The following is a 70,302-nucleotide window of genomic DNA, read 5'->3' on the forward strand; positions in this document are numbered from 1 at the left end:
ATCATCTGCAAACTTGCTGAGGGTGCCCTCTGTCCCCTCGTCCAAGTCATTGATGAACAAGTTGAACAGCACTGGGCACAGTACGGACCCCTGGGGGACACCACTGGCCTCAGGCCTCCAACTAGACTTGGCCCCATTTATCACAACCCTCTGAGCTCTGCCATTCAGCCAGCCCTCAATTCACCCCATTGTCCACTCATCCAGCCTGCACTTCCTGAGCTGCCCTATGAGGATGTAACAGGAGACTGTGTCAATCTATGTGAGGAAAGGAGCTTCCTTCATGAAAGGAAGAGGTGAGGTGGGTGAGGAAGAAGCACAGAGGAGGGAAAGGGGAAGAGCTAAAGGAAGAGGTGGAGGGGGAGAGGAAGAAGCACAAAAGGGAAAAAGGGGTCAAGGCAAAAGGAGATGGGAGGTGGGTGAGGTATATGCAGAGGTGGGAAAGGCGCAGAGGAAAGGGGAGAGGTGGAGGGGGTGAGGGAGAAGCACAGAAAGGGGCTAGGGTGAGAGTTAAAGGAAGAGGTGGAGCGGGAGAGGAAGAAGCAAGGAGGAGGCAATGGGGGACAGTTAAAGGAAGAGGTGGAGCAGGTGAGGAAAAAGCACAGAGAAGGGTAAAGGGGAGAGGAAAAGGGAGAGGTGGAGCAGGCAAGGAAGAAGCCAGCAAGAGGGTTAATAAAATAAAACTAAACTAAAACTATCCCCAACCCAACCCTAATCCTAACCACAACCCTAAACCTAAACCCTGGTCTTAACCCAAACCCTAACCATAACGCTGACCCTAAACATTAATATAGTCCTAAACTTCTAAGCCTGACCCTAAAGTACAAATAAGCAGTACACACCAGCACAGCACAGCAGAAGCCAGCTCACACCCATGCACAGCAGTACACACAGGCAAAAACCAGTGCACACCAGCACGCACAGTACACACCAGTAGCGACCAGCACACACCGGTACACATCACCGCAAACCCGTGAACTCCAGCAGACACCAGTACAGACCAATGAATACCAGTGCACGCCAGCACACACCAGCACAGACTGGGGCACACCAGTGAACACCTGCACACCACAGCACACACCAAGACACACCAGTGCACACCGGTACAGAGCAGTAGACTCCAGCACACCAGTGTGTATACACCGTGCTGATGTGTACCGGTCTGTATCTGTGTGCACTGCTGTGTGCTGCAGTGCACTGCTGTGTGCTGGTGTGTATTAGCGAGCACTGGTATTTCTGCTGTATGCTGGTGTGTACTGGTCTCTGCTGCTGTGTGCTGTTGTGCACGGGTGTGTAGCTGTCTGCACAGCTGTTTATTGGTGTGCACGCTGGAGTACACTGGTCTTTTCTGGTGTGTGCTGGTGCGTAATGGTGTCCACTGCTGTGTAATGATCTATACCGGTGTGTACTGTTGTGCACTGATGTGCACTCCTCTATACTGGTGTGTAGGGCTATGTGCTGGCATCTGCTTATGTGTAGTGCTGTGTGGTGCTATGTATACATGTGCACTGGTGTCTACTGGCCTGTAGTGGTGTATAATGGAGTGTGCTGATGTGCACTCGTGTGTACTGGTGAGCAAGGATGTGTACTGATATGCAGTGATGTGTGCTGGTGTGTAATGCTGTGTGCTGGTGTGCACTGGAGTGTAATGGTGTGTGCTGGTATGTAATTGTCCGCACTGGTGCGAGATGGTCTGTACTGATGCGCACTGCTTTGTGCTGGCCAGTATGTGGGGTGGGGTATTGAGCTGCCAGAGGGACCTGCTGCACACGCAGTACGTGGGGAGCGCTGGTGTGTGCTGGTGTACACACGTGTATGGATGTATAGTGGTTTGCACTAGTATGTAGTGGTGTGCAGTTTTGTGTGCTGGTGTGTACTGCTATGTATTGGTGTGAGCTAGTGTGAGCAGGTGTTCACTGCTCTACTACTATGTAATTGTCTGTCCTGGTGTGCTGTGTTGTTCAGTGGTGTGTACTGCTTTGTACTAGTGTGCATTCGTGCGTACTGGTGTGTGCTGTTGTCTACTGGTGTTCACTGGTGTGAACTGATGTGTAACGGCATGTACCGGTCTGTACTGTTGTGTAGTGGTGTATTCTGGTGTGCACTGCTGAGCACCGGTGTGTACTGGTGTCTAATGGTCTTTACCAGTATGCAGTGGTGTTCACTGCTGTGCTCTGGTGTGTGCTGGTGTGTACTGGTATGTATTAGTGTTCACTGGTGTCTAACGGCCTTAATTGGTGCGTGCTGGTGTGTACAGGTGTGTTCTTCCTCCTCAACCTCTCCCTCCTCGACCTTGGCTCCATCTCCACCACTGTTTCCAAATCCTTGCACAATTCTCTGTGGAACATGAGGGCCATTTCATACTTGGAATGTGCAACACAAGCCTTTTCTTCCTTTTTTTTCGTATCAGCGGAGTATTATCTCCTCACAGTCATGGCCTATGACCGCTACATTGCCATCTGCAGACCCCTGCACTATGGGACCCTCCTGGACAGCAGAGCTTGTGTCAAAATGGCAGCGGCTGCCTGGGGCAGTGGCTTTCTCAATGCTCTCCTGCAAACTGGGAACGCATTTTCCCTACCCTGCTGCAAAGGCAATGTGGTGGAGCAGTTCTTCTGTGAGATCCCGCACACCCTCAAGCTCTCCTGCTCACACTCCTACCTCAATGAAGTCAGGTTTCTTGTTGTTAGTGCCTGTTTATCCTTTGGGTGTTTCACATTCATTGTGGTGTCCTATGTGCAGATCTTCAGAGCTGTGCTGAGGATCCCCTCAGAGCAGGGCCGGCACAAAGCCTTTTCCACGTGCCTCCCACACCTGGCCATGGTCTCCCTGTTTCTCAGCACTGGTCTGTTTGCCTGCTTGAAGCCCCCCTCCATCTCCTCGCCATTTCTGGATCTTGTGCTGGCCGTTCTGTACTCGGTGGTGCCTCCAGCAGTGAACCCCCTCATCTACAGCATGAGGAATAAGGAGCTCAAGGATGCCATTAGGAAAGTGATTCCACGGACCTTTTTAAGCAGTGGTAATTTTTCCACATCTCTCCACAAATGACTCTTTCTGTATCCTGTAACTGGATTGAGCATTGTTTCTTCATGTTATTTTTATTATGACTTTTACTAGTGATAATAATTGTTATCGTGTTGCTACACAACTAGTTATATTCATTCCCCTTTTTATGGTGTCTGCTCTGTCTCACCTGTTACCCTAAATTGTGTTGAATGCTGGAAGGACTGGCTCCCTAACAGTATCTCTGCAATAAAGTAATTTCTATCAGTACAGTGTGTGAAAGCTGGGCTTTTCTTCCACAGCTGGTGTCAGGAATAGGCCCAAGGACTTGCACCCCTCAAGGGCCTGCTGCACAGGATTCTCCATGGGTTCAGCAACACAGAGCTCAGAATCATGTAATGATCTTTCAGAGAACAAGACCTGGTTTCACCTATCAGAGTCCAAGGATAGCAGAGAGGCTGAATGGTCATGGATTTACACATGCACAGATCTCCTATGTATTAAGGCACAGTGTCAGACGGCTGTTCTCATGGAGCAGACGCTGGAGGTGTCAGGAGAGCACAGAGTTCCTCCTGGGACAGCATATGCCTGGGATGGACTGTGAGTAGAGCCTCATAAAGGGAGAGGTCCTCAAAGATGGAGTTTCTTAGAGGTGAAACACTGGGTATTTGCAGGCAAAAGAGGACTCTGCAGTCTCCGGAGAGGCAGTGAGGACTCAACTGCCAGGAAGAGGGAGAACGGAGAGCCCTGTTGGTCACCATCTATCAAATACCAGGGGCAGGATGTATAGGCACAACTGGACACAAGAAGCACCCTTGGAAATGCTCTGCCAGTCCTGGTGCCCTGCACTGTGCAGTCATCTGCAGTCCCCCAGAGGGATTAGAGGTCGTGATACCCATTTGGTTGGTTCTGACTCCTACCCCTGGTCACAGGAGCAGTGAAATTTCAGCCTTAGCCACTTTATCGCCCCCTCTCCCCCCTCCATATTCTTCCCAGCTCTGGATCTCTCTGTACTGGCCATTCAGTACTCAGTGGTTCCTCCAGCACTGAACCCCCTTGTCTACAGCATGAGGAACAAGGAGCTCAAGGAGGCACTGAGGAAACTTCCTCAATGGGTACAATGTCAGTGCCAAAAACTGTCCTGTGTGCAGTCACTTGTCATTCCCACGTACTTGGCATGAAACATGTGCTCTTCATTTATTTCTTTCTCAGTGTTTACTCTTACCTTCCTGACAAAATAATCATAAATAACTATTTAAAATACAATACAGCAGGAACAAAAGTTGGACTAGAGAAAATACGGGCCTGCTGCTAAATGGGTCAATAGCGCTAGTGAGAGAGGACACAGAAAAGGCCACCTTTGCCGCAGGCTTTAGTGCTAAGAGTGACCCTCAGGAATCCTAGGCCATGGAGACCATGGGGAAATGGAGAAAGGAAGACTTTCCCTTACTGGAGGAGGATCTGAGTAGGGCTCACTTCAGCAAACTGGACACTCACAAAACCATGGGCTCTGAGGGGACTCTCTTACACTGTTCAGTGCCCACGTCTGACAGAGCTCCATGAACTGGAAGAAATCGAGTCCCTCCAGTTACACTGCTTGTGGCTCTGGCCCTTGGCAAGCGACCTTCACACATCAGAGACTCTCTGAGCACCGCCTGACAGATGCAAAAAGGGGCTCACATTGGAATGTTGCATTTATGACACTGCATCTGGCACTGCTTTCACGCCTCCTGATGGTTAGCTTGCTTCCCTTTACCCCTTCTCTGTTTGTCACACTGCACCATTGCATGTGTCATGATCACTTCTCAAAGTGCACAAGTGGCAGTTTCTCCTCTGGTGTTATTCCTGTGTTTCACACCTCAGACAACTTCACCTGCCACCTGCATGGTTAAAGTGACAACTGGGAATAGAAGAAGCTGAGCACAAGGAAGGTCCTTGCTCTGCCTTGTGTGGTCTTGTTACAGGCATTGCCTGGTTCAGGCTGGGCTACTTTTTCTTGGAGAGCAGCAAGAGAAGAGGCATCTTTCCCTTCTTTTAAAAGTCATCAGGCAACAATTTGCATCCTGCTTGTAACACACACTTGCTACTCAGGGCCATAAGGGCCCAGGGCTTGGGGCATGTAAAGAAGCATGATGAGAAAGAAGAGCACCTGCACAGCTCTGGGGCAGATGGGGCGATGAAAAGAACCAGACACCACTGGAAAGAATGGTCTTATTTCACTATTAATATTAAGGCAATACAGAAGGATACATTTAAAAAATAGGCTTATTACACACTGGTTTTAACAATAGACAAAATAAGCTAGGTAATGCACCTAAGCACAAATATACAAGAAAGAGAATAGTGATTAAAAGATACATCATCAATTGCCTAAATATGCTATCATATGTCATCAACATCCAGATCTGCAGTTGCTGGGGAGTCCCTGTTGTGGCAAGGATTTTAAGAACCTTTCCGGCAACTGGGAGGTCTTACGTGGTGCATCCACCCATGAGGTCTCCAACATTGGGGCAAGAGTGTCCATCTTTTATAGAGCCAAATCAGCAAATCATGATAACTTGCATTTGGTTTGTGAGCAATAACATCTGATGTGGCATATTTTCCCTATCATGTGGGATGGGGATCTGGTCAGAGCCCAGGCCTTGGATGGGAGGGTTCCCTTCAGGGTCAAAAAGAGCCGTAAGAGAGCTTAAAAAAGCGACAATTTAATAAGCTTCCATGCAAGCCGGCATGAGCCATTCTACAGGTAGTGTTGTGTACTGCAAAGGCAGTGCCGTAGTCATCACTAAGTGAACTCCGACTCGGGCCTGTCGTTCAGGCCCTGGCACTTCAGTTTCTCACGTTCCACTCTGTCGTGACACACGAGGTTATATTCATCCCCACATTGTGGGGCTGCCAAGAGATTTCCTTGGCAGCGAGAAGCAGCATGAAAAGAGGAAACAGGAAAAAAATACAGTTTGGGAAGCTCAGATTGGGCAATAAGATGAAGAAATATCATTTGAAGGGTAGAGCAGTGGTGCTACAGGGCACCCACAGTGAGTCTGTCACCAGCAATGGCTTTTTGTTCCAAGAAAGAGCCACTGAGAATGCCAAAGCCATCAAGGATGGGAAGGAGAACCTCTTGTGAGAACTTGCTGGGGAAGCAGATTGGGTGTCCATAGTCTGCAAGGACACAGGAGCAGGTCTAGGATGACCTGTGGTAGAGATGGCCAAGAGCACTGCCAAGGCCCCAACAGAATGGAGGTCTTTATGCTCTTGACTATGGCTGTTGTGTCTGTCACCGAGGCCTACCCCGAAATCATCAGGACTTCTTTGCCGCCTTTATCCTTCTGGGGACCCTGGGAGGTGTGGTGTGTTTGTCCTGCACTCAGCATCGCACACCCTCACCTAAACACTGATGCCAGGGAGGACGTGGGCAACACATGGAGGAAGGGATCTCCCTTCCAGGGTTTCTCTGCCTGTGCTCTGCCATTTTCCTAGATAAAACACATCAAGGGTGTATTCAGCATCAGAGCCACCTGAGTATTTTCTCTACCTAACTATTACCCGTGATTATATTTTTTAGATTTAACCAGCCCCTGGTGAGTTGTTGTAGTTAATGGCCTCAGTGGGATCCATTAATGCTCTACAAAACTTTAGGTTTTCCTTCTGACTTTGTCTTCTTCACAGATTTCTTCAATCTCCTTTCAAAGCTGCAGTTCATGGACTCAGCTCCAAGTACTGCATGGAGCTCATTAAAAAGCAAAAAAACCTGATAAACCAGGACTCTCCTTGCAATTTCCTTCAAGTGTCCATGGCTAATTGGAGAGGTTTGGGGAGTGTAGCTGAAAGCTGAAGACAACAATCATATAATAGTATTTCATCTTTTTAAGATTTTGCATTATTATTCCAAAGAAGAGGTGATAGCACACTGCCAGTTTGCAGCCATTCAGAATGACTCCTAATGAAGTCAGCACATGTAGTAAAAGCAGTGTACCAGAGATCATTCACTGTATGCACAATCTTCCTACCCATATCCCCATCGCTGCCATTTTTCTCTTCAGCCTCTCGGGAATTTAAATCACTCGTGCTGAAAGCTAGCCTTAGTCCACCTAAGTCTGCACTCAGTGTTATAGCTCACCTGCCCCAATTCTCACCTGCTTTACTTAGACAACTGGCTGCCAACAGACACAGGGGGATCTTCTTTTAGCTACAAAGAGACAAACAAATAAAGCAGAGTATAGTTTCATGGAAAATAATGACACTCTTTGAATGTATCCATACAATTTGTACATATAGTAAGGACTTGGCTAATGGGGAAGACTGCAGAAAGACAGAGTAAGCTTTAACCTCCCTAAAGGGCAAGCAGCCACTGGCTCTCTGAGTTAACAGAGTATCAGGAGGAGTCACAATGTGTCCAGATAGTGCCCTAAAGGGGATGTTAGAAATTGTGACTTTAAACAGGACACATGGGAGTGGGAGACTTATGTAGATGCACAGGAGACAGGGGAGAGAATGGGCCAAGACCCCCAGCATGAAGAGCTGGGCTCACAGCATCACTGATGAGCTGCCACAGACTGAAAAAGCAACCCAAAGAAGTCCTTCCTTTGGCAATGACTTGCCACATCTCTGGCAGGACTCCAGGGAGATGGGGTTTCTCTTCTTTAACATGGTCCCCAGGACTATGCAGAGATGAGGAAGAGCATGAAGGGAGGTTGCAGGCATATTGTCCAGCTTCATCATCTACAGAGCAGGGAGCTGGTCATCTCACAAACTGCTGATTGAGTCAAATGACATGGGGACTGATGAGTGAGATGGGAACTGCTGTATCAACACCTGCAGCCTGGACCTCAGTTCTTGTTCCCAGGGATCCTGCTGCTCTCCACCAAGGCTCCCAGCTTCGGGAGCTCCTTCCCGAGGGGTCACACAGAAACCGTCACTGCAAAGATCCCTGTGGATCCTGGGCTGTGGCAGTAGCTGCTCAGGGCTGGAGGCTGCCACAAGAGTCCTGCCTGAGGGTCCCACCTTGCTTGCAGAAAACGTGACAGCCAGGAACGCTGGGGATGGGGCTTCCTCGAGCCGCAAGGCTTCCGTCGGAGAGCTCCAACCCTTGTGTGGGTGCTGGGGGCAGAAGGAGAGAATCCAGGGCAGGTTTCCCTGGCACTGGCTGCCCCTCTTCTCCCCCACGCCGGGGTGGGCAGTGCTGGCTGAGCCCAACACAGCAGCTCACACAGCCCCCCAGGCCCCCACACCAGCACCCCCAGCACCCGCAGCCCCGAGCTGGGCTCCCCTCCCTGCCCTGGCCCCGCACAGCCCCCAGCACAGCCAGGAGCCCCATGGGGCCTCACAGCCAATGGCTGCGCTGGGCATGATGAGGTCACTGCTGCCGCAGCCCCTGATAGGCCAGCTGCAGGGAGAGGGCGTGGCTGCTGCTTGGGAGGTCCCCGCTGCGGGCAGAGCTGATTGGGCAGCAGCAGGGCTGGCTCTGCCTGGTGACTGTGAGGTCACCGCTCCCGCAGCGCCTCATTGGGCAGCAGCCGGGCCCTGCGGGGCTCTGCGCTGCTGAGATCATCTCCGCGGAGCAGCTGCTGAGCCGGGGCTGGGCTCCTGGCGGGGAAGGGCTGGGGAGGCCATTGCTGCCCTGGAGGGCAGGGCCAGAGAGCTGGGCGGGACGGCGCTGTGACGTCATGTCTTTGGGAGTGCCTGATTGGCCGGCAGCAGGCAGGCAGGCGTGGGCGGTGGGTGGGGGGTCTCTGTGGTGAGAGGAGCTGAGAGGGCAGCAGTGGTTCCTGTGTGGGGAAGGGGTTTGAGGAAGCTGCTGTCTCTGAAGGCCACAGGCAGCAGCAGGGATGTGGTGGGTTTGCACCTGTCAGGCCACCTCCGTGTGAGCAGCTGGGTTTGCGGTTTAGGCTTTAGGGTTGTGATCAGTGGCTCAGAGCCTAGTTGGAGACCTGCAACTCTTGGTATCAGGAGTCAGTCAAAGCCTGTTCAGTTTATTAATGAGTGACCTGAAGGGACAGAGTGCACCCTCAGCAAATTTTCTGAGGATAGAAAAGTGGGAGGAATGGCTGATAGCCCAGAGGTCTGTACAGGCTTTAAGAGGGGCCTGGACAGTCTGGAGAGTTGAGGGTAGAGGAACCTCATGACGTTCAACATGGGCAAGTGCAGGGTCTTGCAGCTAGCGAGGAATAACCCCATGCCCCAGGACAGGCTGGGGGTTGACCTGTAAGAGAGCAGCTCCACAAAAAGGGGCCTGGGAATCGTGGTTGGCAACAAATTGACCATGAGCCATCAGTGTGCCCTTGTGGCCACTGATACGGGTGGCTGAGGTCCGACGGTACTCAGAGTGCCCCACCATATTGCAATGGCAGGAGATGTCTTTGGGTGTCCACTAGCTCCAGGCTGTGGTGTTTCACTGCAGGTGCAGGAATCGATTTCCACTGTTCCTTTTCCAGGCCTCCTGGGTCCCCACTGCCTCTCTGGCAATTGCAGAACCCTCTTTTCCTCATGTGCACCTGGGTTTAGTGCTGTACCTTCTGGTCCCTGCACTGTGAGTCATCCCTGTTTCGTTAAAGCTGCACTCAGTGCCCAGTCCCAGGCAAACACTGTGCCTGGAGATCCCCTGGGGGTTCTCTCATCAGCACAGTCACGTGTGGGGCAGCCTGGCACAGGCCATGCAGAGACCATTGACTATCTGCAGTGCTCACTGAGAGATGAACCCTAGATTGAGGCTAACAGATCACCCTGGAATGCTGAGGTCATCCCCTGGATCTCATGGAGTTCACAAGCAGAACAGCAGGCCCACTTGTGGTTGCACGTCCTTGGGCATATTTTTTGATTCCAGTTTCTAAAGAGAGGCCAGATTCAGGACCATCATAGGGCAGATCCCCTGTTATTATGGAAATGTTATTCTGGAGTCCAGCTGTGACTTAAGGCAGCCCAAAGACTGATCCTGCCTGTTCTCCCAGGGTACGAGGGAAAACAAGCCTATCTCTACCAGGTTATGAGAGTTCCTGGTCCATATCTGCAGAATAAAGCATGGAAGGACAGCATGGAAATTAGGAGGACAGCTCTAAGTAGAGAAAGTCCTGCTCCCCTCCTGGAATGTGTCTTCAAGAAAGATGAACTGCCACAGGAAGGCTGCCTCTAGACTTTCTTCAATTCACTCATGTTTAGTTTTGTATGTTGGAGCTTTGCATGGAACCATGGAAACCTGTGGTGACACTGGGTCGCCATTTCTCTCATATTAGAGAGATTTGAGATCACACTCTAACCATAGGCACGAGAGCTGAGATCTCCTAAACAACACTGGACCCCTGGTCTCATCCCACCTGCCCTTGTCCCGCCGTGACTCTGTACCCCAGAGGTCCCTTGGTGTCAGTGCTGGAAAAGACGCTGCAGAAGAAAACTCCTCCGTGCACTGGACACATCCAAGGGAGCTCAAAGAAGCGGCTCAGAGAATCCCTGCTCTCTGCTACTGAAGGGGGAATCCTGGCTTCCTGCTTTATCACGGTTTGTGTTTAAGTGCTAAATGAGAGATTCCTGTGCAGATGTGACAAAAACTAGGTATCTTTATTTTATTATTTATTATTTTAAGATAGATGTAAAAGAGAAGTAAAAACAAAAGAAATGTATAAAATACAGCCTTCATGCCAGATATCCTGGTGAGTGAATGAAGCAGTTGTTACCACTGACCTTGTACCCACTGGTTGAGTTTCTTCAGTGTCTCCTTGAGCTCCTTGTTCCTCATGCTGTAGATGAGGGGATTCAGGGCTGGAGGCACCACAGAGTACAGAATGGACACAACCATATCTAGAAGTGGGGAGGAGATGGAGGGGGGCTTCAGGTAGGCAAACAATACAGTAATTACAAACAAGGACACCAGAGCCAGGTGTGGGAGGCACATGGAAAAGGCTTTGTGCCAGCCCTGCTCAGAGGGGATCCTCAGCACAGCTCTGAAGATCTGCACGTAGGACACCACAATAAAAATGAAACAGCCAAAGCCTAAACAGAGACTAACCACAATAACTCCAAATTTCCTGAGGTAGGAGTGTGAGCAGGAGAGCTTGAGGATCTGGGGGATCTCACAGAAGAACTGCTCCACCTCATTGCCTTGGCAGAGTGGCAGGGAAAATGTGTTCCCAGTGTGCAGGAGAGCATAGAGAAAGCCACTGCCCCAGGCAGCTGCTGCCATTTTGACACAAGCGCTGCTGTCCAGGAGGTTCCCATAGTGCAGGGGTCTGCAGATGGCAACATAGCGGTCATAGGCCATGACTGTGAGGAGAAAAAACTCTCCTTCAAACAAGAAGAGGAAGAAAAATATCTGGGCAGCACATTCCGAATAGCAAATGGCCCTGGTGTTCCACAGGGAATTGTGCATGGCTTTGGGAACAGTCATGGAGATGGAGTCCAGGTCGAGGAGGGAGAGGTTAAGGACGAAGAAGTACATGGGGGTGTGGAGGTGGTGGTCGCAGGCTACAGCTGTGATGATGAGGCCGTTGGCCAGGAGGGCAGCCAGGTAGATGGCCAGGAAGAGCGAGAAGTGCAAGAGCTGCAGCTCCCGTGTGTCTGAGAATGGCAGGAGGAGGAACTCATTGAGGGAGCTGCTGTTGGACATTAGCTCCCTCCAGGCATGTGGGACTGTCTAAAGAATAGAAGATATGGAGTAGTTAAGATAAACTTTTGAATATAAAAACCCTGAAGTCATTCAGTTGTCCGACACCGTCCTCCATTACCTCCCTTTAGTAAGAGTATCTTAGTGCAGTTTATCTTGTTTATCTATTAGTCTTGTTCCTATCTGTCCTGTACTCATGTCTCCTTGAGCTAGAAGATCATCATGTCCATTATGCTGCCCTCAAAGGAGACCAGGCTCTGCTGAGAGCAGAGCTGTGCAGTTTCAAAGTGCCCATCTCCAAATTTCTCACCCTTTCTCCCCACACCTAAGGGAGGTCTCCACACTCCCCTTTTAGCCAGAGTCACACAGGGCTCATTTCAGCTGCTCATGGACAGCCTCCTACCACCACCTCCATACCCTCTGCATCTCGGCAGCTTCCTCACACATCGCTCAGGTATCACAGATAGGCCATGAGACAGCAGAGCCTTTCTGGAGGGCAGGTGGCAGCCTGGCAGGACACCACAGGGAAACAGCCAAAGGAGCGTCGGCACTGAAGACGGGCTCTCCTTAAGGGAGAGTCAGCACAATGCCTAGGCTGACAGGCTGCATTTCCAGGAGCTCCACAGGACAAAAGGTGGCTTGGGAAATCTCACTCCCATGCAGACCCCTCTGTTCCACAACCTGTAGCATCAGTGTCTGAACTGCAGCTGAAAACATCCAGCTGCAAAAAGTTGAGAGCAAGAACAGGAAAAGCATGGATGGGAGGGGAAACAAGGAGCAACACCATCAATGTGCTGCCAAGGGAGGCAAGGAGAGGGACAGAGAGGCCTTCTGGAAAACTTTCACTTTCTCGGCTGGGTATGTCACCTCTCCAAGGGGGACGTCGCAGGGCAGTCCCTCTTAGCCCTTTGGTGGGGCGGCAGGCAATGACCTGTGGCAGGAGAGCTGCCCCTCTCCTCTGCTGCAGGTCTGGCTGCACAGGAGGCGGCTCCTGCCCTGCACCTCCTGCCCCTTCCCTGCCCATCTCTGCTGCCTGCAGCTGTCCCTGCCACCAGCTCTTCCTCTATCCCAGTGTCCTGTCCCTGCCATTGCTCACAGATCCCATATTGTATCACCCTCTGTGTGCTCAGTTCTGCCCTGCAGAAACCTCTGGACAATGTCCAGGGGCAGCTCTGCAGTTGCACATCCTAAGGAGTCAGTCACTTTAGGTCCTATGAGTCCACAAAGACGATACGGATGCTCCCTGTAGGCTAAGGTGGGCATGAAGCAGCTTGCTGAGGCTTCTCACAGACCTATTAATCTCTAGACGTGAAGATCTAGGACTCCCAGTTCCCTGCCAAAACAGAAAACTTGTTCCTTCATTCCCCCTGCAATATTAAGGAGGCTGAAAGAAGAGAGAGAGGAAGGAAAGCTCCTTCCCTTTCAAGTGGCCCTTCTGATCTTGCTCCTGTAAAGGACCCCTCGCACATGCCCTGTGTATGAGCTGGAGCTGTGAGCAGACTTCACTCTGCAGCAGCCTCTTAGCAGCAGAATGAACCTGCCCTCATGGGTGTCTGTCTCCCCACGCAGCGCTTCCCCGCAGCGCTGTGGGGAGCACCCTGGGCAGTGCTGCCCCTCGCAGGCTGCAGAGTCACTGTCCTGGGCACACAGCACCTTGGCCTGGGGGATGCTGCTCTCAATCACAGCCCATGCAGAGCTGGGTGCAGACCATGGCTTCATACCCCCCCCCATCTTCCCTAAGAAAAGGGAGCAGGATGCCCTTTCCCTGTGAGTGTGTGGCAGGGAATCCCTGCTCTGAAGCATCTCCTCTTCCTGCTAAACTCCGGAAACTCTAGGAGAGAGACCTTTAAAATCTCAATTCATAATTACATGCATTGAGTTCAGAAGAGCCCTCCAGGAAGATCAGCAGCATTGCCCTGCAGCCAGAGACTCACCGTGTCAAGGACTGGGAAGGTTGCTTCCACAACAAGCTCTGCTCTGTGCTCCCACTCCACACTGCTGTTCATCTCTCACTGCCTTCTCTCCTCCCCTGTCCGCAGCAGCAGGCAGTGCCCGCAGCCCTGCTGCTCTTGGTACAGGAGCTGCTCCTACACTCGGCTGTCTCTGGGCAGTGCTGCCACGAGCTGCATCTGTCTGCAGTTGCTGCTCCTGAGCAGGGGTTCAGAAGTAGAGTCCCAGCTGAATTCAACAATTTCTCTATCTCTTGTGCTCATTACTCCTGGGAAGTTATCACTGGAATAGACTTCAACACTCCCTGATGTTCCATCTCTAAGTATTGAAGGAAGACTGATGCTAGAAGGGCAATTGCTCTCATCAGAAATTTGCAAGAGTTGGAGATTTCCTGCTGTGAAAGCCCTCATACACATCTCTCAGCTAGACAGGACACCTAGATAGGGAGTTCATTTAACCATGGTTCAGATACTGATTCCAATCTGTCTATATGGACATGTCATGCTGGTTTAGAAGCCCCTGGCATGTGGTGGGATTTAGCTCCCTGCCCAGAACTCCACGAACATAAAGGTTGGGGGATTCCCCTTTCCCAAGCTGAAGGATGATCTCCAACAATGACTGCATGGGAGGTCCTCGTCTAAGCTTCTGCTGTAACCACATCAGATGCAGGGTGGGAGTCAATTTCCTGGTGACACCAGGTGACATCTGAAGAGACAGGGTTGTCCCAGGCACGGGCTAGTGTCTATTGCTCTGATAGAGCAACTGTGATACTCACATCTTTCTAGAATGCCTGGTCAGGGCCCGGTGGGCATCTTCCTTGGCCATCTGAAATAGCACTAGATGCTCACTAGTGTTAGAGCCACACTCACTAGGAAGCTGAGACACATGGAAATGTTGACAATGTAAACTGTGACTATAATTCATTTCGGACACTTGATTCAGCGACACTGAAGTAGGCCTGTAAGGCCATGATACATGCCTGGGATTTTTAGCACATCTGCATGAGCAGGAGCTATGAGGAAACTCTGCCTTTCTTTAGTAGTTGCTAGGAAAAGACCCCAGGTTCTCTCAAGTTTTCCTACTTGTGCCCAGACATTTGCACAGAGTCTGTTGGGGGCCTGGAGCCAGCTGTGTCCCCCAGGGAGTAGTATTGGGTCCAATCCTATTCAACTTCTTCATCAGTAACCTGGAAGAAGGAACAGAGTGCACTCCCAGCAAATTTTGTGATGACACAAATGCGGGAGGATTGGCTGATACACCAGAGGACTGCGCAGCCATGTTCCTGTGTTAGGGAAAGAGGACTGGATTCAGCTGCCACTTGTGGGTGTCCAGGCCCCTGGAAAGGGTGAGTGCTCAGGAGGGATCTGCTGAGGACAGTCCCACTCATTACAGAGCTGAGACAGACGCCCATCCTCCTAGAAGGGTCTATGGGGCCACCATGGAGCACAGGAGACCTCCAGGGGCAGAGCATGCCTGGAGTGGGGGTGAGTGCTGTGCTGGGAGAGGGGCTACCCAGAGGGGCTGCAGGAATGATTCAAGACATTCAAGACTATTCAAGACATAGAAAATATGGGAGTGATCACAGAGATTTCCTCTACAGTCCAATGGAGAGAGCAGTGGACACTAAAAGGCAAGGGCAGATAAATAGTTCTTCACAGCAGATTCAGAAACTTCCTGAAGATTTCCACTCTTTTATCACTGCAAAACATACAAAACGGTCCTTCCTCTCTGCAGGCAGAGCTCAAGTGTCCAAGCACCAGCACCCAGGGGGACTTGGTCCCAGTGTCTCTGAGTGACCTGCATGGGCCTGAGAGCTCTCGCAGGGACCTGCGGGAGAGCAGAGCCCCTCAGAGCTGCAGAGGGAGGCTGGGGACAGGCGACCACGGCACCTGGAATGGCACCAGCTGTGCAGGACTCTGGGACTGCAGCCCACCCTCTTCTGAAAATCACTTCCCTTTTCAAGAACAAATGATCATGCCCAAGTCTGGTGTGCTAAAACAAAACAACGAATAAAGGTGGAAAGTATAACAAATGATTTTTTTTTGCTTTAATTCTTTCTCTTAATTTCTTTCTAGATTTGTTTTTAAACAAATTTTCTAAACCTTTCTTTTACCATCAGGCCTATACCTATAAGGTTTCTTTGTCCCACTCAGAGCCCAGTGCTCAGAAAACGCCCCCTGCCCTCAGCTGTCCCTGCCACCTCTCACTCTCTGCACAGAGCACGTCGCACTCGGAGGTCTCGTCCTCTCTCGACTGGTGCAGGAAGTTGGGGAGCAGCTTCAAGGGAATGCTCTGTTTTGGCAGGGCCAACTTTGCACAAACTAAATCTACCCAGTTACATCAACGCCCAGGGCCAGGAATAAATGAACCTTCCCCAGAAGAGCTCTCAACTCTCCCCTCATCCCGGCTCCCCTTTGACACCATCCTTGTGCTCCCCGTGTTGGTGCCATCCCCGCTGCCTGCCTCTCCCTTCAGCCCCACTGCCCACCTCGCTCTCCTGCTCTCCTGCAAGCCTGAGAGCCCATCTGTGGGCTGGGAGCAGGCGTTCGCCTGCCGCTCCTTGTCCATGTTCAGGATCCTCTGGTGGGGACCTGACAGTGGCACCAAGGGGAGCCGTTCCCTTCTGATGGAGCTTCTCTCCTCAGAGTGGGGCTCCTGGGGTCTTTGTCCCCAGCAAGGGCATGACCACCATGGGGCCCATCCCCTCACAGCGGCCTTATGGACATGATGCCACTGCCATCACAAAGCCCTGGTGGTTTCCATGGGGACGTTATTCCGATGCCCTGGTGGAGACCACCGAGACCTGATCACGATGCCTTTGTGGGGACTATGGAGATGCCATCATGATGCCTTGGTGGAGACCATGGAGCAAGACACCATCACAATGTCTTGGTGAAGACCACGGGGACCTCATCATTATTGCTTTTTTGGAGATCTATAGCAGAGATTTTCACAAGGCCATAGCTGTCACTCTGCCCACTAATCCTCATACCAACAATCCTGACTGGCTCTCTTTCCATCCCTAAGCCTCGCTCCCTGCATCCCACTGCTCTCTCACCTGCACCTTTCCCTATCATTTCAGGCCATCACCTTCTCTCTCTTGCTGGAGTCTTCTTCTCCCCTGACTCACTCCCAATTTAAGGCTCTCCTCACCAACTTGGCCAGCTGGTTGATAACCTTCATGTTGGCAGATGAGAAGAGTCTCCTTCCAAATGAAATGTGGCACCTGGTAGCTTTGCTGCCTTGTCGTGGGCTCAGCTCCAGATCTTCCTCCAAATCCTGCTAAAAAAGAAAAAGTAAAAAAAAAAAATTTTTGCTCATTTTCCTCTCCATTTTCAGCTTGTAATAAGCGCGTATGAGTGTACATGAAAGCAACATGAATTATGATATCTGAAATGCAGAATTAAACCATGAATCCTTAGGACATGTTTCCCCTTGTTGCATGAGCGCATGCGCAGATGTGCAGGGATGCTGCTGCTGGAGGCATGTTCTGTGCATCACTGTGCCAGAGCAAAGGCCACCCCAAGGACACTGGCTGAAGACTACAAAGCCCATGGAGAGATCAGCAGGTTGTGAGGAAGCTCCAAAAGTGCCTTTGCCCACTCTGCCTGTTGACAGCACCAGTAGCACCTTTGCTGGGCCTATCCGGCCAATAAGCAGGGGAAAGGAGATACTCAAGGGGTGCCAGGCACCCAAAGACCATGCGAGTGCCATAGGGACCGTGGGTGTATGTGTGCAGGTGCTGTAGGTGGGCACATGGAGCACTTGTGACTGTCACACCTGCCTAGCCTGAGAGACAGGGCAGGATGGCAGATTTCTTGAAGCAATCTCTAGAAAAGTGAAGGTGCCACTGAAGAAGTCCCTGTTGATATAATGTAGCGGGGTGAGCAGGAATTCAAGGGAGAGGAGCTAGAAGGATTTGAGAGTTCAGAGACCAGAGCACAGAACTTGGAGTGATGTGCCTCCTCTTTTTGCAGCATTCTGCATGTAGGTGGGACAATTTTCCCTACAGTCACTGCTGGAATTCATTGATTAGGGTAGAGGTAGGAAAATCAGCATAGCCTGGGGCACTTGCCCAGCAAGCACTGCAATGGGGCATGGTTTTCCTGCAGGTGCCCTGCTGTATCTGCTAGAGACATGTGGTTGTGCTGGACACCCCAGGCATCTGACAAGGCCCTGCCAGTATTTTTCTATGCCACCAGATCAGGTATCTGCATTGAATTACCAGAACTGCTGCTTTATGCCAGAATATTTCTATGCCTGGTCTTCATAGTTAATGGGGCTCCTGTTGTATTTAGGATCTGGGGTCATTTCAGATGGGCAATGCAATTCTCCTGAGGCCCCCACCCTGATTCTCTGGGATGATGCAGGTCTCCAAGGAGCTGCATCAGAGCAAGTGGGCCCTGGCACATGCCTTGGACCTCCTCAGTCTTTTCAACTATCCCCAGGTGTTTGTGCAGGAGCCACTGACTCCCATCCTCCATCTCCAGTGATTGCAATTGCAGCTTAGACAAGGAGCTCTCTTGCAGACCTCTGTGTTGTGCTCACTTCAGTTGCGGCAAGGGGAATCACTAGACCTGCCTGTGGAGTTCACAGGAGTTTTATGAATCCCACTACATGCCAGGCACTTCTAGACCAGAGTGAGATGCCCAGACTGACACATCTGAGTCGATCCCTGAACCATGTGTCGAGGAGCTCCCTTCTTGTTCTAACTAGGTGTCCTGCCTAGGTCAGAGAGGAGAATCGGGGGTTCCACAGGAGCACTTTTCCATCTCTCATAGGTAGTGATCCTCTGATGAAAGAATTTGCAAGGTTGGAAATAGTTGCTCTCCACTCAATGAAAAGAGACAACAGGTGATCACTTCAGTCTATTCCAGTGAACATTTCCCAGCAGGAGGGAGCACGAGGGACAGATAAATTAATGAGTTCATCTGGGCCTCTGCCCCTGAGCGGGGCCAGGCTCCTGGGACAGAGGCAGCTCGTGGCAGCCTGGCAGCACTGCCCAGAGACAGCCGAGTGCAGGAGCAGCTCCTGTGCCAAGAGCAGCAGGGCTGCGGGCACTGCCTGCTGCTGCGGACAGGGGAGGAGAGAAGGCAGCGAGAGGGGAATGGCAGTGTGGAGTGGGAGGACAGAAGAGACCTTCACAGCTCTTGACATGGTGAGTTTTTGCTTATAGGACAATGCTACGGAGCTTCTTGAGGGGGACATAAAAACCCATCACACTCCATGGCTCCCAGCATTTTTATCTTCTTTATCCTGGCTTTTGCAGTGCAGAGGAAGAGGAGCTGCTTCAGAGCAGGGATTCTCTAACATACCACCTACGAGCAGGTCATCCTGCTGCCTTCCTCAACAGAAACAGCAGTGATGTGAAGCTGGGGTGTGCAGACAGGGTGAGAGGTCTGCACTTCAGAGCAGGGTCCCTGCACCCAAAGGTGCTGTGTGCCCGCAGCAGTGACTGTGTCGCCTGTGAAGGTCAGCACTCAGCCTGCCCAGGGAGCTCCCCACAGGACTGAGGGCAGAAGTTCTGGGTGGGAGGATTATCCTCCACCAGGACAGGCTCCTTCTCCTGCTGGGAGGGTGCTGCAGGGCTCAGGTCTGCTCACAGGTCTAGCTGTGAGCACATTTCAGGGGGCACTTTGCAAAAGGAAAGGCAGGGCAGGCATTTCCTGGAAGGGAAGCCAATGAAATGGTGCTTAGAATTTCCTTCCACTTGGTAAGAGGAAAATGGAAACAAAACTGGCAGATTTGGACAAGAGACTGAGACTCATCAAGAGATTCAAGGAGCAGCCAAAGAGTCTGCCAGGGACATCTGAATGTCCCCTCAGCCATCCCTTAGGCCATAGAGAGCACCAGCTTCTCCTGGGCTGCTGCATCAGGGTCTGTCTGAGCTGCTCCTTAGCACCTGCAAACATGGGGTGCCCCTGGACAGTGTCCTGCTCCTGAGAGCTTTCTGCAGGGAGAACTGGGCTCACTTGTGAGTGGCGTTGTCCTTCATTTGACTGAGGTGCAAGAACACGACAGTGAGGGGCAAGGCTCAGTGATGAAGCAGGTCCCGTGACAAAGTCCTTTTTCTGCTGTTGGAATGCAAAAGGGTTCATGCTGAGAGTGATTGAAATGGCAAAGATTTCTATTCTATCTAAGAATGCTCCCACATTGCGGAGGCACCTTTGTGTGTTTGTGTGTGCACCATTATATATATTATATATAAGCACATTTCTATATCAACAGACTCCTGCAGTGACCCTTTTGCAGAGAAGACTTGATCTCTGCATATTGAAGAGCCCTGCCATGGAAGGGGAGGCCATCGACTCCTGCAGATTTTGTGCAGCAAAGCTGCTCCTTCTCTCTGAAGTTTCTGGAATACAGGTGCAGATGGTGAAGTGCCATGAGGACAAGGTCTATCTCTAGACATCTTGATATCTAAAAAGAGGTAAGGTCTTTCCTTGCTTCCATTTGACTGTTCTCCTCCCTGGCTGGAGTCAGATCTGGTGTGACAGATTCAGACACAAATATCTCTGTTGAGGAGGGCAAGGTTGATGGGGACAAATCCTTCACAAAGCTCTTCTCCTTCAGACACCACTGGTGTGAGCGCTGTATTCAGCTCTCATGCTGGTGAATGGAGAATATTCCCAGTGGGTTTTCTGGGACAAGTCCCTTCCAAGCAATGCAAGACATCATTCTCAGGCATCTCCAGAAATACTAATCAAAGAGTAGTTTGACACATCCAATTACACCTGCAGCACAGCAGAAACAACTCCTTTGGAGCCATGGGAAGCGGGTCCCTGCTGCAGAGAATACAGCCATTTCAATGTGGATCACCTGAAATGGGGCTGAATTAAGGGAGAGAGGAAATATGGGGGGATTTTTGAGAAACTGAAATGGTTTGGCTCAGACAAGTCTGCTCTAAATTTCTGCTTTCTCTCCTTCCTTGGACCGGACTCCCAAAGGAGCTAATGTCCAACAGCAGCTCATCCAATGAGTTCCTCCTCCTGCCATTCTCAGACACACGGGAGCTGCAGCTCTTGCACTTCTCGCTCTTCCTGGCCATCTACCTGGCTGCCCTCCTGGCCAACGGCCTCATCATCACAGCCGTAGCCTGCGACCAACGCCTCCACACCCCCATGTACTTCTTCCTCCTCAACCTCTCCCTCCTTGACCTTGGCTCCATCTCCACCACTGTTCCCGAATCCATGGCCAATTCCCTGAGGAACAACAGGACCATTTCCTACTCAGGATGTGTTACCCAGGTCTTACTGGTAGCATTCTTGTTTTCAGCAGAGTTTTGTCTCCTGACAGTCATGGCCTATGACCGCTACGTTGCCATCTGCAGACCCCTGCACTATGGAACCCTCCAGAACAGCAGAGCTTGTGTCAAAATGGCAGCAGCTGCCTGGGCCAATGGTTTCCTCAATGCTCTCATGCACACTGGGAACACATTTTCCCTGCCACTCTGCCAAGGCAATGTGGTAGAGCAGTTCTTCTGTGAGATCCCAAAGATCCTCAAGCTCTCCTGCTCGGATTCCTACCTCAGGGAAGTTGGGATTATTGTGTTTAGTATTTGTTTATTCTTTGCATGTTTTGTTTTCATTGTGGTTTCCTACGTGCAGATCTTCAGAGCTGTGCTGAGGATCCCCTCCGAGCAGGGCCAGCACAAAGCCTTTTCCATGTGCATCCCGCACATGGTCGTGGTCTCCCTGTTTCTCAGCAGTTGCACGTTTGCCTACGGGAAGCCCCCAACTGTCTCCTCCTCAGCTCTGGATTTGGTGGTGGCTGTTCTGTACTCAGTGGTGCCTCCAGTGGTCAACCCCCTCATCTACAGCATGAGGAACAAGGATCTGAAGAACGCCCTAATGAAACTGGCTCAATCAGTGCTAGAAAAAAGCTCCCTGTCCTTTCTAAAAAGTGGTTCCTAATGCGTCTCAGATAGTTCTGTGCTTTGAGCATTCTCTCTGTGTCTATAATGATTTTTTTGTACATAAGCTTTTGAATGCATCCTACTTTGCCAGAAGCATGCACCCACTCTGTGTAATTGCCATACCTGCTGTAAATATGTCCGTCCTTGCGTTTCTGTGTCAGTCCTGGCTTCGCTCAAATAAAAGTGGATTTCCTCACTGCAGTCCTTGAAGGTTGGCCTCTCCTTCCAAAGTCAGATTCTAAAATGTGCTCAGGGACTTTCACCATCAAAGTATCTGTTTCTTTCTCAGGGCTCTCCAGGGCCTCCAGCAATGATCTCATAGATGATGTGTTAGGGAAGGAGGGTTGGATTCAGTTCTCACCTGTGGGTGCTCAGAGCTCCTGCAGGTGGTGAATGGTCAAGCCACATCTCTCATATGACAGGGCTGAAGATGGATATGGAGCTTCCAGGAGAGCACAGGGCATCTCCAAGAGCACCGTGTTCCTAGCTGTGAATGAAGCTTCAGGAACTCAAGAGGAGCCACCCAAATGGAAGGGGCTAAAGCAATGAATGTGCAGGCTAGGGAGAGCTCTGCACTCCCACAAGAGGCAATGGGAACCCAGGAGGCCCAGGGAAGGGAGCCTGGAGAGTCACTGAGGTCGCCTTCATTGTCAGTGTTTGGCTGCCTGGGCAGCTCCTTACTGCCAGCCTCAGTGCCTGTAGCCAGAGGACCAGCCGGCCCTGCCCAGCCTCCCTCCCAGCTCAGAGGCCAAGGACGGCTCTGCACCAAGCCCAACGTGGTACAACAAGGCTGGGGTCAGCAGGGTTTGTGGGGGGACAGGGCAGTGCGGGCTGTCATGGGGACCATGTCAGAGGGACATTTCCCCAGGGCTGAGCACGCTGCCCTGGGTGCTGTCTGCACAGTGGAGCCAGGGAGCCGTGTGCGGGTGCAGGGATGGGCACACATGGAAGCCCCCGTGTTCCCCCTGGGAGAAGGGAACCTGCCAGGAGCTCTCCCACCTCTGCTCCCCCAGCACCGGTGATGGCCAGCCCTGCTGCTGCACCCACACTTTCTTGGTGCTGAACTCAACCACGTCCCCAGGCGGCTCCCTACAGCTGGCTGCAGGGACACCCATGGGGTCTGGCCATTCCTGCTCCTCACAAGCCGCTTGTTCACGGTAATGTTGGAAGAACAGGCCTGGCGCCATCCTCTTGGCACTGCACTGCCTGTGACTGTCACAAGTGAGCAGTCCCCTCCAGAGAATGGTTCCTGGGACAGGCACTTGGGAACAAGCAGCTGGCAGTGTTGATGGGAGTCCATCCAGGACATGTCCTCTGGGTGGACAAGGAGGCCTCAGGCTGCCCTCAGCCTATTGGGGAGGAGTTGTCTGCTGGGAGGAGTGCAGGGAGGAAGGACGTGAGTCCTCCTGTGGTTTGCGAGGTGAAGGTGCTGACATGTGGTGGAGACCAGGGCACTGCTGCCTCCTCGGCCCTCTCCCAGCTCCTGGGAGCTCATTGCAGGAGCCAGCCAGTCCTCGAGAACAACAATTCCCACAGCTTTGCAGCCAGTGCAGGGAGGCTGTGTGCACATGGGGTACACTTGCTCACATTGCTTAAAGGGGACTGTACCCACCTCCTCACCCTGCCTGGGTGCTTGGTCACTCCCACTGTGGTCTCACCCTTGTCACCTACAAGCTTGAACTCAAGCCCTAGCCCTCATGTTCAAAGAGCTCCACATAGCTGAGCTGCCCCTTCACACTCCATCTCTTCCTCTCTCGGCCCCAAGCTTTATGCACTTGTGCATGTTATCATTGCAGAGCTTCAGCTGTGGCGCCGAGAACAGGTTGGTGATGGTGAAACTTGTTCTACCAAGGGCCAAGGACACAGCATTTCTGGTGGCTGCACTTTAGAGCACGGGCATGCTGTCATGGAGAGCAGGTGGCAATGTGATGGTGAGAGAGGGGTCCCTCTAAGAGAGCAAAGCCTTCAGAGTCCAGGGCCAGGGAGAAACAGAGCTGGGTTGCCCAGCCCTGGCAGGAGAGGGTTTTGCTGCCTGAGCTCCCTCTGCAGCACCTTGGCACCTGGGACAGAGCTGAATTGATCTCCCTGAAGGACAATGCACCAGTGAAGAAGGTCCTGGCTTGGACTGCCATCCAGAGACCCTGTGAACATCACTAACATTGCCCTTGCTCCTGTCATCCAATGGTGGAAAGAGGTCTCTTCTCTAGTAGCCTCACCCTTAAAATCTTGTAGCACCCTTAAAATCTTGTAGCTCTCCTTCTCTGGAAACTCTTAGCACACTTACATGAAGGAAATGGACTAACGATGACCTCCGTGTGGTAAATCACAGCCTGCCCAGGTCCAGGCATTTCTTCAGTGGCACCTTGTCCTTCCTGGAGAGAGGTTCACCTATTTCACAGGCCCAACTTGCCATTAATTGCCCCTAGGAGGCAAATTCCTCTCCTGTTTCTCCCTGGCCTTGGGCATTCCAGACTTTGCCCTCTTTGTGGGAACCTCCTTTTAGCATAACCCTGACAAGTGCTCTCTACACAAGCATGTCCCCACTGTCAAGTGGGGCCATTGCACACACGGTGTCCTTGGCTCTTGGTAACAGGTTTCTCCATTGCAGATCTCTTCTTTGTGCCACAGCTGAGGCTCTCCAACCCCAATATCTCACACAAATGCATGCAGCCTGGGGCACAGAGGAGAGCAAATGGAGAGGATCAAGCTGTCACTGCACTGAAACACAGCTGGAACAATTGAAATGCTTTGAGACCACTCACATGACTAGAGGGCTGTGATGGCAGAGGACAAGCTCCCCAGGGAGGAAGGTAAGGGGAGAAGAGCAGGGTGGGGTGGATGTCCTTGATGGGATGGGACAGCTCAGATGGAAGGAGCTCTTGCATTGGATGGATCAAGGTCTGGGTAAGAACTTGCATAGGCTCCCTCCTGCTGGGGGAATCCTGCAATCTGAAGGATGGTAGAGCTTAGGAAAGCCAGCAGGTCTTTAAGGAGCACAGCCACCCAGCACAAGGATGGTCCATCCCGATGCTCATTAAAACTAGAAGACACCTTGGGAGATCAGCTTGGTGACAGAGGATAGTATGGTCTGTTTTGTAGTGATGGTGTTCCAATAAGGACAAAAACCAGGTCCTGCCTTTGGGATAGACCAACCCTTGCAGTGATATGGACTGGGGAATGTCCGGCTGGATAGCAGCTCTTTGGAGAAGGACCTTTGTGGGCAGCAAGCTGCATGTGATCCAGCAACCTGCTCTGGAGGTCACAGTGTCCTGGACTGCATGAACAGGAGTCCCTACTCTGTACTCGTTAGAGTGCCTATAACTACTGCATCCAACTGGGGCTCTCTGTAGAAGAACTCTGCTCATCACATGAAGTGAGTTCAGTGTCAGGCCCTCAAGGTGGTTGGGGGCTGGAGCACCACTTGCCCCACTGTGAGGAGAGGGTTTGGGTTTGTTCAGTGCAAAGAAGTTAAGGCTTCTACTGTTTTTTTTTCCCTTTTTTCCCTTTTTTACTGACTTTTTTTCCCCCTTTTTTTTCCTCCCCAGAGTCAGGCCCTTCTGCTGGGGTGAGGTTGCTTTTTCAGGCCTGGGCAGTACAAGACCTGCATGCAGAAGCTGGAGGCCATGAGCTTCTTTAGCCTACTCAAGTGTTACAGCTAATGGGAAGAGAGCAGGAGCCTGTGACTGGCTGCAGGGTGGTTTCAGGGATGATGGAACTTATTTAGGTAGTGGGAAAGAAATGGAGAAGGAGAAAGAGTCACAAACGGAAGCTTGAGGTACAGACTTGACTTGAAGAAAAGAGAAATGTCACTTAAGAGCAGTGCTGTGGTGCATCATGTCACCTGGATTGGACCTGAGATCAAGCCTTGCCTTTGTGTTTCAAACAACAGTCACTAAGGACAGAGAGACATGGGAAAAGCTGGAGAGATGCTTGGGTGAGAACAAGGTGGGGAAGTATCTTGATGACTACAGGCTGCAGGGAAACAGGCACAGGCATGGGAAAGTGTAGGAGAGCCCAAGGGAGAGACACCTGAGGGTGGTGCCAAAACCTTCTCAAGAACTAGGACTATGTCCTCTTGACCATGGCTGGTGTGTCTGCCATTGAGGCCTAGAAGAAGAAACTTCTTCCTTCTGGCAACAGGGCCTCCTTGCCTGCTTTCCCCCAAGGACACAAGAGGTCCTGGATCAGTGTCCTGCTCTAGACCTTGAACACCCCCACCCACACACTGCTCCAACCAAAAGCCTTGGGCAAAGCATGATGGAAAGGATCCCCCTACTTAGGGCCTGGGCCTCTGTTTGGTCAATCTGCTTGAAAACACACATGTAGGGTTGACTTGGCATCAGAGGCACCTGCACTTTGCATTTTTCCTATGTTTAATCATGGCTTCCAACTCTCTGCTCTAATCAGTCCCTGGGGAGGCTTTGCTTGGTAATGAACCGCAGTGAGAAGCGTTAACTCTCCAAGAAACTTAAGGATGTGCTTCTGACTTCAACTTCTTGAGAAGTTTCTTCAGTCACCTCTCAGCATTGGTGGTTCATCGGCTCAGCACCAACTACTCCCAAAGGGTCAGTCAAATGCAAAAACCCCTCAGGAGCCATGATTCTTGCCATAATTTTCTTCAGGTTTCAAATCCTCTATAGTTAATTGGAAAGGAGTGTATTAACATTAGACTAATTACAATGAGCACCTGGACAAGAAACATGGCAATTTTTTTTTTTTGGAGCTTTCTTTATTCTTCCATTTCCTGAATCAGCCATATGCACTTTCTCCACTTCCTAGAGTGTCTCCTAATGAAGTCTGGACATGTGTGAAAAGTAATGTTTTTGAGGGGAGACCTGTATGAAGAACCTTCTTGCTCAGCTCCTCAGTCCTGCCACTTCTCTCATCAACCACTGGGGCCTTGGATCACTCTGGCTAAAATCAAACTGTTTTTCTCACTCCCGTAGCTGAATGTTACAACTCATGTGCACCAATTCCCACCTGAAGTAGCTGCAAACATGTAAAAGCATTAAGTACGATAAAACAAAATAACCTGGATCCTATGTCAATAGGAAACAAAATCCAAACCTCAACTGTAGGTTGAATCCTGAGTTGCCTCCAAGGAGCTCCACAGCCTACAAGGAATAACCTTCCTTGAATCGCTTTTCACAAACAGATAGGTAAAGTCTGGATAGACACACAGTGAAGGAGCTGGTTAAGAGACAACAAGAGTCTCCTGAAAGACTCCCTGAACCTCAAAGTAGCAAGGGCATTGTTGAGAGGCGTCTGAACGATAAAGAGCAAGGGGAGAAGGAATACTCAAACCATGAAAAGTGCAGATGTGCACTTTCAAAGTGATAAGTGTCAGATCCCATCCATGTAGTTGCCTCTGTCCAATGCGGTTGTCTGGAATTCCCTTTCTAGTCAATGGAGGGGAATAAGTGGTCTTAACAGACACTTGATTTCGGCACCACAGGGGAACACAACCGCCCCAGAGAATCTCCAACAGCAGCAGCCTCTCTATGTGGTCAAATTGAATCCAACCCCTAAAGCAGATTTTAGTCATAAGTCAGAACATTCTCATAGAATAACAAAAATTATCCCTTCCAAAACTTTGCGCCATTTTTAAAATTAAGAAATACATTTTCAGTCTTCTTTTTTGGCAGCACCATGTTGGTGCACAACATTGACCATGGCAATGAAGTAAGGCTAGAAGCAGATTCCTAGATAAAGTTCTCAGGAGGATCTGTGTTAAGAGCACCTTTGCTCTTTTCTGGCCTATCACTTCTATCTTAAGCAGCACAGTGCATGAAACCCTGCTGAGGAACTGAAGAACAGCGAGCCTGCTTTGGTGCCTCCAGGAGAAGGACTGTCTTCTGCCACAGACTGTCCTCCATCCCACTTCTACCCACAGCAGTTATCATGGAGCTGAGGCTCACCCTCATCTCAGCCTGTGCTCAAACTTCGTGCCCTTTTATCCCACAGGACTTTGATCCTGTCTTGCCAAACGCCAAACCCTCAAACCAAGCCCCAACCCCAGGCAACCCTATAGCTCTGCCCAGGGCACACACTTGCCAGGGCAGGGACAGAGAAGTGACCTCTCCAGTTGCCCCTTTCAGGCATTTCTCAGGCTTCACCTTGTTGGTGAAGGTTGACTGAAGCCAAGCAGGACTGCACTTGCTAGAATCCCAGTCCCATTCAGCCATGAGCCCACATTTTCCTTCTTCATTCTTTTACTCTCACTGAAGCAGGAGCAGGGAGATTTGGCTTTCCCCAAATCATCCTTACTTTACCGGACAATATTTCTGACTTCCTTCTTTGCAGCCTCTCCCTTCTTCCCATTTCCATATGCTGCCTTACTGACTTGAAGGCCACATGCCAGTTCCCTGTTTAGTCAAGCTGGGCTCCAGAGATGTTACCTAATTTTAACAACTGTTTGTATGGAGCATTCTTCTTCTTGACAGATGCTTACTAAATGGCTGCCTTTCCTGAGGTCCTCCACCCTTCAGAGCTGCTTGGAGCTGCTCTCCTCAGAGTGGGGAACCTGGGGCCTTGGCTCCCCAGCAAGAACATGGTCACCATGGGGACAATCCGCTCACAATGGCCTTATGGGCAGGCTACCATTGCCATCACAAAGCCCTGGTGGTTTCCATGGGGACTCTATCATCATGCCCTGCTGGACACCATGGCAGACCCCATCATGATGCCTTTGTGGGGACTATGGAGGTCCCATCATGATTCCTTGGTGGAGGCCATGGAGAAAGACGCCATCACAATGTCTTGGTGAAAACCATGGGGATCCCATCATGAGGTCTTTCTAGAGATCCATAGTAGAGATCTACACAAGGCCAGCTCTGTTGCTCTGCCCACTAATCCTCATCCCTACAATCCTGACAGGCTCTCTGTCCATCCCTAAGCAGAGCTCCCTGCATCCCACTGCTCTCTCCAGGGGTTCCTTTGCCCTCATCACTTGCACCTTTCTATGCCATCCCAGGGCATCACTTCCTCACTCTTGCTGGAGTCTTCTCCCCTGGGTCACTCCCAGTTTAAGGCTGTCTTGGCCACCTGGTTGATGACCATCAGGCCAGCAGATGGGAAGTGCCTCCATCCAAAGGAAATGTGAAAACCTGCAGTCTTGGTGCCCTGCTGTGGGCTCAGCTCCAACTCCTCCTCCAACTCCTACTGAAAAAAATAAACTGAAAAAGAAGAGAAAAAAAAGGGGGGGAGAGCAGGAAAGACCCATGCTATTTATCCTCTCCAATTTCATCTTGTAATAAACCGGTATGAGGGTACATGAAAGCAATATGAATTAGGGTATCTGAAATGCAGAATTAAACCATGAATCCTTAGGACATGTTTCTCCTTCTTGCATCAGTGCATGCCCAGATGTGCAGGGAAGCTGCTGCTGGAGGCATGTTCTATGCATCACTGTGCCAGAGAAAAGGCCAGCCCAAGGGAACTGACTGAAGACTCCAAAGCCCATGGAGAGACCAGCAGGTTGTGAGGAAGCTCCAGAAGGGCCTTTGCCCACTCTGGCCCATGGACAGCACCAGCAGCCCCTTTGCTGGCCCCCTGAGTCCACAAAGCAGGGTTAAGGAGATAACGAAGGGATACGAGGCACCCAAGGGCCATGCCGGTGCCGTAGGGACCATGGGTGTGTGTGTGCAGGGGTTGTAGGTGGGCACAGGGGCCACTTGTGACTGTCACAGCCGCGTAGCCTCCGGGACAGGGCAGGATGGCAGATTTCTTGAAGCAATCTCTGGGAAAGCAAAGGTGCTACTGCAGAAGACCCTAGGCCTGGTAGCCAGTGGTCCATCCACCCTGAGGCTCTCATTAGCCCAGTCCCTGTTCATATCATCTGGTGGAGTGAGCAGAAATTCAGGGAAGGAGAGCTAGAAGGGTGAGAGAGTTCAGAAACCGGAGCACAGAGCTCAGCATCACATAGAGTGATATGTCTCCTATTTTTGCCGCATGCTGCGTGCAGGCAGGATGGATTTTCCCTACAGTCAGTGTCAGAATTCATTTATTAGCGTAGAGGTAGGAAACCCAGCATAACCTGGGGCACTTGCCCAGCAAGCACTGCAGTGGGACATCGTTTTCCTACAGGTGCCCTACTGTATCTGTTCCTGTCCCCACTGCTAACGCTTTCCTGTTTTCTTTCTGTAGAGAGAGCTCTGTGGACAGTTCTTGTGTGAAATCCTTCAGACCCTCAAGCTCTCCTGCTCACACTCCTACCTCAGCCATGTTAGGCATGTTATTATTAGTGCGAGTTTAATGTTTGATTGTTTCATTTTCACAGTGTTATCCTACGAGCAGATCTTTGCTGTTGTGCTGAGAGCAGGGCCAGCCCAAAGCCTTTTCCATGTGCCTCCCGCACCTGCCCGCTGTCTGCCTCTCTCTTTAGCACTGGCATGTTTGCCTACCTGAGGTCCCCTATGTCTCCTCCCCTGCTCTGGATCTGGTAGTGGCTGTTCTGTACACGGTGGTGCCTCCAACAGGGAACCCCCCTCATCTACGGCACGAGGAACAAGGCACTCAAGGAGGATGAGGAAAATAATTTCACGGATATTTTTCAGCCTGGGGAAATTGACATTACTCTCTAAAAATGACTCTCTCAGCATCCCATACCAATGATGAACATTGTTTCTTCACTATTTTTTCTAATATTTATATTATACTTTTAATATTTTTTCACTTTTTATTAACAGTAGCAGTATTTTATATCCTGTTGCTACCCAAACTGTTGCATATCTTCCACCTTAACTGAGACTTCTCTGTTGCATCTGGTGTCCACACTCCAGAAACCTCACGGCCTGTTTACATCCTGGTCTTTGCCTTTCCAGTGAATGTTAGGGGGATTCAAGAGCCTTCCAACCTATTCTGCCAGTAAGAACCAGGGCCTATGATCCACATACTTTGTCATGTTGCTTAAAGATGTCATCCACGCCATCAGCTTGACCGCATGGTCTGTAGCTCCCAGCATGATGTCACCCTTCATCTGATGCTCACCCACAAGCACATACCCAAACCTTGTCCATGCCATGGAAGCACTTTGTACAGCCGAGCTGCCGCTCCACACAAAGGACCTGCCCCCTCCTCCTCTTCCCTCACAGCCTCCCCTAAAGAGCTTTTACCCCAGCAGCGCAGGCCTCCAGTTGTGTGAGTGGTGATAATGCATCTCAGTTATTGCAATGATGTTGAGGTCCTGTGACAGCTTGTGCTTCTGTCTCCATGCCAGGCTACAGGCATTTGCATATATTTAGGCTGCAGATCATCAGGATGTGGCACAGAAGACAGATTGGTCCTGGTGAAACGTGTAATGTGTTACCAAGAACCAAAGACACTGTGTGCAATGGCCCCACTTGAGAGCAGAGCCATGCTGGCATGGAGAGCAGGGGTCAATGCAATGATGAGAGGAGGTTCCCACTAAGAGAGTCAAGGTTGCAGTGCCCAAGACCAGGGAGAAACAGAGCTGGGCTGTGAGGGAACGACAGGAGAGGCTTTTGTTGCCGGAGCTGATTTGTAGCACCCTGGGGCATGGGACAGAGGTGAGCCCATGTCCAGGCAGGAGAAGGTGCCCCTGAATATGTGCTTGGGCTTGAGCCAACTGTGATCCACCAATCCTGGGGTCATCATTAGCCCCATCATATTTTCCAGGATGCAAAGAGGTTGTGTGGGAACAAAGTGAGAAGCTTTTAAGAGAGCAGAGACCAGAGCAGACCCCTTGGTGTGAGGTGCCTCTGCCACTTATGAAGCACGCTCAGCTGTAGGAGGGATTGGACATGGTTTGCCATAGATCCCAGGCTGTGCCTTCTAGAGGAGACATCTAGTTATGCTGGACAAGCTAGACATCTATCTTGGCACTGCAGCCTATTTCTATGTCAACTGAATTAAATGTCTGCACTGAATTATATGAACTTTTTGCACTGTAATGATCCACCAGAATCTCTACATTATACTGCACTGTATTATGGTGCTCACATAGTTCCCCTTCTAGCCTCTTTCTGGATGTCCTGCCTATTAGGGGCTTCATAACTAGGGCCTTCCAGAGTGGGACACTTCCAACTTTCATAGCTAGTCATCCTCTGATGAAACAGATGGCAATTTTGGAATCCTTTTTTCTTCATTCATTAGGAAAGGACAACAAGTGTGATTCTTTTAGGTTACTTCATGCACATTTCTCAGCAGGAGGGAGCACAAGGGACAGAGAAATTGGTGAGTTCAGCTGGGCCTCTGCTCCTGAGCGGGGCCAGGCTCCTGGGACGGAGGCAGCTCGTGGCAGCCTGGCAGCACTGCCCAGAGAGAGCCGAGTGCAGGAGCAGCTCCTGTGCCAAGAGCAGCAGGGCTGCGGGCACTGCCTGCTGCTGTGGACAGCAGAGGAGAGAAGGCAGCGAGAGGGGAACGGCAGTGTGGAGCGGGAGCAGAGCTCATTGTGGGGGAAATCTTCACAGCCCTTGAAACAGTGAGTCTCTGTCTGTAGGGCAATGCTGCTGAGGTTCCTGGAGAGCTCTTCTGAACTCAGTGCATATAATCATGGATTGGGATTTTAATGGTATCTCTCCTAGAGTATCCAGGGTTTAGCAGGAAGAGGAGATGCTTCAGAGCAGGGATTCCCTGCCACACGCTCACAGGGAAAGGGCATCCTGCTCCCTTTTCTTAGGGAAGATGGGGGGGTATGAAGCCATGGTCTGCACCCAGTTGTGCACGGGCTGTGATTGAGAGCAGCATCCCCCAGGCCCAGGGTGCTGTGTGCCCGGGACAGTGCCTCTGCAGCCTGCGAGGGGCAGCACTGCCCAGGGTGCTCCCCACAGCGCTGCGGGGAAGCGCTGCGTGGAGGGACAGACACCCATCAGGGCAGGTTCATTCTGCTGCTAAGAGGCTGCTGCAGAGTGAAGTCTGCTCACAGCTCCAGCTCATACACAGGGCATGTGCGAGGGGTCCTTTACAGGAGCAAGATCAGAAGGGCCACTTGAAAGGGAAGGAGCTTTCCTTCCTCTCTCTCTTCCATCAGCCTCCTTAAAATTGCAGGGGGAATGAAGGAACAAGTTTTCTGTTTTGGCAGGGAACTGGGAGTCCTTGATCTTCACGCCTAGAGATTCATAGGTCTGTGAGAAGCCTCAGCAAGCTGCTTCATGCCCACCTTAGCCTACAGGTAGCATCCATATCGTCTTTGTGGACTCATAGGACCTAAAGTGACTGACTCCTTAGCAACTGCAACTGCAGAGCTGCCCCTGGACATTGCCCAGAGGTTTCTGCAGTGCAGAACTGAGCACACAGAGGGTGATACAATATGGGATCTGTGAGCAAGGGCAGGGACGGGGCACTGGGATAGAGGAAGGGCTGGTGGCAGGGACAGCTGCAGGCAGCAGAGATGGGCAGGGAAGGGGCAGGAGGTGCAGGGCAGGAGCCCCCTCCTCTGCAGCCAGAGCTGCAGCAGAGGAGAGGGGCAGCTCTCCTGCCACAGGCCCATTGCCTGCCGCCCCACCAAAGGGCTAAGAGGGACTGCCCTGTGACGTCCCCCTCGGAGAGGTGACATACCCAGCCGATAAAGTGAAAGTTTTCCAGAAGGCCTCTCTGTCCCTCTCCTTGCCTCCCTTGGCAGCACACTGATGGTGTTGCTCCTTGTTTCCCCTCCCATCCATGCTTTTCCTGTTCTTGCTCTCAGCTTTCTGCAGATGGATGTTTTCAGCTGCAGTTCAGACACTGATGCTACAAGGTGTGGAACAGAGGGGTCTGCATGGGAGTGAGGTTTCCCAAGCCATCTTTCATCCCGTGGAGATGTAGCCTGTGGAAATGTAGCCTGTGAGCCTAAGCATTGCACTGACTCTCCCTTAAGGAGAGCCCGTCTTCAGTGCTAACGCTCCTTTGGCTGTTTCCCTGTGGTGTCCCGCCAGGCTGCCATCTGCCCTCCAGAAAGGCTCTGCTGTCACATGGCCTATCTGTGATACCTGAGCGATGTGTGAGGAAGCTGCTGAGATGCTGAGGGTATGGAGGTGGTGGTGGGAGGCTGTCCATGAGCAGCTGAAATGAGCCCTGTGTGTCTCTGGCCAGGAGTGTGGAGACCTCCCTGAGGTGTGTGGAAAAAGGGAGAGAAATTTGGAGATGGGCACTTTGAAACTGCACAGCTCTGCTCTCAGCAGAGCCTGGTCTCCTCTGAGGGCAGCATAATGAACACGATGATCCTCTAGCTCAAGCAGACATGAGTACAGGACAGATGGGAACATGACTAATAGATAAACAAGATAAACTGCACTAAGATACTCTTACTAATGAGAGGTAATGGAGGATGGTGTCGGATAACTGAATGACTTCAGGGCTTTTATCTTCAAAAGCTTCTCTTAACTTCTCTATATCTTCTATTCTTTAGAGATTCCCACATGATTGGAGGGAGCTAATGTCCAACAGCAGCTCCCTCAACGAGTTCCTCCTCCTGCCATTTGCAGACACAAGGGAGCTGCAGCTCTTGCACTTCTCGCTCTTCCTGGGCATCTACCTGGCTGCCCTCCTGGCCAACGGCCTCATCATCACAGCCGTAGCCTGTGACCACCATCTCCATACCCCCATGTACTTCTTCCTCCTCAACCTCTCCCTCTTCGACCTGGGCTTCATCTCCACAAATGTTCCCAAAGCCATGCACAATTCCCTGTGGAACACCAGGGCCATTTCCTACTCGGAATGTGCTGCCCAGATATTTTTCTTTGTCTTCTTGCTTGGAGGAGAGTTGTTTCTTCTCATAGTCATGGCCTATGACCGCTACGTTGCCATCTGCAGACCCCTGCACTATGGGACCCTCCTGGACAGCAGAGCTTGTGTCAAAATGGCAGCAGCTGCCTTGGCCAGTGGCTTTCTCTATGCTCTCCTGCACACTGGGAACACATTTTCCCTACCACTCTGCCACGGCAATGTGGTGGAGCAGTTCTTCTGTGAGATCCCCCAGATCCTCAAGCTCTCCTGCTCACACTCCTACCTCAGGGAAGTTGGAGTTGTTGTGGTTAGTGTCTGTTTAGGCTTTGGGTGTTTCATTTTCATTGTGGTGTCCTATGTGCAGATCTTCAGAGCTGTGCTGAGGAGAGCAGGGCCAGCACAAAGCCTTTTCCATGTGCCTCCCGCACCTGGCTGTGGTCTCCTTGTTGATTGGTACAGCAGCATTTGCCTACCTGAAGCCCCCCTCTATCTCCTCCCCAGTTGTGGATCTGGTCATGTCTGTTCTGTACTCTGTGGTGCCTCCAGCCCTGAATCCCCTCATCTACAGCATGAGGAACAAGGAGCTCAAGGAGGCACTGAGGAAACTCATCCAGTGGGTACAAGGTCAGTGGTAACAACTGTTTCATTCACTCACCAGGATATCTGGCATCGAGGCTGTATTTGATCTATTTCTTTCATTTTTACTTCTCTCTTTTACATCCATCTTAAAATAATAAATAATAACACGACTTGCCAACTAGCACCCATTGATCCCTGTTCCAAACACAGCTGGTACGAAAATTGGTGCACCGGTTCGGCGTGGTTAACCACTCTGATATCTACCTTGATAGGGCTGATCACAATGATCATGATGACACTGATCTTTGGACCCTGTATATTGAATAAGCTCATGTAATTTGTCAAGAGTCGGCTAGAGAAGGTTAACATCATGTTAGTAGAACGCCGACAACTGCTTTAAGAATTTATCCACTCAGTATTATCCCCAAGTTATCCCAAGGTACACCCTATTTCTATACCGCGGTATTACCTGTCATCCCCTACATTTTACGCTTTGTGCGTTATGTTTTTATGTCAAGGTTATGATATATAATTTTAAGATTATTATAAATTATAAGAAAAGAATAATATAATAATAACAATAAGTAAGAGTAAGATAAGTGATCACAATAAGATAATAATAAGATAGTAATAAGAATAAGTAAGAATAAGATAGTTGTACTTTAGCTAGTTTTGTTATGCATAGGGAGGGGGGAAATATTGCAGATAGTTAGGGTCTGGCAGCCGGAAGACATCGCGCTGTACGGAAAGGTAGGGCCCCTAATAGCCAATAGCGTTTAGTTTATTATGTAAGCAGGCGGATGTGACGTTGTAAACCTTAGCTATATAACACTGTGTTACCCATCAATAAACGCCATTTGCCGTCCACCACATTGCTGTTAGCGAGTTGATGACCCGAGCGTCCTGGGGGTGGTCGCCGTGCCGTTCCTGAACCAGGTCGCCATGCCGTTTGAAAGGCAACAAGTGGTTGTCACATCTGCACAGGAATCTCTCATTTAGCACTTAAACACAGACCATGATAAAGCAGGAAGCCAGGCTTCCTTCTTCGCTAGCAGAGAGGGAGGATTCTCTGAGCCGCTTCTATGAGATCCCTTGGATGTGCCCAGTGCAGGGAGGAGAGTTTCCCTCTGCAGCGTCTTTTCCAGCACTGACACCAAGGGACATCTGGGGTAGAGTCACAGCGGGACAAGGGCAGGTGGGCTGAGACCAGGGGTCCAGTGTTGTTTAGGAGATCTCAGCTCTCGCGGCTATGCTTAAGAGTGTCATCTCAAATCTCTCTAATATGAGAGAAGTGGCAACCAAGTGTCACCACAGGTTTCCATGGATCCATGCAAAGCTCCAACACACAAAACCAAACATGAGCGCATTGAAGGAAAGTCTAGAGGCAGCCTTCCCATGGCAGTTCATCTTTCCTGAAGACACATTCCAGGAGGGCAGCAGGACTTTCTCTATTTAGAGTTGCCTCATTTCCGTGCTGTCCTTCCATGCTTTATTCTGCAGATATGGCCCAGGAACTCTCCTAACCTGGTAGAGATAGGCTTGTTTTCCCTCGAACGCTGGAAGAACAGGCAGGACCAGTCCTTGGGCTCCCTTAAACCACAGCTGGATTCCAGAATAACATTTCCATAATAAAAGGGGATCTGCCCTATGATGGTCCTGAATCTGGCCTCTCTTTAGAAACTGAAATCAAAAAATATGCCCAAGGCTGTGCAACCACAAATGGGCCTGCTCTTCTGCTTGTGAACTCCAAGAGATCCAGGGGATGACCTCAGCATTCCAGGGTCATCTGTTAGCCTCAATCTAGGGTTCATCTCTCAGTGAGCACTGCAGATAGGCAATGGTCTCTGCATTGCCTGTGCCAGGCTGCCCCTCACGTGACTGTGCTGATGAGAGAACCCCCAGGGGATGTCCAGGCACAGGGCTTGCCTGGGAGTGGGCACTGAGTGCAGCTTTAACGAAACAGGGATGACTCACAGTGCAGGGACCAGAAGGTAGAGCACTAAACCCAGGTGCACATGGGGAAAGGAGGGCTCTGCAATCCCCAGAGAGGCACTGGGGACCCAGGAGGCCCAGGGAAGGGGCAGTGGAGGGAGATTCCTGCACCCGCAGTGAAACACCACAGCCTGGAGCTAGTGGCCCCCCAAAGACATCTCCTGCCATTGCAATATTGTGGGGGCACTGTGAGTACCGTCAGACCTCAGCCACCAGTATCAGTGGCCACAAGGGCACACTGATGGCTCATGCTCAATTTGTTGCCAACCACGATTCCCAGATCCCTTTTTGTGGAGCTGCTCTCCAACAGGTCAACCCCCAGCCTGTCCAGGTGCATGGGCTTATTCCTCCCTAGCTGCAAGATCCTGCACTTGCCCATGTTGAACTTCATGAGGTTCCTCTACCCCCAGCTCTCGAGGCTGTCCAGGTCCCTCTTAAAGCCTGCACAGACCTCTGGGCTATCAGCCATTCCTCCCACTTTTCTATCCTCAGAAAACTTGCTGAGGGTGCACTCTGCCCCTTCAGGTCACTCATTAATAAACTGAGCAGGTTTTGACTGACTCCTGATACCAATAGTTGCAGGTCTCCAAATAGGCTCTGCACCACTGATCACAACCCAAAAGCCTAAACCCCAAATCCAGCTGCTCACATGGAGGTGACCTCACTGGTGCAAACCCACGACACCCCTGCTAATGCCCTGAGGCCTTCAGAGACAGCAGCTTCCTCAACCCCCTTCCCCACACAGGAACCACTGCTGCCCTCTCAGCTCCTCTCACCACAGAGACCCCCCCACCCACCGCCCACGCCTGCCTGCCTGCTGCTGGCCAATCAGGCACTCACAAAGACATGACGTCACAGCGCCGTCCCGCCCAGCTCTCTGGCCCTGCCCTCCAGGGCAGCAATGGCCTCCCCAGCCCTTCCCCGCCAGGAGCCCAGCCCGGGCTCAGCAGCTGCTCCGCGGAGATGATCTCAGCAGCGCAGAGCCCCGCAGGGCCCGGCTGCTGCCCAATGAGGCGCTGCGGGAGCGGACAGCACTGCCCACCCTAGCATGGGGGAGAAGAGGGGCAGCCAGTGCCAGGGAAACCTGCCCTGGATTCTCTCCTTCTGACCCAGCATCCACAGGGTTGTAGCTGCCCCACGGGAGCCTTGGGGCTTGGGAAAGCCCCATCTCCAGGAGTCCTGGCTGCCGCATTGTCCCCTGAGCAAGGTGGGACCCTCAGGCAGGACTCTTGTGGCAACCTCCAGCCCTGAGTAGCCGTTGCCACAGCCCGGTATCCGCAGGGGTCTTTGCAGTGACAGTTTCTGTGTGACCCCTTGGGAAGGAGCTCCTGAAGCTGGGAGCCTTGGTGGAGAGCAGCAGGATCCCTGGGAACAAGAACTGAGGTCCAGGCTGCGGGTGTTGATCCAGCAGTCCCCATGTCGCTCATCAGTCCACATCTCATTTGCCTCCATCAGCAGTTTGTGAGGTGACCAGCTCCCTGCTCTGGAGTGGATGAAGTTGGGGAAAATCCCTGCAGTCTCCCTTCGTGCTCTTCTTCATCTCTGCAGCAGAGCCATGTCACAGAAGAGAACTCCCATCTCCCTGCAACCCTGCCAGAGATGCAGCTTTCTAAGTCACTGGCAAAGGAAGGACTTCTTTGGGTTAAGTCTGTGGCAGCTCATCAGTGATGCTGTGAGCCTAGCTCTGCATGCTGGGGTTCTTTCCCACATGTCCTATTTAAAGTGACCATTTCTAACATCTCCTTTAGGGCTCTATCTGGACACTTTGTGACTCCACCTGATACTCTGTTCACTCAGAGACCCAGCAGCTGGTTTGCCCTTTAGGGAGGTTAAAGCTTGCTCTGTCTTTCTGCAGTCTGCGCTATTAACCAAGTCCTTAATATATATATGGATTATATGGACTTAGCCTACATTCAAAGAGTGTCATTATTTTCCATGAAACTATCCTTTGTTTTTTTTTTTGTTTGTTTTTGTTTGTTTGTTTTGTTTTGTTTCTTTGTAACTAAAAGAAGATCCCCCTGTGCCTGTTGGCAGCCTGTTGTCTAAGTAAAGCATGTGAGAATTGGGGCAGGTGAGCTATAACATTGAGTACAGACTTAGGTGGACTAAGACTGGCTTTCAACACGAGGGATTTCAATTCCCAAGAGGCTGATGAGGGAAATGGTGGGGTTGGGGAGGTGGGGAGAAAGATTGTGCATACAGTGCCTGATCTCTGGGACACTGCTTTTTCTACATGTGCTGCCTTCATTAGGAGTCACTCTGGATGGCTATGAATTGGATGGTGTGCTGTCACCTATTCTTCAGAATAATAATAGAAAACTTTAAAAAGATGAAATACATGTATATTATTGTTGTCTTCGGCTTTAAGCTACACTCCTGAAACCTCTCCAATTATCCATGGATACTTGAAGAAAATTGCAGGGAGAGTCCTAGTTTATCAGGACTTTTTGCTTTTTAATGAGCTCCATGCAGTACTTGGAGCTGACTCCATGAATTGCAGCTATTGAAAGGAGATTGAAGAAATCACGGAAGAAGTCAAAGTCAGAAGGAAACCCTAAAGTTTTGCAGAGCATTAATGGATCCCAGTGAGGCCATTAACTACAACTCACCAGGGGCTGGTTTAAGCTAAAAAATATAATCATTGGTAATAGTTAGGTAGAGAAGATGCTCAGATGGCTCTGATGCTGAATACACCCTTGATGTGTTTTGTCAATACACATTGGCCAAGCACAGGCAGAGAAACCCTGGAAAGGGAGATCCTTTCCTCTATGTGTTGCCCAAGTCTCTTCGTGGCATCAGTGTTTGGGTGAGGGTATGCAACGTTGAGTGCAAGACAAACACACGACACCTCCCAGGGTCCCCAGAGGGATAAAGGGGGCAAAGAAGTCCTGATGATTCGGGGTAGGCCTCGGTGACAGACACAACAGCCATAGTCAAGAAGATAAAGACCTCTATTCTGTTGGGGCCTTGGCAGCGCCCTTGGCCATCTCTACCACAGGTCATCCTAGACCTGCTCCTGTGTCCCTGCAGACTATGGACACCCAATCTGCTTCCCCAGCAAGTTCTCACAAGAGGTTCTCCTTCCCTTCATTGAGAGCTTTTCCATCCTCAGTGGTTTTTTCTTGAAACACAGAACCATTGGTGGTGACAGACTGCTCTACCCTTCAAGTGATATTTCTTCATCCTATTGCCCAATCTGAGCTTCCCAAGCTGTATTTTGGTCCTGTTTCCTCTTTTCATGCTGCTTCCCACTACCAAGGAAATCTCTTGGCAGCCCCACAATGTGGGGATGAATATAACCTGGTGTGTCATGACAGAGTGGAACGTGAGGAGCGGAAGTGCCAGGGCCTGAATGACAGGCCTGAGTCAGGGTTGACTTAGAGATGAATATGGCACTGCCTTTGCAGTGCGCAACACTCACCTGTGGAATTGCTCGTGCCAGCTTGCACGGAGGCTCATTAAACTGTCGCTTTTTTAAGCTCTCGTGCGACTGTTTTTGATGTTGAAGGGAACCCTCCCATCTGAGGCCTGGGCTCTGACCAGATCCCCACCCCACATGATGGGGAAAGTATGCCACATCAGATGTCACCGCTCACAAACAAAATGCAAGTTATCATGATTTGCTGATTTGGCTCTGTAAAAGATGGACACTCTTGCCACGATTTTGGAGACCTCACGGGTGGATGCACCACCTAAGACCTCCCAGTTGCTGGGAAGGTTCTCCAAATCCTCACTGCAACAGGGACTCCCCAGCGACTACGGATTTGTATGACAGTAACATATTTAGGCAATTGCTGATGTATCTTTTCATCACTATTCTCTTTGTCGTATACTAGTGGTACCTTGCTTATTTTGTCGTTACTAAAACAGAGTGTGTAATAAGCTTATTTTGTTAAATGTATCATTCTGTACTGCCTTAATATTAAAAGGCACATTAAGACCATTCTTTCCAGTGGCGTCTGGTTCTTTCTGTTGCCCAGTCTGCCCCAGAGCTATGCCATTGCTGCTCTTTCTCATTGTGCTCCTTTGCATGCCCCAAGCCCTGGGCCTTTATGGCCCTGAGTAGCAAGTGTGTGTTACAAGCAGGATGCGAATTATTGCCTGATGACTTTTAAAAGAAGGGAAAGATGCCTCTTCTCTTGCTGCTCCTCAAGAAAAAGCAGCCCAGCCTGAACCAGGCAATGCCTGTAACAAGACCAAGCAAGGTAGAGCAAGGTCCTTCCTTGCGCTCAGCTTCTTCTATTCCCAGTTGTCACTTTGACCATGCAGGTGGCGAGTGAAGATGTCTGAGGTGTGAAACACAGGAATAACACCAGAGGAGAAATTGCCACTTGTGCACTTTGAGATGTGATCGTGACGCATGCAGTGGTGCAGTGCGACAAACAGAGAAGAAGTAAAGGGAAGCAAGCTAACCATCAGGAGGCATGAAAGCAGTGCGAGATGCAGTGCCATAAATGCAGCATTCCAATGTGAGCCCCTTTTTGTATCTGTCAGGAGGTGCCCAGAGAGTCTCTGATGCGTGAAGGTCACTTGCCAAGGGCCAGAGCCACAAGCAGTGTAACTGGAGGAACTCAGTTTCTTCCAGTTCATGGAGCTCTGTCAGACGTGGGCACTGAACAGTGCAAGAGAGTCCCATCAGAGCCCATGGTTTTGTGGGTGTCCAGTTTGCTGAAGTGAGTGCTACTCAGATCCTCCTCCAGCAAGGGAAAGTCTTCCTTTCTCCATTTCTCCATGGTCTCCAGGGCCTAGAATTCCTGAGGGTCACTCTTAGCACTAAAGACTGCAGCAAAGGTAGCCTTTTCTGTGTCCTCTCTCGCCAGGACTCTTGGCCCATTTAGCAGCAGGCCCATATTTTCCCTAGTCCACCTTTTGTTCCTGCTGTATTGTTGTATTTTATTTTAAATAATTATTTATTATTATTTTATCAGGAAGATAAGAGTAAGAATTCCTAAAGAAATAAATGAAGAGCACATGTTTCATGCCAAGTACATGGGAATGACAAGTGACTGCACACAGGACAGTTTTTGGCATTGACATTGTACCCAATGAGGAAGTTTCCTCAGTGCCTCCTTGAGCTCCCTGTTTCTTATGCTGTAGACAGGGTAGTTCAGTCCTGGAGGTACCACTGAGTACAGAATGGCCAGTATAGAGAGATCCAGAGCTGGGAATGATATGGAGGGAGGAGAGGAGGGAATAAAGTGGCTAAGGGTGACATTTCACTGCCCCTGTGACTGGGGGTAGGAGTCAGACCCGACCAAATGGGTATCACGACCTCTAATCCCTCCGGGGGACTGCACATGACTGCACAGTGCAGGGCACCTGGACTGCAGAGCATTTCCAAGGGTGCTCGTTGTGTCCAGTTGTGCCTATACATCCTGCCCCTGGTATTTGATAGATGGTGACCCAGAGGGCTCTCCGTTCTCCCTTCTTCCTGACAGTTGAGTCCTCACTGCCTCTCCTGAGACTGCAGAGTCCTCATTTGCCTGCAAATACCCAGTCCTTTACCTCTAAGAAACTCCATCTTTGAGGACCTCTCCCTTCATGAGGCTCTACTCACAGTCCATCCCAGGCATATGCTGTCCCAGGAGGATCTGTGTGCTCTCCTGACACCGCCAGCTTCCCCTCCATGAGAACAACCACAGGACACTGTGCCTTAATACGTAGGAGAGCTGTGCATGTGTAAATCCATGACCATTCAGCCTCTCCACTATCCTTGGACTCTGATAGGGGAATTCCCAAAACTTCCCTTGATCTCTGAAAGATCATTACATGATTCTGAGCTCTATGTTGCTGAAGCCATGGAGAATCCTGTTCAGCAGGCCCTTGAGGGGTGCAAGTCCTTGAGCCTATTCTTGACACTAGCTTTGGAGGAAAAGCCCAGCTTTCAGGCACTGTACTGATAGAAATTACTTTATTACAGAGATACTGTTAGGGAGCCAGTCCTTGTCCAGCATTCAACACAATTGAGGGTATCAGGTGAGACAGAGCAGACACTATAAAAAGGGGAATGAATACAAGTACTTGTATATTAACACAATAACAATTATTATCACTAGTAAAAGCCATAATAAAAATAAGATGAAGAAACAATGTTCAATCCAGTTATGGGATAGAGAAAGGGTCATCTGTGGAGAGATGTGGAAAAATTACCACTGCTTAAAAAGGTCTGTGAAATCACTTTCCTAATGGCATCCTTGAGCTCCTTATTCCTCATGCTGTAGATGAGGGGGTTCAGTGCTGGAATCACCACTGAGTAAAAAACAGCCAGTACCAGATCCAGAAATCGGGAGGAGATGGAGGCGGGCTTCAGGTAGACAAACAGAGTAGTGCTGACAAAGAGGGAGACCACGGCCAGGTGCGGGAGGCACATGGAAAAGGCTTTGTGCCGGCCATGCTCTGATGGGATCCTCAGCACAGCTCTGAAGATTTGCACGTAGGACACCACAATGAAAACAAAACACCCAAAGCCTAAAGAGATACTAACAACAAGAAACCCACCTTCCCTGAGGTAGGAGTCTGAGCAGGAGAGCTTGAGGATCTGGGGGATCTCACAGAAGAACTGCTCTACCACATTGCCTTGGCAGAGTGGCAGGGAAAATGTGTTCCCAGTGTGCAGGAGAGCATTGAGAAAACCATTGGCCCAGGCAGCTGCTGCCATTCTGACACAAGCTCTGCTGTCCAGGAGGGTCCCATAGTGCAGGGGTCTGCAGATGGCAACATAGCGGTCATAGGCCATGACTGTGAGGAGAGAAAATTCTCCTCCAAACAGCAAGACGAAGAAAAATATCTGGGCAGCACATTCCAAATTGGAAATGGCCCTGGTGTTCCACAGGGAATTGTGCATGGCTTTGGGAACAGTTGTGGAGATGAAGCCAAGGTCGAGGAGGGAGAGATTGAGGAGGAAGAAGTACATGGGGGTGTGGAGGCGGTGGTCGCAGGCTACGGCTGTGATGATGAGGCCGTTGGCCAGGAGGGCAGCCAGGTAGATGGCCAGGAAGAGCGAGAAGTGCAAGAGCTGCAGCTCCCATGTGTCTGCAAATGGCAGGAGAAGGAAGTCGTTGTTGGAGCTGCTGTTGGACATCTGTTCTGTTGGGCTGAGGAAAACTGTGTAGGGAAGAAAAGGCAGTATTAGCTTAGAAGAATTTTCTCTGAAATAAACTTTCCATTTTTCATACAAATGCTTCTCGACCCTGTCCCAACTCTCAGTAATTTCTTCTTCTCAGTGTCACCTTCAGTCAGCTCCTCAGTCTCTGTTCCACCTGAGTGTTCTGGCAGGAGACGGAGCCTGAGTTACTCTACGCCAATGTATATAAAGGACTGGTTCTTGATATCTCTCCTTTTTGGAGTTGATGTCACAGGACATCCACCTTTAAGATAAAGGGTCTTTTCACATTCCCACACATACTTCCAAGGAGTTTGGGGTGCAGCAGGGGGTTTTAGCATTCTGTTTTAGAACTTCTTATTTTGGAGATTTTTAGCTTCTGCCACCATATCTGGTCAGGTTCTTTGCGCGTCTTTATTGGCATGCAGATAAAGACAGATGTCTCTATTCCTCTAAATGTGACTATTAAGCAGATTGGAGATGGAAATGGGCTCTCTGCTGGTTAGGGAACAGTAAGGAGTGTTGTTGAGTACATCTGCGTTGTTCCTCCAGACAAACCTGGACTCTGTTGAGATCATAGAAGACTGGTTTCAAAGCACTTGTTTAACTTTGCTCTCCCTCCAAGTTTAAGGTGAATATGTGACGCAGAGAACAGGACGCTGCTACTGACATTGGAAAGACTCTGTGCACTGAGTCCACTTATGCAGGGCAGCTCACAACCCCAGTAGGACAACAGAGACAGTCACGTGTCCTGACAGTCACAGGGTCTCCTAAAGGAAGAGTCAACCCCTTTGCAGCTCCTCCAATGACACTGCCCAGTACCCTGGGCACATTGTCCCTCTTCAGACACCTCCATGGCAGGACCTCTGGGTGAGTATCTGAATTTGTAGCTGAAGCCCCAGCTGACTGCCAGGACAAGAGCAGAAAGGAGAGGCAGGGAAACGAGGAGAAACACTGTGACTGCTGCCAAGGGAGGACAGAGAGACAGAGCATCACCGTCCCCAGGTTGCACCTCCTAGACAGTGTGGACTCCCAGGGCAGTGGTTCTCAGCCCCTGTGCCTTGCAATGGGAAATGGGCACATGGCAGGAGAGAGGCAGCTCTGCTATTCTGGAAATCTGACTGCAGAGGAGGTCAGAAATGCCCTGGAGCCCTTTCCCTTGAGAGCAGAGTGAGACTAAGCACAAGGAGAAGGAGGAGAGCTGCAAAGGGGAAATTGCTGCTGCCCACAGGTGAAAAGGCAGTTGAAAGAATATTCTGGGGTCCTCGCAGATGTATTGATCCCTCAGAGCAGCACTGCAGAACTGTCCTTCAGGCATCTAAAGCTAAAATGTCCCATTCATTTGCTGCCTTGTCAAAGATAACAAAATCCTAGACTCTGGATATTGCCTTCCCTTTCATAGAAGCTTCCCAAGAGCGTCCTCTTGAAAAGCCCCTTCCAGATATGTTGTGTGGGTGAGGCTGAGCTGTGAGCAGCCCTGACCCCACACAGCAGCCTCTCAGCAGGAGAATGAACCTGCCCAGGGGGGATCTCTCCTCCCACCCAGAGCTTCTCCCTGCAGCGCCTTGGCAGGCTGAGTGCTGATCCTCACAGAATCACTGCACCGGGCACACAGCACCCTGGGGCGCATGGACACTGCTCTGAAGAACAGTGCTCTGAAGAACCTGTTCTCGCACATTGCCTTCACTGTCTTGCACCAGCTCCAGAAGAAGCAGCCGTGATGCCCTGACCTTGTGATGCTGGGACAGGGAGTTTCTGTTCTGAAGCATCTCCTCATATGTAAAGTAGAAGCAAGGAGAACAATCCTCAAAAAAAAAAAAGTCATCAGCTGGGAGGGGTGCTGCAGACCCCTCCAGAAACATCAGTAGCATTACCCTGCAGCCAGCGACTTACCATGTCACAGATTGCTCCTACCATGAGCTCTCCTCTGTCCTCCCACTCCACGCTGCCTTTCACCTCTCTGTCCTATCTCCTCTCTTGTCTGCAGCAGCAGGCAGAGCCCGCAGCCCTGCTGCTCTTGGCACAGGAGCTGCTCCTGCACACGTCTGTCTCTGGGCAGGGCTGACAGGTTGCCACGAACTGCAGCCCAGCTGAATTCATGAATTACTCTGTCCCTTGGGATTCCTCCCTCTGGGATATGTTCCATCAAGTAGAGTAACCTGTTTTCCTTCTCTAAAGAGTACAGGGATACAGATTCCAACATTGCAGTTTATTTCATCAGATAGTGATTATCTACCAAAGTTAGAAATGTCCCCCTGGAAGTCCTGATTCACATCTCTTAACTAGGCAGGACACCCAGACAGGGATAAGAAGGGAGCTTGTTGATACATGGTGCATATATGATTTAGATGACTTATTCAGATGGCTTATTTGGGCTCCACACGTCTGTTCAGAAGCGCCAGGCTTGGAGAAGGATTCAGCTAACTCATGAACTCCACAAATACATGGCAGGTGGGATTCCCCTTACCAGGCTAAGCATGCACATGGTCTGCTTGCAAGCTCCTGGCCTAAAGGTCCTAATGGAATCACTGGAGATAGAGCTTCAGCGGGAGGCTGGGTTAGGAATTTTCTTGGTCATCTCTAATGACCCTGGATGCCTTCTATCCTACTAGAGCAGCATTCACAATAAAGGTGAGGGATAGGCAGATCCCTACAGCTCAAAGGGGCTTGAGGGAGAGAAGGCACCTTTCTCTGGTTGCGAGGGACGTTTGGAGATCATCTAGTCAGATGATGGTCAAGTCAGTGTTTGTAAGCACCTGGGAAGCCAGCAGCAGGCACATGGCACTACTACTGCTAGGGAGGGGGTTCACATTGTCTGTGCTTCTGGCTGGACAGCACCAGGCGTTAGCAGGTCCATACATGTCTGTGAGGGTGACCGTGAGCTCTGCTCTTTACTGAGTCACAGGCAGGCCAGCAAGAGGCGCCTGGCTGGGCAGTTCCTTGGGAGGTCCCTGCTGGCAGAGCAGCTGCGAGGCCAGCGCTGGCCCATGGCTGGGGACGGGCTCTGAGGCCGCTCCTGTCCCAGCAGCAGTGGCGGAGACAAGAGGGTTTGCTGAGGGTGCCCCGGGGAGGGGCTGACACCTGCAGAGCTCTGCAGCCCTGGAGAAGGACACCTCCTTAATCAAGAGGAGGGAGATGGAGCACTTAGCACCAAGAATTTGTGCCACTGTGAGCATGATCTTCTCTGGCAAATGTCGACAAGGAGCAGAGACTTGTGGCCAGTTACCATTGGACCAGGGAGTCCAACAAGATCTTTTAGGCTGCTAAATGAATTCAGTGCCTGAGCGAGCATGGTGTACCAAGACCACTGGCTTTAGTAATTTATGATTGCCAGGCTGTTTGTGCTGCAGTAATTCCCCTCGCTGTCTGATGGGTGAGTTAATGTAGACTCAGCTGAATTGCACACTCAAGATGTGGTAAGGGAAACAATGGGCACTGTCCGCAGCAGCAAGTTCACAGAATCACAGAGTGGTTAACATTGGAAGGGACCTCTAGAGATCATCTAGTCCAACTCCCCTGATCAAGCAGGGACACCTAGAGCATGTGGCACAGGGTGGCATCCAGGTGGGTTTTGAAGATCTCCAGAGAAGGAGACTCCACAACCTCTCTGGGCAGCCTGTTTCAGGGCTTTGTCACCCTCACAGTGAAGTTCTTCCTCACATGGAGAGGGAACTTCCTGTGTTTCAACTTGCACCCATTACCCCTTGTCCTGTCACTGGCCACCACCAAGAAGAGTTTGGCCCCATCCTCCCTACAGGCACCCCTACGGTTCTTATTTCTGCATGTTGATCAGATCTCTTCTCAGTCTTCTCTTCTCCAGACTAAACAGGCCCAGCTCGCTTAGTCTTTCCTCATACGATAGATGCTGCAGTCCCTTAATCGTCTTTGTCGCTTTATGCTGCAGCCTCTCTAGAACCTCAATGTCCCTCTTGTACTGCAGAGCCCAGAACTGCACACAGTGCTCCAGGTTAGGCCTCACCAGAGCTGAGGAGAGGGGGCAACATCTGCTGGCAACACTCCTCCTGATGCAGGTCACAAAGCTATTAGCCTTCCTGGCCACGAGGGCACATTGCCGACTCATGTTTAACTACTTGTCAATCAGGATTCCCAAATGTCTGTCTGCGGAGCTGCTTTCCAGCAGGTCAACCTCTAGTCTATACTGGTGGCTGGGGTTATTCCTCCCCAGGTGCAGGACCCCGCACTTGTCCTTGTAATGTGATGCTGGGCAATATTTCTAAATGCCTCTGCCTTTGCCTCTGCCTTTTTTCTCCTCTACATTGCCCTATTAGCCTGGAGCTAAGTAACGAGTCTACCCAAGGGGTATCTGCTGGTTTGTGAGCCCTGAGTTATCTGATAGTTTTAGTGAGTATTGGAATAGGCCATCCTTATGCTTGGCAGGTCTGTCCTTAAAGACCTGCTGGCATTCCTGAGCTCTGGTGTCCTTGAGAGCTGCCTCCCCTGGAATCTCCCACCAGTCCCCTGAACAGGCCAGGAAGTTGGTTCTTCTGAAGCCCAGTCTCTATTCTGCTACTGTCCTTCTGCACTCCCCTCAGCATTAGGCACTCTGGATTCTCATGGTCACAGGAGGCAAGGCAGACACTGACTATCCCATCCCTGATCGGTTTGTCCTTGTTTGAAATGTCCAGATACCAGAAAGCATCATCCTTATCAGCCCATCTGGCAGCTGTGCAGAAAAGTTCTCCTGGATGTCCTCCAGAAGCCTCTCAGACTGCTTGCACCCTGGAGTTTGCCTTTACAGGACGTGACAGGGAAATTAAAGTCCGCTCAACAAGAACCAGGGCCAGTGATCCACAGACTATTTTTATACTGACAAGAAATAGGAGAGCTCCATCCTTAGATGCTCACCCATAAGCTCTCACTTCAAACCTTGCCTCTTCCAAGGAAGAGCTCCACACATCCAATCTGTTCCTTCACACAAAAGGTATCCTCCCTCATCTTCCATTGACCACTATTCCAATGGTATTTCTGGCCTGTGACAGCTTGCATATCTTCATGTGGTCCTGCCTCTACTTCAGGCAGCTTACACTTGCATGTATTTGGGCTATAGAGCTTCAGCTGTGGCACAGAGAACAGAATGGTCACAGAGAAACCTGTTACCAAGAGGCAAAGACACTGCGTGTGCAATGGCCCAGTTCAGAGCAGAGCCATGCCATCATATACAGCAGGAACAATGCAATGGTGGAAGCAGCTTCCTACTAAGAAAGTGAATCCAGCAGTGTCTGAGGCCAGGAGGACACTGAGCTGGGCCACTGAGAAACAGCAGGAAAGGGGGTTCTATCTGAGGTGACTCTGTAGTTATACTGGACCTATGAGAGACTTCTTGCACAAACCTCCAGGAAGGACAATGCGCCCCTGAAGATGTCCATGGACCTTGACAGCCTGTGATCCAGACATGCGGAGGTCCTCATTAGCCCAGTCCCTGTTCATATAATATGATGGAGTGAGCAGAAGTTGAGGGGAGGAGAGCAAAAAGGGCTTGAGAGTGCAAAGAATCTCAAGATACCTTGGTGTGATGTGCCTCTCATTTATGCAGCACACATGGATGTAGACGGGATGGACTTTCCCTACAGACAGTGCTGGATTTCATTTATTTGGGTTCAGGACAGAACCCTAGGATTCTCTGGAGCACTTGCCCAGCAACTGCTCCAAAGGGGATAATTTCCCTGTAGGTCCAATGTGCTAGAGACATATGGTTGAGCTGGACAAGCCAGGCATCTGACAAGGCTCTTCCAGCACTTTTCAACGCCATCAAATCAAGTGTCTGCACTGAATTACAAGAGCTGCTGGTTAATACTGGAATTTTCCTATGCCTCAGCTGGAGTGAGTGGGGCTGTAGTTGTATTTGGCACCAGGAGGTCGTTTCAGATAGCCAAGACAATTCCCCACCTGATCCTCACCTCATTCTCTAGGACGATGCAGGTCCCCCAGTTCCTGCATCAGAGCAAGAAGACACTGACACCACATCTGTGTGTGGCACATCTGCCTTGGACCACATGTGTCTCTTCAACTGTCACCAGATATCTGTGTGTAAGCGACTGACTCTTCCATCTGCAATGATTACAGTGGGATCTTAGACAGAGCACACACGCACACCTCTGTGTTGTGCTCACTTTGTTTTTGGCAAGGGGAATCCCACCGATGATGTCTGTGGAATTTACAGGAATAATACTCTGAATATCACTTCAGACCCAGGCCTGGGGGTATGCATTCTGTAATGCCCAGATTGATTAATCCCAATCAAAACCTGAACCATGTCCTAGTGAGTTGGCTTTCATCCAATCTAGGCGTCCTTGTCTGGTTGGGAGATGAAAATCATTCTTCCAGTGCGGGACATTCACAACTTTCATAGCTCCTCATCCTCTGATGAAATAAATTGCAATGCTGGAACCTCTCTCCACTCACGAGAAAAGGAAAACAGATGATTACTTTAGTTTGTTTGAGGGAACATTTCCCAGGAGGAGGTGGCACAAGGCGCAGAGAAATTGGTGAGTTCAGCTGGGCCTCTGCTCCTGAGCAGGGCCAGGCTCCTGGGACGGAGGCAGCTCGTGGCAGCCTGGCAGCACTGCCCAGACACAGCCAAGTGCAGGAGCAGCTCCTGTGCCAAGAGCAGCAGGGCTGCGGGCACTGCCTGCTGCTGCGGACAGCAGAGGAGAGAAGGCAGCGAGAGGTGAACGGCAGTGTGGAGCGGGAGCACAGAGCAGAGGGCACTGAAGGAAGAAATCTTCACAACCCCTTGCGTGGTAAGTCTCTGGCTGCAGGGCAATGCTGCTAAGGTTCCTGGAGGGATCTTCTGAACACATCCCACCCCATGACTGATAGGACTTGTCTCTCCTGGAGTATGCAGGCCATGGCAGGAGCTGATCCAGCTCAAGGATTCCCTGATGCACCTTCACAGGGCAGGGCATGCTGCTCCTTTCTTCCGGGTATCGCTGCAGGGGTGTCAAGTGCTGGGTGTGCACATAGGTCTCTCCAGGTTTCTGAATCAGAGCAGCATCCCTGCAGCTGAGGGAGTACCGTGGGCAGTGACTCTGCTGCCTGCAAGGGTCAGTGCTGCACAGAGAAGCTCTGGCAGGGCTGGCTCCCAGTCAGCCAGGATCATCTTCCTGTTGAGACTGTGCTGCCTCAGTCAAGTCTGCTCACCTTGTTCATGTCCAGGACATGTCCCAAAAGTCTTTTCAAGAGGAAGATCAAGAGAAGGGCCACTTCCAAGGGCAGAAACTTCCCTCTTCCTGTCTGCACTTTCGGTTATATCCCTCACTGCTGCAGGGAGAAAAGAGGAGTGTATTCTGTTTTGCCAAGGTAGCGGACTCAAGCCTTCCCTCTCAGAGATCAATGGGTCTGTTAGAAACTTTATAGAGCCTCTTCAACCCACCTTAGTCTGCAGACAGCATCATCATCACCTTTGTGCAATTTATTTTACTTGCTCCATAAAGTGCCTGCACAGCGATGGCCCTGGACAGTGTCCTGTCCCCAGAGGCTTGTGTAGGGCAGAACTGAGCACACAAAAGTGATGTCTCTGTGAGCACAGACTGACAAAAATTGTTGGGACAGAGTAAGGTGCCATCAGGGACTGCTGCAAGCAGCAGAGATGGTCAGGGAAGGAGAGGGAAGTGCCCACCATGACCATGATGGGAGGGTGGATTTGGGGAAGTCATGCTCAGTCCTTCCAATGCAGACACCTTCCTCTGAGCAAGCCCTGCCACGTCTCCTCTGCCACCCAGCAGCCTCTCTGCCCTGACAGCCTTGGGGTCCAGGGTATCAGCCCACTCCTCTACAGCCAGATCCCTGGCAAAGGACATGGGCATCCCTCCTGCTATGGGCACATTTCCTGCTGCCCAATATAGGGGCTTCAGATGCATGGTCTGCAATGTCACCATCTGTGAGGTAGCATGCCCACATAGGTGAGGTAAGGGTGTTCCTGAGTGCCTCTCTGCCTGTCTTTCCTTTCTCCCCTTGGTAGAAGGATCGCAGGATTGCTCCTTGTTTCCCCTACTGTTCTTCTCTTGGGCTCCCTGGGGTTGCAGACTTTTCAGACGCAGTTCAGACACCTCCCCTGCAAGCTGTGGAAGAGAGGAATATGCATGGGAGTGAGGCGCCTCCAGTCCCCTCTAACCTGTGCAACTCCAGGAAATGCAGCCCACGGGTTTAGGAACTGAGATAACTCTCCCTTAAGCACAGTTCATCTTCAATGCAACTTCATTTGACCATTTTGCCTGTAATGTCTTAACAGACTTGGATGTGCCCTCAGGAGGGACATTGCTGCCTCCTGACATCTCTGTGATGTCCAGGAGACCTCTGACGAATCTGTTACAGAGACTAAGAGTATGAAAAAACGGTTTGGAAACTGCATATGTGCAGCTGAAAAGAGCCCTGCATATTTTTGGCTAGAAGCAAAGCTTGGAGACCTCCCTCAGGTGCCCTGAGAAAGGGAGAGAAGTTGGAGATCTGAGGTTTTGAAACTGGACTTGTCTGCTCTTAGGAGGGGCTGGGTTCTTTCTAGGGCAACTGATTAGGGTGATCATCATGCACCTCAAAGAGGTTTGAGCACACAGCAGCTGCAATCAAGGCTAATAGGCAGAGGAGCTCTCCTCACTCTGCATAACGTCACTAGTCCATTTCTCATGATTCTCATGATTCTCAGTAGAAGTGCTGAAAAATTCTGCCTCTGAGGAATACTGCAGAGGTGAGAGGGCCATCCCAAAGAAAATGCATGTCAAAATAAATGTTAAAAATCCCCAAATTGTGCTCTCAATACACGTTCATTAGAAGTGGTGCTGTAGATACTGAAAAGCCCTTTTACAAACCAGGGGGATTTCACCTGAAAAATTGTGAATCTCATACCTCATCACCCCTCTTGTCTCCTTCCCACTACTGTAGAGCTGGACAGATTTCTCTGGAGCCCATGGCGAGGTGCCCCTGCTCCTCACAGCACATTCAGCCACCCTGAGGCTCACTGAGTCTCAGCCACACTGAGGCTCAAGGAAGGGAGCTGCACAAACATCTACATGAAGAAAGGCATTATGGGTAGTGTATTAGAACTGGAACAAGTTGGGAGATATATAACATTAAAAATCTGGGATAACTGCTCAATATCTTTTCTTTTCTGAACAATCCACAAAGCCTGGAGAGAGGGAAATGTCCAACATCTCCCTCAACAAGTTCCTCCTCCTGCCATTCGCAGACACACGGGAGCTCCAGCTCTTGCACTTCTCGCTCTTCCTGGCCATCTACCTGGCTGCCCTCCTGGCCAACAGCCTCATCATCACAGCCGTAGCCTGCGACCACCATCTCCACACCCCCATGTACTTCTTCCTCCTCAACCTCTCCCTCCTCGACCTGGGCTCCATCTCCATGACTGTTCCCAAAGCCATGCACAATTCCCTGTGGAACATCAGGGCCATTTCCCAATTGGGATGTGCTGCCCAGATATTTTTCTTCGTCTTCTTCTTTTCAGCTGAGATTTCTCTCCTCACAGTCATGGCCTACGACCGCTACGTAGCCATCTGCAGACCCCTGCACTATGCGACCCTCCTGGGCATCAGGGCTTGTGTCAAAATGGCAGCCACTGCCTGGGCCAGTGGCTTTTTCAATGCTCTCCTGCAAACTGGGAACACATTTTCCCTACCACTTTGCAAAGACAATGTGGTGGAGCAGTTCTTCTGTGAGATCCCCCAGATTCTTAAGCTCTCCTGCGCCGATTCCTACCTCAAGGAAGTTGTGTGTCTTGTTGTTAGTACCTGTTTAGGCTTCGGGTGTTTCATTTTCATTGTGGTGTCCTACGTGCAGATCTTCAGAGCTGTGCTGAGGATCCCATCAGAGCAGGGCCGGCACAAAGCCTTTTCCATGTGCCTCCCGCACCTGGCCGTGGTCTCCCTGTTTGTCAGCACATGTGCATTTGCTTACCTGAAGCCCCCCTCCATCTCCTCCCCAGCTCTGGATCTGGTGCTGGCTGTTCTGTACTCCGTGGTGCCTCCAGCAGTGAACCCCCTCATCTACAGCATGAGGAACAAGGAGCTCAAGGATGGCATTAGGAAAGTGATTTCATGGATCTATTTAAGCAGTGGTTATTTTTCCATATCTCTCCACAAATGACTCTTTCTGTATCCCGTAACTGGTTTGCGCATTGTTTCTCCATGTTATTTTTATTATAGCTTTTATTAGTGATAATAATTGTTATCGTGTTCCTACACAACTGCTTGTATTCATTCCCCTTTTTATGGTGTGTGCTCTGTCTCACCTGATACCCTCAATTGTGTTGAATGCTGGACAAGGACTGGCTCCCTAACAGTATCTCTGTAATAAAGTAATTTATATCAGTACAGTGCGTGAAAGCTGGGCTTTTCCTCCAAAGCTGCTGTCAACAATAAGCCCAAGGACTTGCACCCCTCAAGGGCCTGCTGCACAGGATTCTCCATGGGTTCAGCAACACAGAGCTCAGAATCATGTAATGATCTTTCAGAGACCAAGGGCTGGTTTGGGAACTCCCCTATCAGAGTCCAGGGATAGTGGAGACCCTGAATGGTCATGGATTTACACATGCACAGCTCTCCTATGTATTAAGGCACAGTGTCAGATGGCTGTTCTCATGGAGGGGAAGCTGGTGGTGTCAGGAGAGCACAGAGATCCTCCTGGGACAGCATATGCCTGGGATGGCCTGCGAGTAGAGCCTCATAAAGGGAGAGGTCCTCAAAGATGGAGTTTCCTAGAGGTAAAGCACTGGGTATTCGCAGGCAAAAGAGGACTCTGCAGTCTCAGGAGAGGCACTGAGGAGTCAACTGTCAGGAAGAAGGGAGAATGGAGAGCCCTCTGGGTCACCATCTATCAGATACCAGGGGCAGGATGTACAGGCACAATTGAACACAACGAGCACCCTTGAAAATGCTCTGCAGTCCAGCTGCTCTGGACTTGCAGCCATCTGCAGTCCACCGGAGAGATTAGAGGTCGTGATACCCATTTGGTTGGGTCTGACTCCTACCCGTGGTCACAGGGGCAGTGAAATGTCACCCTTAGCCACTTTATCTCTCCTCCCACCCCCCCTCCATATCCTTCCCAGCTCTGGATCTCGCTGTATTGGCAATTCGGTAGTCAGTGGTGCCTCCAGCACTGAACCCCCTTGTCTACAGCATGAGGAACAAGGAGCTCAAGGAGGCACTGAGGAAACTTCCTCAATGGGTACAATGTCAGTGCCAAAAACTGTCCTGTGTGCAGTCACTTGTCATTCCCATGTACCTGGCATGAAACATGTGCTCTTCATTTATTTCTTTCTGAGTTCTTACTCTTACCTTCCTGAATAAATAATAATAAATAACTATTTAAAATACAATACAACAATACAGCAGGAACAAAAAGCTGACTAGGGAAAATAGGGTCCTGCTGCCAAATGGGCCAAGAGCCCTGGAGAGAGAGGACACAGAAAAGGCCACCTTTGCTGCAGGCTTTAGTGCTAAAGTGACCCTCAGGAATCCTAGGCTCTGGAGACCATGGAGAAATGGAGAAAAGAAGACTTTCCCTTGCTGGAGGAGGATCTGAGTAGCGCTCACTTCAGCAAGCAGGACACCCACAAAACCATGGGCTCTGAGGGGACTCTCTTGCACTGTTCAGTGCCCACGTCTGACAGAGCTCCATGAACTGGAAGAAATCGAGTCCCTCCAGTTACACTGCTTGTACCTCTGGCCCTTGGCAAGCGACCTTCTCACATCAAAGAGTCTCTGAGCACGGCCTGATAGATGCAAAAAGGGGCTCACATCGGAATGCTGCATTTATGACACTGCATCTCGCAATGCTTTCATGCCTCCTGATGGTTAGCTTGCTTCCCTTTAGCCCTTCTCTGTTTGTCACACTGCACCATTGCATGTGTCACAATCACATCTCAAAGTGCACAAGTGACAATTTCTCCTCTGGTGTTATTCCTGTGTTTCACACCTCAGACAACTTCGCCTGCCACCCGCATGGTCAAAGTGACAACTGGGAATAGAAGAAGCTGAGCGCAAGGAAGGACCTTGCTCTACCTTGCTTGGTCTTGTTACAGGCATTGCCTGGTTCAGGATGGGCTGCTTTTTCTTGGAGAGCAGCAAGAGAAAAGGCATCTTTCCTTTCTTTTGAAAGTCATCAGGCAATAATTTGCATGTTGCTTGTAACACACACTTGCTACTCAGGGCCATAAGGGCAGGGGGCTTGGGGCATGTAAAGGAGCATGATGAGAAAGAAGAGCACCGGCACAGCTCAGCACTGGAACTAAGATCTTTTTCCCCTGGAGGGTGGTCGGGAGGGGACATTAGCGGGTGGTGTCACAGTCACCCACGGGGATGGAAAGCCATGCTGTCACACACAGCATGTGGCCCTTCCTCTACAGTCCTGCACTCCTGCCTTTCACAGGATGGGGAGGTGTGTGCTGAGAGGGATTTCTGGCTGAAAATGAGCCCTGGCAGGATGTAGAGGGTCATAGGGGAAGAGGACTGTTGCTTCATGCTTCATTGCTTCATGCAACAAACATTGCATGAAAACCAGGACACCCATTTACCAAAAGAAGAGCACAGCAACACTTGCCTGTTCACTACCTTGGAGCAAGCAACTGCTGCCTGAGAGAACTCCAGGTGCAACTTTTGTCCTTAGTACCTCTTCAGAGCTGGCTGGAAACACTTGTGGCCCCCTCCAACTGATCTTGATTTCAGGGTGACCAACTGCAGGAAGCAGCACCAGACCAGAAGTACAGCTGCTTTCAGAAATACTGTGGCCTGCAAGGCTGAAAATCAGAGGCCAACCCTGCATCCTGAGAGCTGCAATGGGCATCTGCAAAGAATATGGTGTTTTGCCAACTGACCAGGACAGACGGGGCAACAGAAAGAACCAGACACCACTGGAAAGAACGGTCTTATTTCACTTTTAATATTAAGGCAGTACAAAATGATACACTTAACAAAATAAGCTTATTACACACTCAGGTTTAGCAACAGACAAAATAGGCAAGGTAATGCACCTAACAATCACTATATGAGAAAGGGAATAGTGGTTAAAAGATACATCACCAATTGCCTAAATATGTCACTGTCATACAGATCCGCAGTCACTGGGGAGTCCGCGTTGCAGTGAGGGTTTGGAGAACCTTCCTGGCAACTGGGAGGTCTTACGTGGTGCATCCACCCGTGAGGTCTCCAACATCGCGGCAAGACTGTCCATCTTTTATAGAGCCAAATCAGCAAATCATGATAACTTGCATTTTGTTTGTGAGCGGTAACATCTGATCTGGCATACTTTCCCTATCATGTGGGATGGGGATCTGGTCAGAGCCCAGGCCTAGGATGGGAGGGTTCCCTTCAACATCAAAAACAACCTCATGAAAGTTTAAAAAAGCTACAGTTTAATAAGCCTCCGTGCAAGCTGGCATGAGCAATTCTACAGGTGAGTGTGGTGTACTGCAAAGGCAGTGCCGTATTCATCTCTAAGTCAACCCCGACTCGGGCCTGTCGTTCAGGCCCTGGCACTTCAGTTCCTCACATTCCACTCTGTCGTGACACACCAGGTTATATTCGTCCCCACATTGTGGGGCTGCCAAGAGATTTCCTTGGTAGTGGGAAGCAGCAGGAAAAGAGGGAACAGGACCAAAATACACCTTGGGAAGCTCAGATTGGGCAACAGGATGAAGAAATATCACTTTAAGAGTGGAGCAGTGGTTGTATAGGGCACCCAGAGCGAGTCTTTCACCACCCATGGCTTTGTGTTTCAAGAAACAGCCAATGAGGATGGAAAAGCTCTCAATGAAGGGAAGAAGAACCTCTTGTGAGAACTTGCTGGGGAAGAAGATTGAGTGTCCATAGTCTGCAGGGACACAGGAGCAGGTCTAGGATGACCTGTGGTAGACATGGCCAAGGGCGCTGCCAAGGCCCCAACAGAATGGAGGTCTTTATCCTCTTGACTATGGCTGTTGTGTCTGTCACCGAGGCCTACCCCGAATCATCAGGACTTCTTTACCCCCTTTATTCTTCTGGGAACCCTGGGAGGTGTCATGTGTTTGTCCTGCACTTAGCACTGCACACCCTCACCCATACACTGATGCCAGGGAGGACGTGGGCAACACGTGGAGGAAAGGATCTCCCTTCCCAGGGTTTCTCTTCCTGTGCTTGGCCAATGTGTGTTGACAAAACACATCAAGGGTGTATTCAGCATCACAGCCACCTGAGTATTTTTTCTACCTAACTATTACCAGTGATTATATTTTTTACCTTTAATCAGTCCCTGGTGAGTTGATGTAGTTAATGGCCTCACTGGGATCCATTAATGCTCTGCAAAACTTTAGGGTTTCCTTCTGACTTTGACTTCTTCACTGATTTCTTCAATCTCCTTTCAATAGCTGCAATTCATGGACTCAGCTTCAAGTAGTGCCTGGAGCTCATTAAAAAGCAAAAAGACCTGATAAACCAGGACTCTCCTTGCAATTTCCATCAAGTGTCCATGGCTCTTTGGAGAGGTTTGGGGAGGGTAGCTGAAAGCTGAAGACAATAATTATATACAAGTATTTCATCTTTTTACTGTTTTCTATTATTATTCTAAAGAATAGGTGACAGCACATCATCCAATTCATAGCCATCCACAGTGACTCGTAATGAAGTCAGCACATGTAGGAAACACTGTGTGCCAGAAATCAGGCACTGTATGCACAATCTTCATCAGCCTCTCGGGAATCTAAATCACTCATGGTGGAAGCTACCCTTAGTCCACTTCAGTCTGCACTCTATATTATAGCTAACCTGCCCCAATTTTCACCTGCTCCACTTAGACAACTGGCTGCCAACAGGCACAGGGGGATCTTGTTTTAGTTACAAAGAAACAAAAAAATAAGGCAGAATATAGTTTAATGGAAAATAATGACACTCTTTGAATGTATGCTAAGTCCATACAACCCATACATATAGTAAGGACATGGCTATTGGGGCAGACTGCAGAAAGACAGAGCAAGCCCCAAAGGGCAAACCAGCCGCTGGGTTGAACAGAGTATCTGAGTGAACAGAGTATCGGGAGGAGTCACGATGTGTCCAGAGAGTGCCCTAAAGGGGATGTTAGAAAATGTCACTTTAAACAGGAGATGTGGGAATGGGTGACTTAGTAGAAGCAGAGGAGACAGGGGAGAGAATGGGCCAAGACCCTGGGCATGAAGAGCTGGGCTCACAGCATCACTGATGAGCTGTCACAGACTGAACAAGCAACCCAAAGAAGTCTTTCCTTTCGCAGTGACTTGGAAAGCCACATCTCTGGCAAACTCCAGGGAGATGGAGTTTCTCTACTTTAAGACGGTCCCCAGAACCATGCAGAGATGAGGAAGTGCAGGAAGGGAAGTTGCAGGGATATTCTCCAGCTTCATCAGCTGCAGAGCAAGGAGCTGGTCATCCCACAAACTGCTGATTGAGTCAAATGACATGGGGACTGATGAGTGAGATGGGGACTGCTGGATCAACACCTGCAGCCTGGACCTCAGTTCTTGTTCCTGGTCATCCTGCTGCTCTCCATCAAGTCCCGCGGGGCCTCACAGCCAATGGCTGAGCTGGGCACGAGGAGGTCACTGCTGCCGCAGCCCCTGATAGGCCAGCTGCAGGGAGAGGGCGTGGCTGCTGCTTGGGAGGTCCCCGCTGTGGGCAGAGCTGATTGGGCAGCAGCAGGGCTGGCTCTGCCTGGTGACTGTGAGGTCACCGCTCCCGCAGCGCCTCATTGGGCAGCAGCCGGGCCCTGCGGGGCTCTGCGCTGCTGAGATCATCTCCGCGGAGCAGCTGCTGAGCCCGGGCTGGGCTCCTGGCGGGGAAGGGCTGGGGAGGCCATTGCTGCCCTGGAGGGCAGGGCCAGAGAGCTGGGCGGGACGGCACTGTGACGTCATGTCTTTGTGAGTGCCTGATTGGCCGGCAGCAGGCAGGCAGGCGTGGGCAGTGGCGGGGGGTCTCTATGGTGAGCGGTGCTGAGAGGGCAGCAGTGGTTCCTGTGTGGGGAAGGGGTTTGAGGAAGCTGCTGTCTCTGAAGGCCACAGGCAGCAGCAGGGATGTGGTGGGTTTGCACCTGTGAGGTCACCTCCATGTGAGCAGCTGGGTTTGGGGTTTAGGCTTTCGGGTTGTGATCAGTGGTGCAGAGGGTAGTTGGAGACCTGCAACTCTTGGTATCAGGAGTCAGTCAAAGCCTGTTCAGTTTATTAATCATAGAATCATATAATCATAGAATCATAGAATGCTTAGGGTTGGAAGGGAACTCTAGAGATCATCTAGTCCCACCCCCCTGCATACGCAGGGACACCTAGAGCACGTGGCACAGGACTGCATCCAAGCGGGTTTTGAAGATCTCCAGAGAAGGAGACTCCACAACCTCTCTGGGCAGCCTGTTCCAGTGCTCTGTCACCATCACTGTTAAGAAATTTTTCCTTAAGTTCCTTAAGTGGAATTTTTGGTGTTTCAGTTTCCGGCCATCTCCTCTAGTCCTATCAGTGGCCACCACTGAAAAGAGACCATCACCGTCCTCTGCACTCCCTCCCTTGAGGTATTTATATGCACTGATTAGATCCCCTCTCAGCCTTCTCTTCTCCAGGCTGAACAGGCCCAGCTCCCTCAGCCTCTCCTCATAGGGCAGATGTTCCAGGCCCCTGATCATCCTTGTGGTCCTGCGCTGGACTCTCTCCAGAAGCTCCACACCCCTCTTATCCTGTGGAGGCCAGAACTGGACACAATACTCCAGATGTGGCCTCACCAGGGCTGAGTAGAGGGGCAGGATCACCTCCCTCGACCTGCTGGAGACGCTCTTCTTAATGCAGCCCAGGATTCCATTGGCCTTCTTGGCCACGAGGGCACAGTGCTGCCTCATGGTCAACTTATCATCCACCATGACACCCAGGTCTTTCTCTGCAGAGCTGCTCTCTAGAAGGTCAGTCCCCAGCCTGTACTGGTGTCTGGGGTTATTCCTCCCCAGGTGCACAACCTTGCACTTGGCCTTGTTGAATTGCATGCGGTTTTTCACCGCCCAGATGTCCAGTCTGTCCAGGTCCCTCAGTGACCTGAAGGGACAGAGTGCACCCTCAGCAAATTTTCTGAGGATAGAAAATTGGGAGGAATGGATGATAGCCCAGAGGTCTGTGCAGGCTTTAAGAGGGGCCTGGACAGTCTGGAGAGTTGGGGGTAGAGGAACCTCATGACGTTCAACACGGGCAAGTGCAGGGTCTTGCAGCTAGCGAGGAATAACCCCATGCACCAGGACAGGCTGGGGGTTGACCTGTTGGAGAACAGCTCCACAAAAAGGGGCCTGGGAATCGTGGTTGGCAACAAATTGAGCATGAGCCATCAGTGTGCCCTTGTGGCCACTGATACTGGTGGCTGAGGTCTGACGGTACTCAGAGTGCCCCCACAATATTGCAATGGCAGGAGATGTCTTTGGGTTGCCACTAGCTCCAGCCTGTGGTGTTTCGCTGTGGGTGCAGGAATCGCCCTCCACTGCCCCTTCCCTGGGCCTCCTGGGTCCCCACTGCCCCTCTGGGGATTGCAGAGCCCTCCTTTCCCCATGTGCACCTGGGTTTAGTGCTGTACCTTCTGGTCCCTGCAGTGTGAGTCATCCCTGTTTCGTTAAAGCTGCACTCAGTGCCCACTCCCAAGCAAACAGTGTGCCTGGAGATCCCCTGGGGGTTCTCTCATCAGCACAGTCACGTGTGGGGCAGCCTGGCACAGGCAATGCAGAGACCATTGCCTGTCTGCAGTGGTCACTGAGAGATGGACCCTAGATTGAGGCTAACAGATCACCCTGGAATGCTGAGGTCATCCCCTGGATCTCATGGAGTTCACAAGCAGAAGAGCAGGCCCATTTGTGACTGCACACCCTTGGGCATATTTTTTGATTCCAGTTTCTAAAGAGAGGCCAGATTCAGGACCATCACAGGGCAGATCCCCTTTTATTATGGAAATGTTAATCTGGAGTCCAGCTGTGGCTTAAGGGAGCCCAAGGACTGGTCCTGCCTGTTCTTCCAGGGTACGAGTGAAAAGAAGCCTCTCTCTGCCAGGTTCTGAGATTTCCTGGGCCATATCTGCAGAATAAAGTGTGGAAGGACAGCACGGAAATGAGGAGGCCAACTCTAAATAGAGAAAGTCCTGCTGCCCTCCTGGAATGTGTCTTCAGGAAAGATGAACTGCCACAGGAAGGCTGCCTCTAGACTTTCCTTCAATTCACTCATGTTTATTTTTGTGTGTTGGAGCTTTGCATGGAACCATGGAAAGCTGTGGTGACACTAGGTTGCCATTTCTGTCATATTAGAGAGATTTGAGATCACACTCTAACCATAGGCACGAGAGCTGAGATCTCCTAAACAACACTGGACCCCTCGTCTCAGCCCACCTGCCCTTGTCCCGCCGTGACTCTGTACCCCAGAGGTCCCTTGGTGTCAGTGCTGGGAAAGACGCTGCAGAGGGAAACTCTCCTCCCTGCACTGGGCACATCCAAGGGAGCTCAAAGAAGCGGCTCAGAGAATCCTCCCTCTCTGCTAGCGAAGAGGGAAGCCTGGCTTCCTGCTTTATCATGGTCTGTGTTTAAGTGCTAAATGAGAGATTCCTGTGCAGTCATGACAAAAACTAGGTATCTTTATTTTATTATTTATTACTTTAAGGTGGATGTAAAAGAGAGAAGTAAAACAAAAGAAATGGATAAAATACAGCCTTGATGCCAGGTATCCTGGTGAGTGAATGAAACAGTTGTTATCATTAACATTGTACCTACTGGATGAGTTTCTTCAGTGCCTCCTTGAGCTCCTTGTTCCTCATGCTGTAGATGAGGGGATTCAGCGCTGCAGGCACCACAGAGTACAGAGTGGACACAGCCATATCTAGAAGTGGGTAGGAGATGGAGCAGGGCTTCAGGTAGGCAAACAATACAGTAATGACAAACAAGGACACCAGAGCCAGGTGTGGGAGGCACATGGAAAAGGCTTTGTGCCGGCCCTGCTCTGAGGGAATCCTCAGCACAGCTCTGAAGATCTGCACGTAGGACACCACAATGAAAACGAAACAGCCAAAGCCCAAAGAGACAGTAACCCCAATGAGCCCTACTTCCCTGAGGTAGGAGTGTGAGCAGGAGAGCTTGAGGATCTGGGGGATCTCACAGAAGAACTGCTCCACCACATTGCCTTGACGAAGCGGCATGGAAAATGTGTTTGCAGTGTGCAGGAGAGCATTGAGGAAACCACTGGCCCAGGCAGCTGCTGCCATTTTGACACAAGCTCTGTTGTTCAGGAGGGTCCCATAGTGCAGGGGTCTGCAGATGGCAACGTAGCGGTCATAGGCCATGACTGTGAGGAGAGAAATCTCTCCTCCAAGCGAGGCGACGAAGATAAATATTTGGGCAGCACATTCCGAATAGGAAATGGCCCTGGTGTTCCACAGGGAATTGGCCATGGATTTGGGAACAGTGGTGGAGATGAAGCCCAGGTCGAGGAGGGAGAGGTTGAGGAGGAAGAAGTACATGGGGGTGTGGAGGCGGTGGTCGCAGGTTACGGCTGTGATGATGAGGCCTTTGGCCAGGAGGGCAGCCAGGTAGATGGCCAGGAAGAGTGAGAAGTGCAAGAGCTGCAGCTCCCGTGTGTCTGCAAATGGCAGGAGGAGGAACTCGTTGAGGGAGCTGCTGTTGGACATTTCACTCTCTCCAGGCTTTGTGGATTGTTCAAAAAAGAAAATATATTGAGCAGTTATCCCAGATTTTTAAAGTTAAATATCTCCCAATTTGTTCCAGTTCTAATACACTGCCCATATTACCTCTCTCCATGGAGATCTTTGTGCAGCTCCCTTCCTTGAGCCTCAGTGTGGGATGGCTGAACATGCTGTGAGGAGCAGGGGCACCTCCCCATGGGCTCCAGAGAAGTCTGTCCAGCCCTACAGTAGTGGGAAGGAGACAAGAGGGTGATGAGCTCTGAGATTCACAATTTTTCAGGTGAAATCCCCCTGGTTTGTAAAAGGGCTTTTCAGTATCTACAGCACCACTTCTAATGAGAATTGAGAGCACAATTTGGGGATTTTTGACACTTATTTTGACATGTATTTTCTTTGGGATGCCCCCTCTCACCTCTGCAGAGTGTTCCTCAGAGGCAGAAATTCTCCACGTTTCTACTGGAAATTGTGAGAAAATGGATTTATAGTGACGTTATGCAGAGTGAGGAGAGCTCCTCTGCCTATTAGCCTTGATTGCAGCAAACCTCATTGAAGTGCATGATGATCACTCTAATCAGTTGCCCTAGAAAGAACCCAGCCCCTCCTAAGAGCAGACAAGTTCAGTTTCAAAACCTCGGATCTCCAACTTCTCTCCCTTTCTCAGGGCACCTGAGGGAGGTCTCCAGGCTTTGCTTCTGTCCAAGAATATGCAGGGCTGTTTTCAGCTGCCCATATGCAGTTTACAAACCATTTTTTCATGCTCTTATTCTCTGTCAGGAGGCAGCAATGTCCCTCCTGAGGGTACCTCCAAGTCTGTTAAGACATTACAGGCAAAATGGTCAAATGAAGCTGCATTGAAGATGGTCTGTGCTTAAGGGAGAGTTCGCCCAGTTCCTAAACCAATGGGCTGCATTTCCTGGCATTGCACAGGTTAGAGGGGACTGGAGACGCCTCACTCCCATCCATATTCCTCTCTTCCACAGCTTGCAGGGTAGGTGTCTGACCTGCATCTGAAAACTCTGCAACCCTAGGAAGCCCAAGAGAAGAACAGGAGGGGAAACAAGGAGCAATCCTGCAATCCTTCTGGCAAGGGGAGAAAGGAAAGACAAGCAGAGGGGCACTCAGGAACACCCTTCCCTCACCTATGTGGGCATGCTACCTCACAGATGGTGACACTGCAGGCCATGCATCTGAAGCCCCTATATTGGGCAGCAGGAAATGTGCCCATAGCATGAGGGATGCCCCTGTCCTTTGCCAGGGATTTGGCTGTAGTGGAGTGGGCTTATACCCTGGATCCCAAGGCTGTCAGGGCAGAGAGGCTGCTGGGTGGCAGAGGAGACGTGGCAGGGCTTGCTGAGAGGAAGGTGTCTGCATTGGAAGGACTGAGCATGACTTCCCCAAATCCATCCTCCCATCACGGTGGGCACTTCCCTCTCCTTCCCTGACCATCTCTGCTGCCCACAGCAGTCCCTGATGGCACCTTACTCTGTCCCAACAATTTTTGTCAGTCTGTGCTCACAGAGACATCACCTTTGTGTGCTCAGTTCTGCCCTACACAAGCCTCTGTGGACAGGGCACTGTCCAGGGGCATCGCTATGCAGGCACTTTACGGAGCAAGAAAAATACATTGCACAAAGGTGATGCTGATGCTGTCTGCAGACTAAGATGGGTTGAAGAGGCTATATAAATTTTCTCTATTTTTTTCTCACTTTCTCAATTTTTCTATTGATCTCTGAGAGGGAAGGCTTGAGTCCACTACCTTGGCAAAACAGAATACACTCCTCTTTTCTCCCTGCAGCAGTGAGGGATATAACTGAAAGTGCAGACAGGAAGAGGAAAGTTCCTGCCTTTGGAAGTAGCCCTTCTCTTGATCTTCCTGTTGAAAAGACTCTTCAGACATGTCCTGTACATGAACAAGGTGAGCAGGCTTGACCGAGGCAGCACAGTGTCAACAGGAAGAGGATCCTGACGGATGAGGAGCCAGCCCTGTCAGAGCTTCTCTGTGCAGCACTGACCCTTGCAGGCAGCAGAGTCACTGCCCAGGGTGCTCCCTCGGGTGCAGGGATGCTGCTCTGATTCAGAAACCTGGAGAGACCTATGTGCACACCCAGCACTTGACACCCCTGCAGCGATACCTGGAAGAAAGGAGCAGCATGCCCTGCCCTGTGAAGGTGCATCAGGGAATCCCTGAGCTGAATCAGCTCCTTCTCTTGCCATGCCCTGGATACTCCAGGAGAGACAAGTCCTATCAGTCATGGGGTGGGATGGGTTCAGAAGATCCCTCCAGGAACCTCAGCAGCATTGCCCTGCAGCCAGAGACTCACCACACAAGGGTTTATGAAGATTTCTTCCTTCAGTGAGCTCTGCTCTGTCCTCCTGTTCCACACTGCCGTTCCCCTCTCGCTGCCTTCTCTCCTCCCCTGTCCGCAGCAGCAGGCAGTGCCCGCAGCCCTGCTGCTCTTGGCACAGGAGCTGCTCCTGCACACAGTTTTCTCTGGGCAATGCTGCTAGGTTGCCAAGAGCTGCCTCTGTCCCAGGAGCCTGGCCCTGCTGAGGAGCAGAGGCCCAGCTGAACTCACCAATTTCTCTGTCCTTCGTGCTCCTTCCTCCTGGGAAATGTGCACTGTAGTCAACTAAAATAATCCCTGATTATCCCTCTCTAAACACTAGGAAAGACTGGTGTCAGCACTGTAGTTTGTTTCATCAGAGCATGGTTACTTGGAAGAGCTGAAAATGTCCCACTCAGGAAGCCCCTCTTCTCAACTCTTAGCTCGGCAAGATAAATAAATGCAAGAATAGAGCTCACTTTCCCAGTGTTCACGTATTGGTTGATGTCACCCAGTTTGGGATTCTGGTTAGAAGACCCTGGGCTGCCATGGTATTCTGTGGTGAGCTCCACAGAAACACACAGCAGGTGGGATTCCCCTTGCCCAAGCTGAAGTGAGCACAGCAGGGATGCCTGGGTGTGAGGTCTTGCTCTATGCTCCCAATCACTGCTCGTTCAGGGTGGGTGTCAGCTGCACACACACAAACCCTTGGTGACACTGAAGGGTCAGAGGTGGTTGAAGACATGTGCCATTGTCTGATTGCTATGATCACCATATCTACTTTCTTCTAGAGCATGCGTTGGGACCGGGTAGGGAATTGCTTTGGCCCCCAAAATGTTATCAGATACCTACTGCTACCAGAGGTCTACTCACTAGGAAGGTGAGACACGAGCAGATGCTGACATTGAAATAGTTCCTCTCATTCTGTTCAGGCACTTGATTCACTGACATAGAAATAGGCCCTGCTGGATGCCTGGGGCGTCCAGCACAGATGCGTGTCTCTAGCAGATACACCCTGTGACCTACAGGGTAAACGTGTCCCTTTTAAGTGGTTTTGGGCACTCAGGTTTTTCAACAGTGCCCACATGTCTGGGTCCTACCACTGTCCTTCAGCCAATTCCTAACAGTCTGCAGCCAAGCTTCATAAACGAGAGAGGCACATCACCCCAAGGTCTCCGCACCCTTAAAACCTTCTAGCTCTCCCTCTCTTGAAACTCTTCACACCCCTAGATGGCATAGAATCATAGAATCATAGAATGCTTAGGGTTGGAAGGGACCTCCAGAGATCATCTAGTCCATCTAGGCCATCTAGTCCGGAGCTTGCCCAGGAGGATATTGTGAGGGATGGTGTCAAAAGCCTTGGTGATGTCGAGATAGACAACATCCACCGCTCTCCCCTCATCTATCCAGATGGTCATTTCATCATAGAAGGCTATCAGGTTAGTCAAGCAAGATTTCCCCTTGGTGAATCCATGCTGACTACTCTTGAGCACCTTCTTGTCCTCCATGTGCCTGGAGACAACTGCCAGTATGAGCCGTTCCATCACTTTTCCGGGGACGGAGGTGAGGCTCACTGGCCTGTAGTTGCCTGGGTCCTCCTTCTTGCCTTTTTTGAAGACTGGCATGACATTGGCCTTCTTCCAGTCTTCCGGCAGCTCCCCCGTTCTCCAGGATCTTTCAAAGATGATGGAGAGCGGCTTAGATATGACCTCTGCCAGCTCACACAGCAGTCTGGGGTGCATCCCATCAGGGCCCATGGATTTGTGGGTATCGAGGTTCCTTAGGTGCTCTCTGACCCAATCTTCCTCTACCCAGGGCAAGTCTTCCTCTCCACCAGCTTCTTCTCTTGTCCCTAGGGCCTGGGGCTCTAATGGGCTGCCCTTGGTAAACACCGAAGCAAAGAAGGCATTGAGCAACTCTGCTTTTTCTGTGTTATTTGTAACCAGGGTGCTCATCCCATCCGCCAGCGGACCCACGGTTTCCCTGATTTTCCTTTTGCTGTTGATGTATTTGAAGAATTTTTTTTTTGTTATTTTTAACGCCCCTTGCCAGATTGCCTTCCAGCCGTGCCTTAGCTTTCCTTGTCTCATCTCTGCATTCCCTGACTATGTTCCTGTATTTCTCCCAGGGGACCTGTCTTTTTTTCCACTTTCTGTATACCGCCGCCTTCTGCTTGAGCATTGCCACAAGCTCCCGGCTCATCCACGCAGGTCTCCTGCCCCCTCTGCTTGCCTTCCTACACACAGGGATGCACTGTTGCTGGGTGTGGAGGAAGTGCCGCTTGAAAACTAACCAGCTCTCTTGGGCCCCCCTGCCTTCTAGAGCACTAGCCCATGGGATTCTACCGAGGAGGTCTCTGAAGAGGCTAGAGTTGGCCCTCCTGAAGTCCATCGTCGCAAGACTACTTATAGCCCTGCCTCCTCCTCGTTGAATCCTGAACTCCACCAACTCATGGTCACTGCAGCCGAGGCTACCCCCCACCTTAACATCTCCTACTAGGCCCTCCCTAGTTGATAGCACGAGGTCCAATAGCCCACCTCTCCTCGTCGGCTCCTCCACAACCTGCGTCAAAAAGTTATCGTCGACGCTCTGCAGGAACCTCCAGGACTGCTTGTGCCTGGCTATGTTGTCCTCCCAGTTGATGTCGGGGTAGTTGAAGTCCCCCATGAGAACCAGGGCCTGTGACCGTGAGGCAATATCCAGCTGCCTATAGAAGGCCTCATCAACCTCCTCGTCTTGGTCGGGTGACCTGTAGCAGACACCCACCACAGTGTCTCCCACATTAGCCTGCCCTCTAATCCTTACCCACAAGCTCTCGACTCGCTCATCCTCCACTCCCAGGTTGAGGGAGTGGATGTTGAGAGGGATGTTGGGAGGGAGTGAGGTTGAGGATGTTCTGCCTGAATTTGGGGAAAAGCATCTTGACTGTGAAGGTGACAGAGCACTGGCATGGGTTGCCCAGAGAGGTTGTGGAGTCACCTTCTCTGCAGATATTCCAGACCTGCCTGCACAGGATCCTGTGCATCGTGCTGTAGGTGACACTGCTTGATCAAGGGGTTTGAACTAGATCATCTGCAAAGCGCCTTCCAACCTCAACCATTCTGTGATTCTATAAATGGTCTCCACTGGAATATATCAACATTTTGAGCTGTAGGGATCTGCCTGTCCCTCAGCTTTATTGTGAGTGCTGCTCTAGTAGGATAGAAGGCATCCAGGGTCATTAGAGATGACCAAGGAAATTCCTGACCTTGCCTCCCACTGAAGCTCTATCTCCAGTGATTCCATTAGGACCTTTAGGCCAGGAGCTTGCAAGCAGACCTTGTGCATTCTTAGCCTGGTAAGGGGGAATCCCACCTGCCAGGTATTTGTGAAGTTCATGAGTTAGCTGAATCCTTCTCCAAACCTGGCGCTTCTGAACAGACATGTGGAGCCCCAATAAAGCATCTGAATAAGTCATCTGAATCATATGTGCACCATGTATCAACAAGCTCCCTTCTTATCCCTGTCTGGGTGTCCTGCCTAGTTAAGAGATGTGAATCAGGACTTCCAGTGGGACATTTCTAACTGTGGTAGATAATCATTATCTGATGAAATAAATTGCAATGTTGGAATCTGTATCCCTGTACTCTTTAGAGAAGGAAAATAGGTTACTCTACTTGATGGAAAATATCCCAGAGGGAGGAATCCAAGGGACAGAGTAATTCATGAATTCAGCTGGGCTGCAGCTCGTGGCAACCTGTCAGCACTACCCAGAGACAGCCGAGTGCAGGAGCAGCTCCTGTGCCAAGAGCAGCAGGGCTCTGCCTGCTGCTGCAGACAAGAGAGGAGAGAGGACAGAGAGGTGAAAGGCAGCGTGTAGTGGGAGGACGGAGGAGAGCTCATGGTGGGAGCAATCTTTGACATGGTAAGTCTCTAGCTGCAGGGTAATGCTACTGAGGTTTCTGGAGGGGTCTTCAGCACCCCTCCAGCTGATGACATTTTTTTGAGGACTGTTCTTGCTGCTTCTACTTTGCATACAAGGAGATGCTTCAGAACAGAAACTCCCTGTCCCAGCATCACAAGGTCAGGGCATCATGGCTGCTTCTTCTGGAGCTGGTGCAAGTCAGTGAAGGCAATATGGGCACATAGGCTCTTCAGAGCACTGTTCTTCAGAGCAGTGTCCATGCGCCCCAGGGTGCTGTGTGCCCGGGGCAGTGATTCTGTGAGGATCAGCACTCAGCCTGCCAGGGGGCTGCAGGGAGAAGCTCTGGGTGGGAGGAGAGATCCCCCCCGGGCAGGTTCATTCTCCTGCTGAGAGGCTGCTGTGTGGGGTCAGGGCTGCTCACAGCTCAGCCTCACCCACACAACATATCTGGAAGGGGCTTTTCAAGAGGACACTCTTGGGAAGCTTCTATGAAAGCAAAGGGAACATCCAGAGGCTAGGATTTTGTTTTGTATCTTTGACAAGGCAGCAAATGAATGGAACATTTTAGGTTTAGATGCCTGAAGGAGAGTTCTGCAGTGCTCCTCTGAGG

The 70,302-nt window shown here is 50.7% G+C and overlaps 5 protein-coding genes across 5 annotated transcripts; 3 read left to right on the top strand and 2 right to left on the bottom strand.

Moving 5' to 3' along the window:
- The first annotated feature begins 2,430 nt into the window (after window positions 1–2,430).
- Window positions 2,431–3,045, top strand: LOC148590780 (olfactory receptor 14C36-like). The gene has a single exon (XM_088538574.1). The coding sequence runs from the start codon at window positions 2,431–2,433 to the stop codon at window positions 3,043–3,045; it is 615 nt and encodes a 204-aa protein (XP_088394700.1).
- Window positions 3,046–10,663: 7,618 nt separating this feature from the next.
- On the bottom strand, window positions 10,664–11,596 carry LOC148590781 (olfactory receptor 14A16-like). The gene has a single exon (XM_088538575.1). It carries the CDS (start codon window positions 11,594–11,596, stop codon window positions 10,664–10,666), a length of 933 nt encoding a protein of 310 aa, XP_088394701.1.
- An 8,900-nt stretch (window positions 11,597–20,496) lies between these two features.
- LOC148590782 (olfactory receptor 14C36-like) lies at window positions 20,497–21,456 on the top strand. The gene has a single exon (XM_088538576.1). The coding sequence runs from the start codon at window positions 20,497–20,499 to the stop codon at window positions 21,454–21,456; it is 960 nt and encodes a 319-aa protein (XP_088394702.1).
- A 21,357-nt stretch (window positions 21,457–42,813) lies between these two features.
- LOC148590783 (olfactory receptor 14C36-like) lies at window positions 42,814–43,773 on the bottom strand. Its single transcript, XM_088538577.1, has one exon. It carries the CDS (start codon window positions 43,771–43,773, stop codon window positions 42,814–42,816), a length of 960 nt encoding a protein of 319 aa, XP_088394703.1.
- A 9,519-nt stretch (window positions 43,774–53,292) lies between these two features.
- LOC148590784 (olfactory receptor 14C36-like) lies at window positions 53,293–53,907 on the top strand. The gene has a single exon (XM_088538578.1). The coding sequence runs from the start codon at window positions 53,293–53,295 to the stop codon at window positions 53,905–53,907; it is 615 nt and encodes a 204-aa protein (XP_088394704.1).
- The last annotated feature ends 16,395 nt before the right edge of the window (window positions 53,908–70,302 follow it).

The sequence above is a fragment of the Tinamus guttatus genome, unplaced genomic scaffold (genome assembly GCF_059628265.1).
Source record: "Tinamus guttatus ecotype Peru unplaced genomic scaffold, ASM5962826v1 Tinamus_guttatus_pri_ptg001089l, whole genome shotgun sequence".
In the NCBI taxonomy this organism is placed as follows: Eukaryota; Metazoa; Chordata; class Aves; order Tinamiformes; family Tinamidae; genus Tinamus; species Tinamus guttatus.

Coding starts and splice junctions, on each gene's coding strand:
- LOC148590780 (XM_088538574.1), top strand. CDS start 2,431: ATGGCCTATGACCGCTACATTGCCATCTGCAGACCCCTGCACTATGGG.
- LOC148590781 (XM_088538575.1), bottom strand. CDS start 11,596: ATGTCCAACAGCAGCTCCCTCAATGAGTTCCTCCTCCTGCCATTCTCA.
- LOC148590782 (XM_088538576.1), top strand. CDS start 20,497: ATGTCCAACAGCAGCTCATCCAATGAGTTCCTCCTCCTGCCATTCTCA.
- LOC148590783 (XM_088538577.1), bottom strand. CDS start 43,773: ATGTCCAACAGCAGCTCCAACAACGACTTCCTTCTCCTGCCATTTGCA.
- LOC148590784 (XM_088538578.1), top strand. CDS start 53,293: ATGGCCTACGACCGCTACGTAGCCATCTGCAGACCCCTGCACTATGCG.